Source organism: Mchenga conophoros, linkage group LG3 (assembly GCF_057382185.1).
Source record: "Mchenga conophoros isolate Kocher_MC1m ecotype Shallow Benthic linkage group LG3, M_conophoros_male_GT1.1, whole genome shotgun sequence".
Taxonomy (NCBI): domain Eukaryota; kingdom Metazoa; phylum Chordata; class Actinopteri; order Cichliformes; family Cichlidae; genus Mchenga; species Mchenga conophoros.
The window spans coordinates 47873899-47941722 of record NC_140528.1 but is presented as its reverse complement, the minus strand read 5'-3'; the positions used below and the strand labels follow the sequence as shown (position 1 = coordinate 47941722).

The window sequence follows — 67824 nt, the reverse complement described above, 5'->3', positions numbered from 1 at the left end:
TTTGCAGATCCACAACGAAACACACACAAGGCCTAAAGTTAAGCCACACACCACCGAGCAGTGCAAACACTTCATCCTTCAGATCTAAAAAATAATAATTAAATGAATAAAATGCATGACACAAAATCATGGAAGTTTTTGTAGGTGATATTTGTCAACGCTTTGCCTGTATGCTGTCATGATAGATTTGATATGAAAAATAAAGATACACTTTTACTATCAACTATAATAACCAGACTGAATGTAAAAGTCAAACTGCATGTTAAAGTTTGTATACCTCGATAACTAAACCCCAATATCTGTTGACAGGAATAGGGTCACAGCATGGTGGAACCGAAGAGCATTGATATCGTGCAAAGATCAGTCAATCCCATTAGAGCAGGGGTCTCAAACTCAATTGAGCCGCGGGCCACTTCTGGCACCGTCATCTCATTGGAGGGCCACTTTAGTGTTCAAGTAGTACAAAAAAAACAAAAAACAAAACACCCTCTAATATTTCCTAAAATGTAGTAATTTGTTTGTTTTATTTAATTCCAAATATTGTGTAACTAGACAAAATTGCAAACATGAATGCAATTTTTTTCTCACTCTCAACTATCTGAAGCCTTTCAGTTTTATTTTTCATATGCAAGTTAGCACAGGGTCAACATTGCAATGAAGTGTATCTGACGAGCAGTCACTCAGCAGTGTAGTACAGTAGTTTCATTTAACTACCAAATAAACAGCTATTTCTGGCCAGACACGTGGAAGCACTTTTGCTACAATTTTGTTTGTATTTAGCAAAATAAAAATGCAGGCATAAGCGTACACATTAGTTTTCGACTGCAAGTGAAAATTGTTTTCTTTCCAAATAAATCTCTCACTGAAATAACACAGCCAATCCTTCAACATGTTTGCACTCTCTTGTTACCTCGGCCAGGTCCGCGGCTCCGTGGTAAGGAGACCTCTGGCTAATACTTTGGGTTCCATGTCGGGCTCGTAACCAGGGAACTAGCTTTACTGTCTGGGTCAACTTTGCTAGTGAGAGACAGAAAGAGACATTGAAAGGCTGCTCCAGCAGAACTTTATTGTGTCGGAGGAAAACACGAACACAGTGTAAAGTCCAGTCTTAGTAGCTTACTGGGCTTGTCAGGCACTCTTTTTGGCTGCAGTGGTTATTTTTATATTTACATGCTTCCATCTCCTGTTTCTGCTCGGTAGCACCTCGTACTTTTTGACTTTCTTTTTTCTCCCTCCCTCACACTCACACACACACAGCAGGAGGAGCGGTCCCACACGTTCTCCCTGCAGCAAGGACTACACTGCCCATGAGGCTACAGTCTTAAAGGGCCATGCCTGTAACACTCTGCCGTCATATTAAATCATTTTTCGTATAACAATTTTAAAAAAATATTTCTTCACATCAATATGCGGGCCGCAAGTACAGGTGACGTGGGCCACAAATGGCCCGCGGCCGCGAGTTTGAGACCCCTGCATTAGAGTATCCTGCAGTGCTGGAAACATAAAGGTGACTTAAAATTGACTATAAGGAAATAAAAATAATAAACAAGCTAAAATATCAGCTGGTGACATCAATGAAAAGTGAAAATAACAGCACAAACCATTTTGTTTCAATGCAATATCCCATTTGTGATAGTGTGATATTTGACTGATAGAATGCTCCAGACTAAGCAGAAAAAAAATCTATCAGATATAAAAAAAGTGTTAATACAGTCTGTTAATTCAATCGTTATTTTAAAGGTCAGTTACTATGGTACTAATTACTGATGTTTAAATAAGAAGAAGTGCATACCAGTTGTTTCTCTGAGTGACTTTGCACCACCACAGCGCAAGACTTTCACCATAGAATGACATTTGCACTTTGATCCAATCTCCTCTTCTTCAGTGCAAGCTTTTAAGTTGGATTATTTTAATAATCACACAGCATGCTTTTAAACACTGCTACAGAGAATATGCAAGTGTTTACAATGATCATAAAATCACAGCCTTTTAATGTTTAACTTCCATGTCACTGATTACAGCGGTAATGCACCAGTGATTGGATGGCACATGAAAGTGAAAATCTCAGTGCACTGTACATTGACTCTGCATAAATCAGATAATGGAAAATCTGATGACATGTCAGACTTTCCACTGAAGTTGTTCTTCTTGGAAGCACAGTACCGGTAATCATGTGATTTCAAAGTCAATGAATAATAAACACATTTATTGTTCACATATTTATCCAAGTGCATGTATTTTTTTTTCCTGAACACATCCTTCAATTTATTTTAGCGCCAAATAACAACAACAGTTGCCTCAAGGTGCTTTATGCTGTAAGGTTGATCCTACAATAATTCGTAGAGAGAAAACCCCAAGAGCGAGCGAGCACTTTGGCGACCGTGGGAAGGAAAAACTCCTATTTAGCAAGAAGAAACAGGAAGAAATCTCCAGCAGAACCAGGTTCAGGGAGGGGTGACCATCTGATGTGACCAGTTGGGGTGAGAGAAGTAAGACAGGGCAAAATACATGCTGAAGAAGAGAGCCAGGGATTAATAACAAGTAAATGGTAAATGGCCTGCATTTGTATAGCGCTTTACTCAGTCCCTAAGGACCCCAAAGCGCTTCACACTACATTCAGTCATTCACCCATTCACACACACATTCACACACTGGCAATGGCAAGCTACATTATAGCCACAGCTGCCCTGGGGTGCACAGGCGAGGCTGCCGGACACTGGCGCCACCGGGCCCTCTGACCACCACCAATAACAAGTAATGATTCAATTCAAAGATGTCTATTGTAAGTGAGAAAGGTGACTGAAGAAGAAGTACTCAATGCATCAAGGGAATCCCCCAGCACCCTACACCTATTGCAGCATATCTCAAGTCAAGTCAAGTCAAGTGGCTCTTATTTTCATTTCAACCATGTACAGTGGTACAGTACAGAGTGAAATGAGACAGCGTTCCTCCAAGACCCTGGTGCTACATATGACAAATAATGGACAAACACAGGACTACAGAAAAATGCAATGTGAAAAAAAAACCCCAAAACAAAATTAAAAAAACAAACAAACGAACGAAAAAAAGAACAAAAATAAACAAGACAAGACAGTGCAATACTAGACAGAACAAGACGATACAGACACAAGACAGTGCAATAAAAATGTGAAAAATGCTGAGTATTGCGCAAAAGTGGCTTGGTGTGTGTGTGTGTGTGTGTGTGTGTGTGTGTGTGTGTGTGTGTATGATAAATTTATAGGATAAATATGATCTCCTTTTCTAGTCCTTTTTAGTTTCTTTTCTTTTTAGTCCAGTAGTTTGGATTAACTGAAGGCTTTTCAGGGAGTTTTTAGCGCAAACTGCTAATAATAAATTAGAGTGGTCCAACCTAGAAGTAATAAATGCATGAACTAGTTTATCAGCGTCACTCTAAGACAGGATATTTCTAAGTTTAAAGATATTGTGCAAATGGAAGTACTTCTACATATTTCTTTGATATATGCATTGAAGGACATATCCTGGTCTAAAATGACTCCAAGACTACTCATAGTGTTACTGATGGCCTAGCTAATGGTATCCAGGGTAAGAATCTGGTTAAGTACCATATTTCTAAGATCTTTAGGGATGTGTACAATAACTTCAGTTTTATCTGAATTTAAAAGCAGAAAGTTTGCGGCCATCCAGGTCTTTATGTCTTTAAGACATTGCTGTAGTTTAACTAATTGGTGTGTGTTATCTGGCTTCATGGACAGATGGAGCTGGGTGTCATCAGCATAGCAGTGAAAATGTATGCTGTGTCTTCTGATGATACTGCCTAAGGGAAGCATGTATAATGTAAACAGAATTGGCCCTAGCAGTGAACCCTGTGGAACTCCATAGTTGACCTTAGTGTGTGAAGAGGACTCTCCATTTACATACACAATTTGGAGTCTATTAGATAGATATGATACAAACCACTGCAGTACAGTACCTGTAATACCTACAGCATGTTCTAATTGCTCTAATAGGATATTATGGTCAACAGTATCGAACGCTGCACTGAGGTCTAGAAGGACAGAGATGAGTCCACTGTCAGAGGCCATAAGAAGATCATTTGTAACCTTCACTAAAGCTGTTTCTGTGCTGTGATGAGCTCTGAAACCTCACTGAAGCGTTTCAGTCCAGTTTCAGAGTCATTCCTCTGCAAATGATGTGTTAGCTGTTTTGTAACTCCCCCTTCAAGAATTTTTGAGATGAAAGACATAAACATAATATTTAAAACAGATTTTTAATTAAAAAAAAAAATGTTAAAATGAGAAACAGACTATCTTTAAAAAGTAATCAAAACACAAAATGTATATTAATTCATAAAAGTACCAAATCTACTTTTTTTTTACTTATATCAGCAAGATTCTTTTGCTCTGTCTTTATTTTATATGTTACATGATTGGACAAATATAATTATGTTAAGAACCCTCCTTATAATAATAACTTCTAAGGTGTTCTAGAGGCACATCAACCAAGGAAATCTGATATATCTTCTGTTAGGTTTTGTATTGTTGATTGTCATTTATGCTTAGAAATATCTACATAAATATGCTTAGAGTTTTATAAGTAGTTGTAGATTGGTAGAGGTTTGATCCTTGATAGTCTGCAAACTTTGTGTGCATTAGAGAGCACTCTGGGAGCATGGGAGAGGTTGTACCTTCTCTTATTGTTTTATGGTAGGATAAACGTAGCTATATCTGTTTTAGTCTAAGTGCCCTTTGTTTAGATGAACTGTTGGACTTCCAGACCAGCAGGTTTAGATCACACACACACACATACAAAGGCAAGGTACTCTTTGTGTGTATGTACACGCTCTTATTTTAAATTCAATTCAGTATATTTCAGTTATATTTAAATAGCAGCAACAACAACTGCCTCAAGTTGCTTAATATCGTAAATTAAAGACCATACAATATTAGAGAGAAAACCCCAACAATCAGGTGAGCCCCTGTGAGCAATTACTTCATAACTTTTAACAGGAAGAAACTACCAGCAGAAACCGTGTCAAGGAGAGGTAGCCATCTGCATCAGCATCACTCTGAGACAGAACGTTTCTAATTTCAGAGATGCTGTGTCTTGTTATCATTTACCTTCTGGCCTCTGTTTGTTTTATGCTTGATTTAATTGTACAGCATGTTGATGAGTCCTGTTTATGTTTTTTAAAAGTGGTATTGTGAATGAATTTGTGTGGCAGCTTGTGGAATTTAATAAAGGGCCCAACACTGCTGTGAAGTGAGTGAGCTTTATTGTTGGGGTGACAAATGGTGACAAACAAACAAAAGGCGGTGATGGCATGAACAGAACTAAGCAAACCTAAACTGGGAAAAACTATGAGCCAACCTACAAACCTGAAACATGAGGGAACGGAGAGCTGAGGTAACATGACAAGCTGGGAGAACTGTATGGAGAAAACACAGATGGACCAGTAACGCACACAAGAGAACACACACTATAAATACACACAGGAGGGAAACGAGGAAAACTACACACAGGAGGGAGACACGGCTGAACCTAATTTACATGACAAAAATGAACACACTGACATCAGACAGGGACCTTCAAAGTAAAAGAGGAAATACACAGACTGGACTCAGAGACACAGTACAGATGGAGAACAGAGGGAACACACTGCCCGTGTGCTTCCTCTGTTCTCGTCTAAGCAGAGGGAGCACAGAACCAAAACCCTAATAAGTCTAAACCCAAATACATAAACAAAATAAACTAGAACACAAGATCATCATAATAAACACAAAACACTGGGTCAAATGACCCAGGGCCATAACAGAATTATTTATTCCATGTATCTTAATCTTTGCAAAACATATAAAGAAAAAGAGTAAAGAGAATTTTATTGGTGTAAAATCACAGAAATTATTTATTGACTAGCAGACTATCAGTAAAATGTAATCACAACGCAAAACATATGGCAGCACATAAACTTATACTTAGTCCCTAAGGACCCCAAAGCGCTTTACACTACATTCAGTCATCCACCCATTCACACACTGGTGGTGGCAAGCTGCAAATGTAGCCACAGCTGCCCTGGGGCGCACTGACAGAGGCGAGGCTGCCGGACACTGGCGCCACATAGGAAATATATTTCTTATGTTTTTCTTTTTTTTCTCATTTTGGTTGTTTTAAATTTCCATGTACTGTAGATTTGTATATTCTTAATCAACTTTAACTCGTTAATTTCCACAGCTCTGTATATCATCCTTGTACTTGAAATTGCGTACCAGTACACTTCTCCACTCCTAAGACAGTTTGTTAAATGCTCTGAATGAATTAGGCAACTCTGCTTTTCAATTACATATTGGTTGTTTGGGTTAAAATCTGCTATCGTGGTGTACAGCAAAACTTAAAAAGACAAAAATTCTCTATAAAAGAAAATTCTCTATCCTAATTATGCACCTAATTTTAGTTGCAAGGAACAATTAATAAACTGTGAAGTACCAGTAGGTTATTCTCACTTGAAAGTCAATCACCTTTATGATTTTTTTCTTCCTTTCTGTCATCATCTTGATTATTTCCTCTGTTTGTTGCAGCTGTTTCTCCATGTTCAGCTTTAGATTCTCCAGTTCTTCCTTTCTCTCTCTCCAGTTTACACTGAGCACTTGATAGACTTTGTTTTTTTTAAAGTATATTTTTGTTTTGTCTCTTTTTCTTTCTCACTCTTTGCTATTTCCAGTTCGTTAACCAGATTAAGTTTCTCCGTTTTCTACCAGCTCTTTATTTATCTCCTCTAACAGTTTGAATTCTTCCTTTTGCTGGTGAAGTCCTCTCTTCAGTTCCAACATTAGAGTGATAAGCTCTGACAATGCAGTCAGCTCTTCTTGAGTTCTCTCTGCTTGTTTCTGCAACTGGGTCTTCTTTTCTTTTACCAAGCCATAGACAACAGGCCATTGTAGAAAGAAATATTTTACAATTAATTAACGCAAAATAGATTACTTAAATTACTCATTGCAATACAACAACCCACTTCACCTTGCCTTTTTTTTTGGCCTGTTTGTGTTGCATGTCATATTTGCAAGCATTGGAGGGGTGGAGTGGCTCAGTCACAATTAGAGCATTGATGTTGTGTAAAGATCAGTCAATCCCATTAGAGTAGTAGTGCTGGAAACATAAAGGCGACTTAAAAGTGACTATAAGGAAATAAAAATAATAAACAAGCTAAAATATCAGCTGATGACACCAATGAAAAGTGAAGACAACAGCACAAACCATCTTGTTACAATGCAATATCCCATTTGTCATCCTGTGATATGTACTTTGACTGATAGAATGCTCCAGACTAAGCAGGAAAAAAAATCTATCAGATACAAATAAAGTGTTAATAAATCACTCATTATTTTAAAGGTCATTTGCTATGTTACCGCCTGCAGATGTTTAAATAAGAAGAGGTGCATACCATTTCCTTCTCCTAGTGACTTTGCACTGCCATTCAACATCGTACAATGCAAGACTTTCACTGTAGAATGACGTGTGCACTTTAATGCAATCTCTTTTTCTTTGGTGCAAGCTTTTAAGTTGGACTAAAATAATCACACAGCATGCACTGTAAACACTGCTGTGAAATGCACTTCACACACGTACACACACGCACAGTTGTTTGTCGCCAGAACCCACATTTATTTATAGTTCTCATTTGTTATGACCAGTGTTGGGACTAATGCGTTATTAAGTAACGCATTACAGTAACTACATTATTATTGTGGTAACGAGCACAGTAACTAGTTATTATGCCAAAATCAGGAACGCGTTAGTCGTTACTGGGATTTAGATAGGGTCGTTACTCGTTACTTCGTGTGGTGGCTATCGCGGAGCTTCCACAGATTCAGTAACATTAGCAAGTGGTGGAGGCCAGCAGGTGGATGAAGGAAAAGGGACGCAGAAGGAAAAGAGACCCGAGGCGGCCGCCGGTCCAAGTGTGAACTGAACTTCAGGTAAGAAGTTATGACCTGCAGTCTCTCTGGGTCAGATATGAACCAAGTTTAGGTGGAGTTTATTTTCGTTATTCTGACTTTTTCCGTACTGCGTGCTAGCTAGCATGACAGAGTTTCTATACAGCTGGGTGGGTGCTACGAAGTTAATGATGTTGAACTTTATTTTGTTCATAAGTTATTAGAGTTGCCAACCGTCCCGTCTGGTATTCAGAGAAAATATTACGCGTTTCTTATTGAGGTGAAAAGGAACAGTTTGTCCCGTAATTCAGCTACAATGAAAAAGGCACAAAGCTGGAGTTATTCTGTGTCTTTGCTGCACAGCTGCCTCTTCTTCTTTCATTCTCCCCCTCCCTCTCCCGTTTCTACTTCAATCATGAAAACTGATCAATGATCAGCTGATCGGCTTTTCTCTCTTGTTTGTTTATCGCTCACTTTGCGCCGAAAGAGGAAACCAGCGGATGTCGCGCTAAACAACAGCAGCACGTTTAAGCTTGATCAACTGTTGTTAGAATTTATTTAATATTAATTTCTAGTATCAGCTGATGTTTGCTGGAGCCACAGCTGCAAAAAAGCTGCTGGTCATGATATGGTTTGGTTATCTGGTGAGAGGGAAACATGAAGATGAAACCAGGAGATGTCCTTACTGAATCATCAGAGCTAAACAGGTGATGGAGAAACAGGTTTACCTTTTAGGGGAAGTTGAAGGGAAGTTATGAACTGTTTCTGAGAGACAAATAACCCCAGGATCCTTTTTTAGGTAGCTGACAGCTGGTAACTGTGCAGGTACGGATCTAGCAAAGTGTTGCCAGGGGGGCAGGTAGGGCATTATTAACAGGGAAAGGGGGGCACAAAGAAATACTTTTCTTTCTTATTCTCATTTAAAATGTCTAGCTTTTAAAAAATAATTATCTGAATCTTTCAACAAACGATTGATAGATGGTGGCACAGTGCACTTGTGGCAAGTAAGCAAGCTAGAAGACTGGCAAAGTAATGGAAGCAACACATTAACAAGAGAATTCTGAGTAAAACCAAAGTTACTTTCCCTAGTAACTAGTTACTTTGAAAGTAACAAGTAACTTGAAGTAACTGAGTTACTTTTGAGAGAAGTAACTAGTAATGTAACTAAGTTACTATTTTAAAGTAACTTACCGAACACTGGTTATGACCGACCACCGTCTGACAGCTCCGGTCTCAGCTGATTTCCAGCCTCCCCTCCGCTCCTCTCCCGTCTCACTATAAAAGGGAAGGAAACCATCATCAGTCTAAACGCCATCAGCTGTTCTCACCTGCGTCTTCAGCACCGCCCCGTTGAGCTCACTGCACCATTCCTCCCCTGCAGCCGCTCCCAGGACCACACCTCCGCCACAACTGCTATAGAGGATCTGCAAGTATTTATAATGATCATAAAATCACAGACTTACTAGACTTACTAGAATAGAATAGAGTATAATAGAACAGAATAGATCTTTTGTGTCATATATATATCTAACCAGTGGTGCACATAAGTGGTCCGCAGGTGCGCATTCACTGTCAAAATAATGAGGATTTTCTATGAGTCTGTTGTGGCCAGTGCGATCCTCTATGCTGTTGCATGCTGGGGGAGCAGGCTGAGGGTCGCAGATGCCAACAGACTTAATAAACTAATCCGTAAGGCCAGTAATGTTGTGGGGATGGAGCTGGACTCCCTCAAGGTGGTGTCGGAGAGGCGGATGCTGTCCAAGATAAAGACAATGTTGGACAACACCTCCCACCCACTCCATGACATGCTGGTCAGTCACAGGAGCACGTTCAGTGAGAGACTGAGATTACCGAAAAGCACCACTGAACGACACAGGAAATCTTTCCTGCCTGTGGCCATCTCCCTGTACAACGCATCCACTTAACACACTGTTTGCTGCTACAGCTACACATGTTTCTTTTCCAACTATTTATTTATAAGTGACTTATGTATGTATGTATATATATATATATATATATATATATATATATATATATATATATATATATATATATATATATATATATATATGTGTATATATTATACTATTCTTAGTTAGTGTATTGTCTGTCTTGTCTTAATGTTGGTTTAAAATGGAGCACTGTAACAAAAAATAATTTCCCCCAGGGATCAATAAAGTATTCTGATTCTGATTCTGAAATATAAGATGCTCACCAGATAAGAAGTTGCAATGCGCGTTTGCATACATATAACAGGCACTGTTTTGGCCAATTCATAGGCTGCATTTGAAGGCTGATTACATCACAGCCAGGCGACGAAGGCTGTCCCAGTTCGAAGGCTGCTCTAAATGCAGCCGACAAATGCATCCCTTATTTCCCCATATTTGAAGGATGGGTTGGGTGTATCCTTCGTGGCCCAACCTATCTCAGAATTCATAACGCAGCCCAGCCAATTCCAGTTTTCAACAATGGTGACAGCTACTTAGTTTTAATATTACTCTTTCTGGGTCACAAAATAAACCTTTAAGATATTTTAAGGCGAGACTGTAGCTGTGTAAACTTATAATATCTGCTCAATTTATCAAAACATCACATATTTGCAAAACTGCTCTAATGTTTTCAGAGACATTTGTTACCCACCATCTTGATAGCTGACCTGGAGGTCGAGGCTCACTAGAGCCAGTGAAAACCTCGGACTCCCGGCATATCGTTTTGAGACCCCAGCGATCTTTCACTGCTCAAGTTAAACATGATATATAAGTCACAGGGTGCGAATGGTCCTTGATGATGACACTGGCTTTCCGCTGAGGTCGGAACAGTATAAATGTCTTGTCCTTTACAGTACAGCAGTTAAACCAGGGTTCAACCAGAGTTTAATGTTTAACTGTCATATATAACTAAATAAATGGTCACTGATTAAAGAAGGAATACTGCTGTACACTGACTCTGAATAAAACAGATAATGGAAAATCTGATGACATGTCAGACTTTCTGCTGATGTTGCTCCTATTGGGAGGACATTACTGGTAATCACACAATTTCAAAGTAAATAAGAATGACATTTATTCTTCACATATTCATCCAAGTCTATTTATTCAGTTTCTCTTAAACTCTATAATAACACACAGATAAAGAATTAAGAACAGATTTTTCATTTTAAAAAATCTATTTTTTTCAATGACTAACAGACTATCCTTAAAAGGTAATCAAAACACAAAATGTATAATAATTCATTGAATTACCAAATCTCCCTTTTACTTATAGCAGCAAAATTATCAAAATTATCCTACAAACAATCTCATGAAAAATTCCTCTAATAAATGTTTATGTTGTTGAATTTCAGTTGTATTAACCTTGTTGGTTTTCTTTTGTATACCACATATAAATTATCTAGGTGAGCGTGATGTTGAACATGTATTGTTACTCTCAGTGGCATATTTCAACTTAAACCACTTTTTTGGTGCCTAAATCTACCCATGTTTATTTTTCTGTTTTTTTTTTTAATGAATGAATTTTTTTTACAAAAGCATAGTCATCCATCCAACCATTCAGATAAGTGTTTCATTGTTAAAATCGAAATACAGGAGGTTTACAACAAGGTATAAGCCACTAGTTACAGTCAAGAAGACGAAGACCCAACAATTTCTCAAGTCAAAAAAGTAGGTCATTACAGTCACCTGATTTAAAAACAAATAGAAGGTGACTTTTCAGTTAATGAAGAGGAGAACTGAAGGCAGAGAGACACACCGACAAGCAGCAACTGAAAGCAGCTGCAACAAAGGCCCTGCAAAACTTCTCAAAGGAGAAAAACACAGCTTGCTGATGTCCATGGTTTCTAGATTTCAAACAGCCATTAACAACAGAAAGTTTTCCAGCTGTTAGAAGCAATCCTTATGTTTAAAGCTGTGTTACTTTGTCCAGTGACTTTTGAGCCCCTGAAAATGGGACACTGTGTAAGCAGTATACTGTATATAACCACTGAATATAAGTTAATGTTAATACAAAATTCTTTGTTAAATGATTTGAATTAATGATGCAAACTCTGCTTTTCAATTACATATTGGTTACTTGGGTAAAATCTGCTATCGTGGTGTAAACAGTTTAAAAGAAAAGAAATTGTATTCTATAAAACAAAATTTTCTATCCAAATTATGAACCTAAGTTTAGTTTCAAGGGACAATTAATAAACAGTGAAGTAGCAGTAGGTTATTGTCACTACTGTGTGTGAAGATGAGCCGTATCACTTTGACTTTCTACCTCCTCCAGCTGCGAGTTAATCACCTCTAAAGTGCGTTCTACTTTTGTCTTCCTTTCTGTCATCATGCTCATTATATCCTCTGTTTGTTGCAGCTGTTTCTCCATGTTCAGTTGTAGATTCTCCAGGTCTTCCTTTCTCTTCTCCAGTTTACGCTGAACACTTAATAGACTTTGTTTTTCCTCCAAGTATCTTTCTGTTTTGTCTGTCTCTTTTTCTTTCTCACTCTTTTCTATTTCATTTTCTACCAGACAAAGTTTCTCCTTGTTTTCTGCCAGCTCTTTATTTGTCTCCTCTAACTGTTTGAATTCTTCCTTTTGCTGGCGATATCCCCTCTTCAGTTCCTTCATTAGAGTGTTCAGTGCTGATAATACGTCCAGTTCTTCATGTGTCTTCTCAGCTTGTCTCTGCAGCAGGGCCGTCTTTAGTTGACCATCATTCTTTTTTGCTGAGAAAATGCATTGCACTACAGAGGGCACAAAGGAAAGGGATTAATAGAACAAATATTAAATTAAAAATGAAAGAAAAAGTATTTGAATTATGATGTATTTGATGTCAATCTGCCAGTAATCCTGAACATCCAAGTCTTTTAATGGTAGTCTGTAAATGGCAGCAGAAAACTGGACATTATATTTCATACTTACTAATTGTTGATTTCTTGCATTTCCAGAAGATAAAAGCACCTCCAACAAGCACAAAGCCAAAAGCTAAGCCACCAGCTGTGCCAATAATGATACAATAAACGCAAGAACATGGGGAACAGGCCAAAGCTGAAATGATCAAACAAATAATTATATATATTATTTTGCAATTAATTTAGCGTATACAAGATAGCACTAAAAGACTACACAGATCAAGACTACAATACTAATATATATATATATATATATATATATATATATATACATATATCTTTATGCTAAGTCCAGGACAAAGCAGAATATGTACCATTCTCTGTGTGCTTGCTGCTTGTATCAGTTTGATCCTCTGTGTCACTTTTGGAAGTCACGGTCCTAATCAATGACCCTGGGGGAAATATCACATTATGCAGCAAGGTTTTTTAAAACAAGATTTCAGTGACCGCGCAAATAATTTGAAATATGGTCATAAAACTTTACATAGTTTACTTTTAGGACATGTTCATATCTTACCTTTTTTATTAGTAGTGAGTGGAGATGGCATGATAATATAAACCCAACAGATTTAAAACATTACCATGTGAGTTCTTTTTAACCATTACTTTTAGAAATAATGCACATACTAGAGGATGTCCTGAAATAGACACAATTTGCAGAGCTGAGGCCAATCCCATAATCTCGAGTAGAAATGTTAGCATATTTTTATACAGCATATATATTATACAGCATTGTCATCAAAGAAATCACGTTAGCAAGTGCTTACGATTTTTGTAGGGCTTAGCATATGATAAACTACCAATGCTGTAGTACTAGTAATGTCCTTAGCCCTTGATGAAAATGTTTACAAGTTTATTTGTTAAATATACATTACCTGAATATAACAGGATGCAAAGAAAAATCCAGCAAAAGATATAGGTCCTCATCCTTGGCTTATGTAAAAACTAAAAGAAAAATGTAATTGATGTAAGTTAACATAGATCAGCAAACTCTTCTTACATAAGAATAATAAAGACACAGCGATAAGTTCAGCAGATAAGCTTTTCTTTTTTGTAAAGGAATATTTAACATAAATTTATTTGAGAATTCAGGAAATGTGTAAGAACAAACCATGTGTGCAGCCATGAGAAAGTAATACAAATATTTAAACAAATAAATAAATAAATTGTAAATTTAAGTGTTAAGTGATTGTGAATTTGTGAATTTTATCAAATGGTACGTACATACCTTGGAGTGTGGCAGCATGTCAGCTCATCTCAGAAAGATAGGAAGTAAGTTGCCTGGTCAAAGTCCATTTATAAAATCTTGCTATCTCTCTTAATTGCTATTACCCTAGAGTAATGACTTTATACAGATATATACTTAACCCATGAATTTTACCTCAAGGTCAAATTGAAGAACTGCTGTCAGCTAATTACAACACACACAACAAACACAAAAAAGACACAAATAACTGAGAGTCTAAAAAATGTAGGAGCTTCGAATGATGTCTGTTGTTCAGTCCCATCAAAATGCTGATAGTATTTGCTACGATAATAATTAATCGCAGACTGCTATAAACCAGCTATGTTGCAGCAACAACAAACTGGCTCCTTTCATTTTAACTGTGTGTTTACCAGGATTGACCTTTAGACATAATAACAGCAGGTAAATGAATAAACCAGAGATAACTTCTTCTAAGAAAACTTTAGATATGTTCTTTGATAGCTTATCATGAGAATAATAAAAATAAAATGTCCATAAAATGAACAGATGGCAGTACAGAAGGAAAAGTAAATACGAAAGAAAAAAGGAAAAGAAAACTGCTGTGAAGGCTTTTTGGGGGATCACATATTTTTTCACAAGATTTTTTCTGAATAATTTCTGTTAATTTTTTTTCTGTTAATTTTGTATTTACCAACCACATTGCAGCAGCAGCACAGCGCAGCAGCTTCAGCAATGAAGGTGCTGAACATTGTCCAAACTCAATGTCCCCAGTCTCTTTCATAATGCGGTCAAAGCTCTTCAGGAGGTGGGAGTTAAAGATCTCGTGGACTGAGGCCTCTGCCGGGTGTTCCCTCACTGTACATGTAGGTGCACCAGGTTTGTCCACCATCCTCCATGACCACCTGATCCAACTCAACACCAGGTGGTGAATAGTTGACAGCTCAGCACCTCTCTTCACTTGAGTGTCCAGAACATACAGCTGCAGATCTGATGATACGATTACAAAATCCTGGTGCCATGCACTTATGGACAACGTTAGGTTCAAAAATAATTTTGTTATGGCCAAACTGTGGTTTGCACAAAAGTCCAGTAACAGAATACCACTCAGGTTCAGATCTGGGACACTGTGGGACGTTAGAATCCCCAAGTGGAGCACCTTCAAGCACCATGCCCAGTGAATCCAATAAGGCCGGGTACTCTGAACCCTTGTTTTGCACATAAGCAGTCAACACCTGTTCCCCAACCCGAAGGAACAGGGAACAAACCCTTTCCCATGGCCAATTTCCCATGGGAGACCCTACCAGGAGACAAAAACCCCTCAACAAACCCTCCACGAAGATAAAGTGGTGATTCACATAGGGGATTCTGGAGGTGAAAGTTCAGCTTTTTTTGTACACAATTTTTTTTCTGTTTTTACATTCTATAATATATCCCGAATTCACTTTTTCTTTCCATTCTTTCTGTTGCTTTAGTAAGTGAATTTTCCCAATGTGAGGTTAACTAAAGTCAATGTTTATGTCTGATTAATGACGCAATACATAAAATGAAAACAGCAGAAATGGTAATATTCATAAGTAAATGGGTTTTAATTAAAATCTTTTACATACTGCTCTAGGTGGTCTGAAACTACATGGATTATGTGTCATGGTCCTGGGTCATTTGACCCAGCGTTTTATGTTTATTATTATGATCTTGTGTTCTAGTGTATTCTGTCTAAGTATTTGATTTTAGACTTTTTAGTTCTAGGGTTTTGATTCCCTGCTTCCTCTGTTTTGTGTCTGCCCATGTGTTCCCTCCCTGTTGCTATGTCTGATGTCTTGTCTTAAGCTTGTTTCTGTTTTACTTTGATAGTCCCTGTCTTGTGTGTAGTGTGTCTGGTTTTGCTTCCCAAAGTCTTGTCGGCTCTGATTTCTCATAGCTTGTTTCCTTTCTGTCTCCCATTCAGTCGTGCGTTTTCTTCTGCCTTTTCCTGGTACATCTGTTTTGCCTCCCTGTGTTTCCTCTGCGGTTCTTCCTGTGTTCATCTTTGAGTCGTCCAGTGTTTTTCCCTGCATGTCATCCTTTGAGCTTAGGTTTCAGTTTCATTCATTCGATTTTCCCAGTTTAGGTTATTGCTTAGTTCCTCTCCTCACCACCTCCATGTCAGTCTGTTATTTCACATCGTTTCAATAAAAGCTCACTCATCGCATCAAAGCCAGTTCCTGCATTTTGGGTTCTCTATCATAACCCCAAACATCTGCCACCGCAGCTGTAACATTATGCTGTTCAGTGATGATTAAGCTAAGTCATGATCTATCACTTTTTTTGTTTTTCTCTTCCTTATCTGTACTTTCTAATGTAAACAAAACAGAACTTCCCCATAAAAGTAAACTATGTGGAGGAAAAAAAGTCACTGTTGCTTCTACACTGAACAGGAAAAAGGAAGTACTACACCTTCACATCTATCATATTGTGCTTTTACTCAGTGATATGTGAGACATGTGAGGGGTAACATGGAGGTCACAGGGCTCGGTATGAGACTGAGTGAGTACTGATTCTTCTTTCCATCTCTATTCAACTTCAAAATCAAATCTTCAAAATAAGATGTTTGTCTATTAGACAGTATTAAAACTTTACTACCTAAATACTTTTGTTAGAGTCAGATTTTCTTTAACCAGTCAGTTAGTATTGGTGATAGAAACTCCTTTAACTTTTATTGACTTGCATTTAAAGGAGTTTATTTCAGTCAATAAGGACATTGGTGTGTATGATTACAGTTATCAAAACATGAATCCTACTTTTAGTCAGTGTTTACAATATGTATTTATTCAAAAAGGGGGAAAACGATTGAAATATGCCACTAAAAGCTAAATTTAATAATTTGAGTGGCGGTGTAATGAAGGTTTTCTTTTTGTGTCTGCAGTGGTGATGGCACTGTTTCTGCTCATGGCTGAAAATCAGAAATGTTGCCATGCTCAGAAATGTAAGACATTTTTGATATATAAACTGTAAAAAAAATAAGGATGTAGTTATTGTATGTATTTTCTATGCTGAGTCTCACAATTTCAACAGTGGTGGTCTCAATGTAACACAGAGTATTAGTTCTGCACTAAAATTAAACTGGTTAATCAATGTGAGTTTTCACTTTGCTCTTTTTGAACAGTGGATATAAACTCACTTTCTTTTCTTTTCTTTTCCCGCTTATCTGTGCAGCAGAAGGAGCTTATCTTCATGTTCATCCAAACAGACTTCAGTTCTTTGAATATGATTCCATCTCATTAAACTGCTCGGGGTTTCATGGCCCAGCAGAATGGATAGTGATCAAAAAGCTTGGCTTAAATTCTACTCAGTGGGAAACATCAACAAGAACTTTGTACATTAAACCTGCCTTTAAGTCACACAGTGGAGAATACTGGTGCGAAAAAGAAGACGGAGAGAAAAGCAGCACTGTCAACATCACCATCACTAGTATGTTTAGTAACCCACAATTAACATTTTTTTAAAAAGTTCAATATGCTGCCATGGCTCCAGAAAAAGTTAAAATAGGCTTTATTCAAAATATATTTGCAGCTATCTTCACTTTAGTTAGATTTGCACAATGACTTTGTATCATTGTATTCATCATTATAATTATTATTATTATTTTTTTTTTTTTTGAGGAGATGTGATCCTGGAGATTCCCGCTTTTCCTGTTATGGAGGGAGAAAATGTCACTTTGGGTTGTAGAAAAAAAGGAATGCCTTCCAATCTTCCAGCTGATTTTTATAAAGATGGCCACAATTTGGAAACTGGATATGGAGGAAAGATAACCATTCCCAATGTTTCCAAGTCTAATGAAGGACTGTACAAGTGCATCTTTTCTGAATCTCAAGGGAAATCACCAGAGAGTTGGCTGACTGTTAGGGGTGAGAAATGACTACATACCTGACATATAATTGTGTATAAAAGAAACAGCACACACACAGTATTTCACATTTTCTGTTTTTTTTGGTTTTTTTTTTTAGCTTTATACATTAAATAGGCTAAAAATACGATGCTAGAACAAAATCGCAATGTACAATTCAAACCAAGGCTCATCCAGGATTCGAGCTCTAGTGACTATGATGTGAAAAAAATAAATTACAATCTGCACAACTAAAGACCTAAATTGAGTCAAAACAAAAAGTAAAAATGTTATGATTAGATCTTTTGGACAAACTGATATTAATTATCAAATGTCAGAGTTTCATAGAATAAATACTAAGAGGTTTTGATGAGTTTTTTTTTTCTTTGACCAGTAATTTCCATGCAAATTAAACTTGAATATTGCCATACCAATTTTTTTATTTTGTTAACAGTGGACATTGTTACCACACCTCAAGAAACAATACCTCGTGAATATGAAAGGAGTCCAGAAGAGACACCCAACTCCACTGAGCCCTCCATCTTGTTGTCAGCTGTCTTCACGACTTTGGGTGTAGCTGTGCTGGTCGTTATTGGAGTACTTTACCATCAGAAACACAGAGGTATAGACAATATTTCATTCAGCTGCAAATTAGAAATAATAAAATTATTTACTGTCTTCCATAGAATGCTTCCCTATAAAAGGGATCCTTCTAAAACCCCACACATTTTGTGGCCACAGGATGTTAAGTATAATAGTATAATTAAAAGTGGGCATGTATGAGCTCCACTACTACTGTCTGAAAACTGTACTCAAGCCTTTGACATTACTTCATGACTGCCTAATTCACTTTTGCCATATAGCCAATATAGGGAAAACTGAGAGATGCACTCAAAATAAAGCAAATAAAAGTGTAGTGTGTGCAATGGGTAGCAGAGCTTAGGGTAAGCATTTGTACGGTAGATTAAAGAAGGTTTATTTAAGTAAGTAATACAAAAATGATGGTTGAGCTAGCAGTTTCATGTTGGTTCTCACATTTGATCTCTCTGTTTATTTTATTTATATTTTTTAATCTAATAGCATGTGCTTCCTCTGGGACATCAGCACCAGGTAAGAATTACATGGTAAATTAACAGAAACCACACTGCATAATAATACAATTATATAAAATGATTATTTATAATACTGTGCATTCAGTATTTTTTTCTAGTAATTACTCCTCTTGAAGCATAGCAATAATTTCAAAAAACGGTGTCTCTAACTTGACTGTAAAGACTGTAAGGATTACTATTTTAAAAGTATATGTATGCTGTCTACTTTTCTACTACTATGTATGTATACATGTGTATACACGTATGTCTTATGTTTATTTGTTCCAATGTATGAAGATGTCAGGGTACCTGATGTAATCATGGATAAATGTGACAATGGCAGAAAAAACAACAAGAGAAAAGGTACTTATTACATAATATCATTTTTATACCCTGAGGTACCCCTGAGCAAGGTACTGTCTACACACTCCTCCATGGGCCCACTGCTTCACTGAGTGAATGGGTTAAGTGCAGAGAGTAATTTCCCTACAGGGATCAGCTGTAATGTATCACAACTTTGGAAAACTCAGTTCAATTTCTCTAGCCACACCCAGGCCTGATCACTGCCACACCTGTTATAAATAAAAGAATCACTTAAATATGCCTGACAAAGTGGAGTAAACCAAAAGATCCTCAAAAGCCAGACATCATGCTGGGATCCAAGGAAATTCAGAAAGAAATAAGAAACAAAGTAATTGAGATCTTTCAGTCTGGAAAAGTTTGAGCCATTTCTAAAGCTGTGGGTCTCCAGTGAACCACAGTGAGGGCAATTATCCACAAATGGCAAAAACATGGAACAGTGGTGAACCTTACTAGGAGTGGCCGGCAACAAAAATTACCCCGAGAGCACAGCGATGACTCATCCAAGAGGTCACAAAAGACCCTAGAACAAAAACAGCAGGACTCACTTGTGTCAGTTAAGGTTAGTATTCATGAAAGAGCCTGGAGGAAAATGGCCTGCATAACAGAGTTACAACATGAAAACTAGTGGTGAGCAAAAGAAACATAAAGGCTAGTGTCAGTTTTGCCAAAAACAAGACTTTCAGGAAAACACTGTGGACTGACGACACAAAAGCTGAACTTTTTTGAAGGTGTGTGTACCATTAAATCTGCCGTAAAAGCAACACAGCATTTCAGAAAAGGCACATCATACCAGCAGTAAAATATTGTGGGGGTAGTGTGATTGTCTGGGGCTGTTTTGCTGCCTTGGGAACTGGAAAACTTGCTGTGGTAAATGAAACCATGAATGCTGCTGTCTACCAAAATATCCTGAAAGAGAATGTCGGGCCATCTGTTCGTGAACTCAAGCGTGCTTGGGTTCTGCAGCAGGGCAATTATCCAAAACACACCAGCAAGTTCAAGCGTGAATGGCCTAAGAAAACTATAAGACTTTTGAGTGGCCTAGACAAAGTCCTGACCTGAATCTGACTGAAATACTTTGGCATGATCATCAAATTTGTTTGATGATCTGAAACATTTAAGTGTGACAAACATACAAAAAGATAAAGGAAAATACTGTATGAATATGTTTTTAAAGCTTGTCTATAAGTCCATAATATCTTAGCTTCATCTAGCCACTAATCAAAGTCTGTATTGCTTCTTCTGTTGAATTAAGAGGTGAAAATGTATTTCTATATTGTTTCAGAAAATCAGAGAGGAAATGTAGCTGATCCAGACATTGTTACATATGCTGCTGTCACGGTCAAACCAAAGAGGGAGAGAGGTAACTTATTTGCAAGTTATTTTGTGTTGTTCGTTATCAGAAGCGCAGAACATGTGAAATATGTTATGTAGATTGATAATTTCATTTTTCATTAATTAGGGCTAGATTTTATCATTCAGTTGCACCCAATAAAGTCAATCAAGATTTTGACTTAATCCTAGTCACCCCTAGTCCTATCCTTTTCAAGTGAGACTATTATGTATCTCACATCTATTGCATTTATTTTTTAAGATGTGCTGAGGGTAAAAAAGTGAACCGACGACGTTATATCTCTGTTCATACATGAGTGTTACTTATACCAGAATAGACATGCTGTCATTTGTAGATGCACTCACTGTGGTGAACTACTTATATTACAGTTTTAGTACAGATAATTTTGAGATGTGTGAGAAACAGTTTGACAGGAAATTTATTTTGCATTAAAAGGAAATTGAAAGGACATAACTACAAAAACCATATTACCCATGTTTGAGTAAGCTGATTCGTTTTGTATTGCTCAAGTTTTGTATTTGTGTGTTTAGTAATTACAGCTTATCTGCCTTCTTACTGCTTTAGTATTTAAGTGTATGTGGCTGATACATATAGTTTGTCATGTTCTTCTCTTATTTGTCAGTTTGTAAACAGACAATAGAATCAGATCCAGACAAAACAACATATGCTACTGTTGCAAATCAGAGGAAAGACAGAGGTAATTTTCTCTTTACTGACTACATCAACAGGCCATGTAGGTATCAACACAATTTTTGACATTGCCTTTTTGTTTATCTTGCAGGTCATTGACAACAAAAAAAGACATCTGAATACTGAAAAATGAGACATGAGTCTGAAGCTTTTTGACATATTTTATTGTGTTTTGGATGCATTACAATGTCCTGGTTAAACTATTTCTTTTGGCTGCAGTGCTACTGATTGTAAATCTAAGTCGTATTATTACTTCAGACTTGCCAGATAAAATGTATTGTTGTTAATTTAAAAAAGTAGAAATAAATCATTAAATATAGGTTTAAATAAATTTTCTCAAATATAGAAAAGTAGATTTGCAACCTAAAAACTTTAATTTTTAAATAACAAATTTTCTTTTAATAGATACTTATTGAGAGCATTTCAGACTCACAATTGTCTTCATATGTGAGCTTTAGTTCAACACCATCAGGGCCTCTTTTTAAAGGAAGTGGGTTATTATAGTCTAACACAGGGGTCGGCAACCTGCGGCACTTTAGTCCTTTAGTCCTGCGGCTCCGCGTGGTTTGGGAAAATAAATTAGAAGTATTTAGCTGAAGTGTATTTTATTTATGTTAGTTCTTTTTTAACTTGTAGTTATAAATTGGAAGATTATTGTGATAGTGAAATATAAAAATAAAATTATATTCTATTATTTCTTCATCGCTCAAAATAAGCGTCACACTCGCAGAAGCCGGTGTACTGGGCGAAATGCCGTGAATTTATCGAGACTTTCAACCCAGGTAGGCCAATTATGGATCTTCGGGTCCACATTATGTCAGCAGCTGTTCTCCACCGTGAACTATGTTAAAAACAAACACTGCTCACGCCTCACAGATGACAGCTTACAGGCCTGCGTACAGATGAAAGTGACTTCGTACAGCCCCGATTTGCAGACGCTGTGCGCAAAGGTTCAGGAGCAGAAGTCCCATTGTAAACATACCACGGCAGACCCGCTGCTTTTCAGCATCTCTTTATTGACCACTTTTCACACACAGTTGCTGTACGCATACAGCCGGCTGTAGCTATTCAGCTCACAGCCCGACACATACCAACAACAACATAACAGCATAGAGAGCACAGACGTAAAGGCGGTGAGGCGTAATTGCGGGTGCCGCTCAGGTGCGTCCGCCTCCCCGTAGCGGTGCTGCAGACCACACCCCACCACACACATTAACCAGATAAAATACATATTGAGGCAGAATTTTGCAAATATATATTTTTCATTTTTCAGCAGCATAGTGCTTTTTTCCAGTTATTTTTTAAAAGTCAGGTCAAGGCTCCAAAATCCCAAAGGTGATAAAAGGGTGGCGGCTCACAACAGTTTTTGTTTGCTACATGGATGATTTTAGTTCAGGTTGGTGTCTTTCCTTTTGTTATATTTCTTCAAGAGTTCAAAATGTGTTAATTACATAAATAAAATGTAATTTTCTCTGTAGCACTTCATGGGTTTCCTAAGCAACACACCTTAGTTGTTCACACAAAGCATAAAGGTAAAAAACAATTTATACAGTGTTAGCTTCATTTTAGATGTCAAAAAGTATTTGCGGCTCCCAGTGTTTTCTTTTGCGTGGAAACCAGGTCCAAATGGCTCTTTGGGTGTTAACGGTTGCAGACCCCTGGTCTAACAGGTTATACCAAAATGTGCTATTGCTGTTGTGGCTATTGACCTGAAGCAAAGATGCAGTGCGGCAGATACACTATACTGCCAAAAGTTTCAGATGATTGAACCCAAGTGTTCCAATCACTTTCACTGCCACAGGTTTATAAAATCAATCACTTAGGCATGCAGACTGCTCCTACAAACTTTTGAGAAAGAATGGGTGCTTATACCAAAGTGGAAGAGATTGGGAACAACTCAGCCATGAAGTGGTAGGCCACACAAAATCACAGAGTGGTCAGCAGATGCTGAGGTGTATAGTGTACCAGAGGTTGTCAACTTTCTGCAGTGTCAGTCACCACAGAACTTTTCAGATCAAATAAAGAACAATGCATAGAGAGCTTCATGGAATCGGTTTCCACGGCCAAGCAGCTGCAGCCAAGCCTTACATCACCAATTACAATGCAAACCATTGGATGCAGTGGTGTAAAGCAGACCACCACTGGACTTTAGAGCAGTGGAGACATGTTCAGGCCAGGAGAACGTTACTTATCTGACTGCATTGTCCCAAGCTTGGTGTAGGAGGGAAATTTTGGTGTGGGGCTGTTTTTCAGGAGTTGGGCTCAGCTCCTAAGTTCCAGTGAAAGGAACTCTTAATGCTTCAGCAAACAAATATACTTTTTGACACTTTCAAGCTCCCAAATTTGTGGGAACAGTTTGGGATTGGCCCCTTCCTGTTCCAACATAACTGTACACAAGAGCACAAAGGAAGGACCTCAAAGATGGGAAATTCTGATGTAAAAGAACTGACTGGCTTGTAGAGTCTTGACCTCAACCCGAACGAACACCTTGGGGCTTGAATTAGGGTGCAGACTGCAAGCCAGATCTTTTTGTCCATCAGTGTCAGACCCCACAAATGTGTTTCTGTAAGAAGAGTCAAAACATTTCCATAAACACACTCCTAAACCTCTAGAAAGTCTTCCCTGAAGAGCGGAGATAGCTGCATAGAATGGGTCAACATTATTAGACACTATGGATTAAGAAAAGGATGTCACTCAAGTTCATATAATAATAATGTACACTTTTATTGATCCCCGTGGGGAAAGTCTTCTCTGCATTTAACCCATTCACTCAGTGAAGCAGTGGGCAGCCACCAGTGCAGCGCCCAGGGAGCAGCGTGTGGGGATCGTACCTTGCTCAAGGGTACCTCAGGGTAGTCGTTCAGGGGATTCGAACCCCTGACCTTCCGATCATGGGGCAACCGCTTTACCTACTGAGCTATATATGTGTGTGAAAGCAGATGTGTGCATTATTTTGGCAATTTTTTACACACACATGACCTGCTATATTAAATTAAAGTCCATTAAATGTTCATTTTTACATTAATTCAGGTTATAAGCAGGTGTGATATGAAATCCATTTATGATAGAACAAATGTGATCTTCAAAAATAAACATGTAGCATTCAGATCATGTTGACAAATAAATATTTGCAGAGCAGAATTATGTGTGCTTATTCATTTACACATGATTTCAAAAGTGAAAACATAAAATGATCAAATAATAATCACCTAAACCTATGACTCGTTATACCACCCTTGCAGTATTTCCTTCTGGAGAGGAATCTTGACCCATTTTTCTTTGCAGAATTGCCAAATTTCTGTCATTTTTAATTATTTTGCACATGAACACCCTTTTTAACTCATTCACTGCCATTGACGTCTATAGACGTCAATTGAAAAACTCTTCAAAAAAAGCTCTTCAAAAATGAGTAAAAATGCTCAAAAACCCTGGCAGTGGGGAGTTACCTGATTTGAAAATGGCTGGCAGTGAATGAGTTAAGATCTCTCAGTAGTTCCACTTTTTCTCCTTTTGAGGATGATAGCTACATCATTGTTGCTGAGTCTCAAAGCTTTAGATGTGGCTTTGTAACCCTTTCCAGATTGTTAGATCTCAATGACTATGTTTCTCATGTGTTTCTTGTAGTGTGGTGTTGCTTTTTGAGAATTCTCGTTCTACTTCACTTTATCAGTCATGTTCTATTTAACTGATTTCTTAATTCCTCAGCAATCACACCTAGATGTGTCTAGTGAAAGTGAAGGGTTTTCTTTTGTTTTTTTGTGGTTACGCGTACATATACCAGTTTGGAGTTTTCCAGACAAGCAGTTTGTTGGAATAGATGAGCAAAATGCCGAAACTGCTTTAATTGGTGTGGTCACACTTGTTGGTTATCAGTTAATCAAGTGCAAGAGCTACAACTACAACAACATACAACTATGATTTTGTTACCAAATATGTTAAAAATACTTACCAAATAATAATAATAACAATAATTTCAAATGCAATATACACCATACTGTATTAGAAACCAGTAACTAAAACGCCAATTCATGGCAAAGTACCTCAGGAGGAAGAGCAGGTCATCAATCATCAAGTCGGGGGGCATGCCACATGTCCTTAGGCAAGATACCAAGATACCCCAGAAGCTTGGAAGTGTCTAAATGTTAGATGGAAAACACTTAGGCGCTTCTATGAAAGGTTGAATAAGGCATTCGGGTGTTCTGGGAGAGTCAAAAATTGCTTTTTGACTCTTTGAGTTCCCCACGCAGGCGTAGGTGAAAGCTCAGCCTTCTGGTATGATGGGTGTCGTCTCGGTTTAGGGCGACGCCGGCCTGATCCCGAGGATATGTGAGGGTTTGTTCAGTCGGATCTCGGAGGCCACTCGATGGGTCGAAGCTTCGTTTCACACAGAAGTCAGGTGAGAGTCTGGTTCCAGCACCTGAGGGTCCAAAATGCTGGAGAGGCTGCTTTCACGTTTGTGCTTGTGCCCTCAGCTACCTGAAGCTCTACAACGAGAGTGTCAGAGACCTGCTGAGGAGGAAGTCCACTCAGACCTACAACCTGAGAGTCAGGGAGCACCCGAAAGGCGGGCCTTACGTAGCTGATGGAGGCCGGAAACATCAACCGCACCACCGCCAGCGCCGGCATGCACGATGTCAGCAGCCCCTCACACGCCATCTTCACCATCAACTTCACACAGGTCAGCGACGGTCACGGGTTCCACGTCATCATAAGGAACAAAAAAGAATTTGTTCTTTTACCAAGTATAAAATACATTTTCTTTATATTTATTTTTTTCTCTGCCACAGGTGGAATATATCTATGTATTGAACCAAAGAGATTACAGTTATAGACCAGTCACATGTTTGGACACAGTTTCTTATTCAATGTTGTGTGTTTTCTTTATTTTCATGACTATTTACAATGTAGATTCTCACTGAAGGTATCAAGACTATGAAGGAACACACACACAATTATGAAGTTAATGAAAAACTGTGAAATAAATCAAAACATGTTTTATATTTTAGACTCTTCAAAATAGCCACCCGTTGCTGTGATTACTGCTTTGGACACTCTTGGCATTACTTGTGATTTCTGAGGGTGGTGACTCGGATGAATTTATCCTCAGCAGCAGAGGTGACTCCTGGTCTTCCTTTCCTGTGGGGGTCCTCATGCCTGCCAGTCAAATGAATGTGAAATACAACATGCCATGTTATCATACTGAAGGCAGCCGCTAGAAGATGGGGGACAGACACAGAGGGCATACATTCTCAGGTTGGCTGTGGCACTTAAACAATGCTCACTTGAAACTAAAAGACAAAGAAAATAATTCAGATAAGACAGGATGGATCCATGCTTCATGCTGTTTATGCCCAAATTTGACCACGAGATTCATCAAACCAGGTGATATTTTCACATGTTTTTTTTACAGTTATGGCAATTATGAGGAAGGATATGTTTGGTCTGTGTAGCTGTATCGCAAGCTGAGTGACAGCAGAGGGCAGAAAAGGATCATTTTCTTTGTTCACATAACTGTGTGAGAAAGGAGAAAGAACTAATAAAGGATAACATTACTATTGTGTTTATGGCTAATCTCAGTGTCAGCAAGTCTGACACAAATCTACTAATCTGAAAGCTGGAGAGTCAGAGTCATTATAGTCATTATAGCAGTAGTTCAATATAAAGAATATACTTTTGGTAGATTTAAGCGACTTAATATGTGTCAAAGTAATGGGTGGATGATCTTTTGAAATAGAAAATTAAATAAAATATAAATTAACCATAATGTAATTTATGACATTTTAAAAACATTTTAATAGTGATCATACACTGAACAAAAATAAAAATGCAACACTATTGTGCTGTGTGATCAAAATGCATATTTCAGAGTGGCCTTTTGTTGTGGGCAGTCTAAGGCACACCTGTGCAATATGTCTATTTAGCACCTTGACATACCTACATACATACACGTGAGGCAAAGGAGAAGTTCTCACTAACACAGATTTAGACATTTTGTGATTTGTGACGAATTTGTGAAGAATATTTGAGAGTAATGGGTCTTTTGTGTATGTGGAAAATGTTACACATCTTTGAGTTCAGCTCATGAAAAATGGGAGCAAAAATAAAAGTGTTGCATTTATATTTTCGTTCAGTGTACATACATATATGGATGCACAGACACAAATTACACACACACACACACACACACACATACACATACATACACTGTATATCATGCACTGGTATCGGATCGATACTAGCCTGGTGAGATCGATCCTTTACTTTAAGTTCTGCTCTTGTTTGCGGTCCTGTGGTTTCGGCAAAGACGAAACAGCCTCTTGTGTTTAGATGTTGCGCCATAACGTGACATGACTTAGATGCTTTGGGGGTTGTTAAGTTGTTTACATATTATTTATATTTTCCCCATTTGTTGTTTTTGTTGTTGAGAATTTTAATTGTAATTTTTGTACTATAGTTTCTCAACAGTATCTGTTTGTTTTAATTTGTTTACTGGTTTGCCTGCACTTTTTATTTGAGATTTTTCTAAAAAAATTCATTTTCGATAAGAATTTTCTTTTTAATTATAAACTTTGCCCTAATTATGTCCGGGGTTTTAACTATTTAATAATAAAAAAGGAAACATCACAAAAACACTTAAGGTCATAAAAATTAATTGAGATTTAGCAATTTAATGGCGCATCCGCCTCATTTATTCAAAAAGTATTGGTATCCGCAATACTGGCCTGTATTTACTTGGTGTCACGGTTCTGGGTCATTCTGACCCAGCATTTTCAGTTCTTATGTTTTTGGTATTTCTTTGGATTATGATTCATATTCTGATTATTTAGTGTTACTGTTTTGATTATTGTTGTTATTGCAGGTTTAGTTTAGTGTCTAGTCTGTCTCTCTTTGTCTATTCTGTGTCTTAGTAAAGTGTGTCTTCTTTCCTCATCTTGCTTTGTGTTCTGTCTGCCTGCCTAAGTTTACTTTTGGGTTCTCAGTTTTGTTACTTTTTGAGTTCAGCATTAAAGCTGTTTTGAGTTCGCGTTTTGCCTCAGAGTGTCTGAACTTTGGGTCCTCCATATCACCACTTCTGCCTGCACGCAGCCTAAAAATGAAACTTGGTATCGATACCAATACCAAAATATGCAGTATTGACACCACTAGTGTCAATTCTGAAGCAATATAATTATTGAGCTGTGATGCAATCGCTGATATAAAGTTCACATGATATTATGATAAGACAAGATAAGAGAAGCTTTACTGTCATTGTTAACACAAGAATACAGCAATACTACCCTGGCTTCTGCAAGTTGGGTATTGTTGGTTGTTCCTTTGGCTGATTTGTCAAGTCCTGCCAACACTTTTGTGTGAACCTCAGGATGTCAGGAGTCATTTGACTCAGCCAAAGCCCGGCTGTGCAGTGCTCCAGTGGTGGCTGCTGCTGATTTTGCTTGTGCTTTCAAGCTAGAGTTGGATGCAAGTTCTTATGGTGCAGGTGCTGCACTTCTCCAGGAAGTTGCTCACCCAGTGTGCTGCTTTTCAAAGAAATTCAATACACATCAAAAGAATTGCTGCACAAATGAAAAAGAAACCTTAGCATTACTTTCAGCACTGCAACATTTCGAAGTGTATGTTAGTTCCAGCTCCACCCAGTTGTTGTTTATAGTGACCACAATCCCCTGGTGTTTCTGTCTCTAACAATCAGGGTCTCATGCATTGGTCCATATTGCTGCAAGATTTTAACCTTGTGTTGCAGGAATTGCCGTCTTGTGTGTGGCCGGGTGCAGTAAGGAGTGTATGTGATGTGTGTGAGCATGCGCGTGAAGGAAACGTGGGGAGCGGAAGGAAAAAAAAAAGGAAAAAAGAGAGAGTGTGTCGTGGGTAGAGAGGGCGACCGGGAGCAGCATTCTAACAGGCTACAGCCAATGCAGTGTTTCGAAGTGTGCAGTACTGTTATTAAAGCCTCATCTCTTCAGTACTCTCCGGTGTCTCAGCTGATTAACCTCGAAGGAGGACAAACTTCGGCCCTGGAGGAAGCATCTCCCCTTGCGTCTCCCGACCACAGTGAGGGGACTGACGGCGAGGGATGGTTAACACTTGATATTTATCATCATATAATCATAGAGGGGCTGATAATATTGTGGCAGATGCACTATGCCATGTAGGAATTTAGGCCGAGCATTTCTTCAGGGGTAGAAATGTGGCTACTACATTTTATATCCAATACTTGATTTTAAATTGTGGGTGTTATGACTCAGGTCATAATTTTGTTTGTTTTCACTCCTGATGGTGGCATTGTTAATCTCTCTCTCTCTTTTTTTTTTGGTCGCTTATGTAAGTTCCAGATGGAGGCTGGCCATCGGTTGAAGACTGAATGAAACTCCCTACAATTTAGGACCAGTGTAGCTCCACCTACTTCCTGCTTCCAACCAGGCAGTTATCTACTGTGTGTGATGAATTTTCTGTATCTAGAAGAACTAGATTAGTTATTTTTTCCATGTATTGTAAATATTGTGAATAGACTCTTTTGTTGATTGACCTGGTAACTGTTTTCATAGGAAGCTTATGGCTTTTAAAACCTTTTCTCTTGTTCAGGTTAGGGAGACCAATGACAGGCCTGGATTTTCTTTGGGATTTTCATGATAGGAAAGTTGATTCGGTTTACTTTCTTGAATATTTTGTTTGTTGTTTTGGCCATGCCCAGCCTGACGTTTCCTACCTTCAAAGATAAATAAAATATTTCATTTCATTTCAATTCATTTTATTTTGTTTCACACATGGTACAGCAGTAATTCATTTCCTATACACAAACCTTCCTTTCAATTGAAGTAACACTGTATCCATGCATGAAAAGGAACAGGAAGAAGAATAAATTCTTATTAACACCTGCCCACTATCTGTAATAATACAAGTAGGCACTTACAACCAAAATACACTCTGACACTATCCTACACACAGCTAAACAAAACAAAGAAAACAATATACTCAACAACAAGCAATACCACTAAATATAAAACTAAAAGGATAATTCTTTCTACAGTTAACTCCTGTTATTTTCATCTTCTTCATATTGGTTTATCATTTTATTCTTACAGCACATTTTAAATTGAAAAACATTTGTGCAGCCCTTACGATTATCATGGAGACAATTCCACATTTTACACCTTTGTGTGGTCCGAGCAAACGGATGCTTAAAATACACTGAACAAAAATATAAACGCAACACTTTTGTTTTTGCTCTCATTTTTCATGAGCTGAACTTAAAGATGTGAAACATTTTCTACATACACAAAGGACCCATTACTATCAAATATTGTTCACAAATCTGTTTAAATCTGTGTTAGTGAGAATTTCTCGTTTGCCGAGATAATCCATCCCACCTCACAGGTGTGGCATGTCAAGGTGCTGATTAGATAGCATTGATATCGCTCAGGTGTGCCTTAGACTGCCCACAATAAAAGGCCACTCTGAAATATGCAGCTTGATCACACAGCACAATGCCGCCACTTTTCATGTCCGATGTCTCCACAGTTCAGTTAGCAAGCATTTAGTTAGCACCAGCAACTGCGCAAACAGACATACAGCAAATAGTGAAGGTCTGGTAGAGAAAGCCAGTTGGTTAATACCAAGTATTCAGCAAAGGAGGGGGGTTACATTACTAGATGATTAAACATGCAACTGTTTTGCTGGCAATAATTAAAATGATTAAAGAAAATTAACAAGCTATTTATGCAAGATAATTCATAATTTTATAAACTGGAATGATGAAATTATATTGGGGGGTTATATTGGCTGGATCTCATTATTGGGGGGGATCATGACCCCCATAACCCCCTGGAAATTACGCACGTGAACGGTGAACTTACTGATCTGTTAACCGTATATATTTTTGTAATAGAGAAGACATTTAAAACCTTCTATAGAAAATGTGTTTATTTTAGATTTTAAAAAAATATAAGTATCTAGGATATTAATACAAATGCATTTTTCCCCAATAAGAATGTGTATTTCAAAGAAAATGAGATTTAGAGATAGAATGACAGACCACTTATAATAAATTAATCACCTGAAATTCCTCATTTTACATTTTCTCACCAAAAGTGTTCTATCAGTCCAATTGCTTTCTGGCAGTTTTGCTTGGCTCAACTACATGGGAGGTAAACCTTTGTTTCTTCTTTACTCTGAAATGATTCCAACCAAAAGGCTAAAGAAACTAACTCCACTGCATGATCACTTGACAACACAAATCAGCCAGCTGCTAATGCATGAGACACACCTGGCATGGTTAACCAAAGGGCAGAAGGTCTTGATCCCCAAGGATCCCAAGAAAAGACCAGTCCTGCGCACTCTCTGGAGTTACTAAAACAAATCCTATGTCTCTTGGAATGCTTGATTAAGGATCAGGAATTAAATTTGGGGATGTGGAAAACAACACTGGAGGCTAACTTCAAGCCAACTGTACAAGCCATCATAAATTGTGGGATTAACAAAGGAGATGCTTTGCCCCCACTGCTGTTCTGCATGGGCCTGAAACACATGGATATCAACTATGAAGTGGAACAATTGTAAGCTGCCTCCACTGCATGGATGAATATAGAGAAGATGGCTGTATTCCAGGAGTGAACGAGACATTGGTTGATTGATGCACACGACTTGATTTTACAGCAGTGACATTAGAATTTCATTTGGACTGGAGAACTGCAGTCAGATGTTAACAAATAGAGGGGACTGCATTAACAGAATGTAAAATAGCAAACACTGAGGATAGCTAAAAATTACTCAGGAATCCCATACACCAATGGGAACCACGAAGAGGCCACTAGGATAAAAGGTGATTTTAAAGGGCAGGGGCTATCAATTTTGGCTGCATGTTATAAGTGTCTCTCTCTTGCTCAAAATTAATTTGTTTTTACATTTGTCTTCCCAATAGACTGTGTTGACATCATACGTTGTCGCAGATTTTAGTATACAGTTGCTTTATTTAATAGTGGACTCGACTGAGGATTTCCACTTAAATATAAGAATACTCTTTACCTCCTAATTGTTAAAGTAACACAACATTTACAAAAGTATATAAAAAAAGTGTTGGTTAAATAAAAGATCAAGGCTTAATTATAATACACTATTGTAAAATTAACTACATGTTACATAGCTTAGTCAGATTTGTTTGGAATTGCATCATGTAAAGGTGCCACCAGCTTGCATGTTATGAGACCAGAGGTCTAGCTGCAAAAATACTAAGACTAACATGACTAATAATAATAGTCCTACTTTCCATTATGCCAGCAGCCAGTTTTTAAAAGCTCATACCTAACAAAGCACTAGTTAGTCTATCATACTTTTTTAAACACAAAGTTGTTGGAATATCATACATATCTTCCCTTTATCGACTGAAAAAAGGCTCAAAATCCTCGACCCAAATAACAAAGATAATAAAACAGGGTCTAACCTACATTTTTTCAGTTATATTTCAGTCTAATTTTAATACAGCAGTAGCAATAAACCATGGAGCTCACAGCTCTTTGCAAGAAACTTTCTGAGTACTTTTGTCTTCTTGTAAAATGTAGCAATTTATTCGTAAAACATTAAACAATTTACAGTTTGAATTACTTATAGGGAGGCAGGATTCCTGTTTTGATAATAATATGTTGTTTGATGGGGTTATTTACAGACATAATGCTTAGAATAAAAAGTCTAAGACACTTTTGTGTTTTCTTCATCTCTACAGTGACAGCTATTTTGTTGTTGCTGGTTTTACAAATTGACTATAACTACACACAGGACAGATGTAAGTTATCATCAACTTAAAAAAAACAACAAAAACAAAAAAACTAAACAGAGACATAAAGGCATAAAGAAAAAAAAGAAAGAAAGTCATTAAATATTATTATTCAGTGCTAAACAAGTTTTTAGGGTCAGTTGTCTACATATGTGTTGTTGATTTAAAAATATCACTATATTGTCAAACTCATTTCTTTTTATTTTATTATCATTGTTATTTTTACATTTCCAATACAGCTTTTGCTCAGATTGTTCCCACTGGACTTCAGCTCTTTGAATATAGCTCCCTCTCAATTAACTGTGAGGGTCTTAATCCCGAAACTGGATGGACTGTAAAGAGGAGACGAAAGGGAGAAGTCAGTGCATGTGTCAGTAACTGGGTGACAACAACTACGTCTGTCTGTGCCATCAAACCTGTTTATCTCACAGAAAGTGGGGAATACTGGTGTGAGAATTGAAACGAGAGGAGAAACACTGTCAACGTCATAGTTGCTGGTAATATGCATTTATGTAAAAAAATTGTTAATTAGCTGCAATAAATCTAAGCTGAAATGTAAAGGTAAATTAAAGCATAGAGAAATTATAGCAATACTAAAACAAGCGGGAGAAAAAAGGTGCTCTATCTGGACAGGTATACTTTGCTGCCTTTCAGAGCTGCCTTAATTCCTAATGGGATAGATTTCAACAAGGTGCTGGAAATATTCCTCAGAGACTTTGGTCCATAGTCAATTCAGTGTGGAATTCAATGTTATTTATAACACCAAGTCACAACTACAATTGTCCCAAGGCGTTTCTTATTGTAAGGTAAAGTGGATTTGTTTGATGTCAATGTGAAATTTCCATTCTGCAACATCCCAAAGGTGCTCTCTAAAATGCTTTGTGACATGGTGTGTTGTCCTGTTAGATGGATTCATCATACAAATAAAGGGATAGTCATCATCAATACAAAAAGTGTGCCAAGGAATTATTCCACACACTATTATACTGCGAGCAGCATGCAAAACTGCTGATACAAGTCAGGATGGATCCCTCTATCTAGATATCACAGCAGAAATTAAGAGTCATCAGATCAGTTCTAATTTTTGTGAGCTTGTGTAAATTGTGGCCTCACTTTTCCTCGTCTTAGCTGATAGGAGTCGCTTCTTTTTCTGTAGCGCATCTGCTTCAAGGTTCAGTGTGTATTCAGAGATGGTCTTTTCTATAGCTTAATTGAAACAAGTAATTATTTGTGTTACTTTTGTTTCCCTAACCACTTGAATGAGTCTGGCCTTTCTCCTCTGACCTCTGGCATTAACAAGTCTTTTTGGATCAGTCTCTGTAGACCCCAAAGATGTTGGTCATGACCCAAAGCATAGTCAAGCTCACTTAAATCACATTTTTCCCTATTCTGATGCTCAGTTTGAGCTTCAGGTAAACTTGACCACTATCCAGTGCCTTTATACACTGTGTTGCTGTCTTGTGATTAACTGATAAGACATTTGCTTTAATGATGAACACATTAAACAAATTGACAACATTTAGTCATAACAGCTGACTCTCAGTAATATGTGCTTATGTTTAAGCTGGAGCTGTGATCCTGGAAAATCCTGTTGTTCCTGTGAAGGAGGGAGACGTCGTGACTTTTATCTGTAGAAGTACCATGGCCCCTTCTGCCCACATAGCAGATTTCTTCAAAGATGACCAACACATCAACAGCAGCTCCACAGGCAAGATGACCATTACTAGAGTTTCTGAGTCTGATGAAGGGCTTTATAAGTGCAATATCTCAGAGTTTGGAGAATCTCCAGAGAGCTGGCTGGCAGTCCGAGGTGAGACGTGAAGATTTTTTACTATTAGGCTCAATTAAAAAATAACCTTAAAAGTCACAGCAAAATTATAAGGCAGTAAAACTGAAAAATGTACTTCTCAAACATCAAATATTAAAAGAAAAAGAAAAAAATAACAAACTATAATAATGAATTATACATGTTTTGTTTTCTTGCAGCCCTTCACAAAACTGCTCGAACTGCTCAAACCTACTCACAGAACTCTTGCCATTGTCATAAGGACTATTTTCACGGTAATCATGGTAGTTCTGCTGCTGCTCATTGTGGGACTTCTTTACTGTGGAAATATATGAGTTACAAATAACTGACTCAAACTCACTTCACCAGAAAATTAAATCATTTCTGGGGTTTCATATCTTACCAAATAGGAAAGAAATCTAACAAGAAACTTTTGCTTTGCTTTGCTTATTTATTTCTCTAATCTTCTCTAAGATAAAAGGTTATGGTTTCATAATTTCAGGTATTAGTTGAGGTAATTTTCTGATCTTAGAGGAGCACATGTGACAGCTATTACTGTACATAATAAGTAGCAAGAAGTTTCAGAGTGTCTGTTCAGTTACCACTTGCAGAAATTATCAAACAGTCACAAGTGAAATCAACCAAGCTACATCTGCTATAACTGTTTGTGTCACAGTCTGCCAGGGTGTGTGGAGGACCCAGGTGCAGACACAGGCAAGAAAATGGAATTAACTCGAACAAAAAGCTTTATTTGGGGTTTATACACATGAAACATAAATCAAGGCAAGAAACAAACTTGAGCAACAACTAGACTGCGAAGACTAAGACTAAATAAAGAAAACTTTGAATAAACTACAACACTGTGACCAGACTATGATGACCATTATCACTATGAATTAACTATGCGTTAACTATGATAACTATGACCATGTGACGAAGAACGAATGGAGACACACAGACTAAATACAATGGAGGCGATGAGGGAACGGGAAACACATGGGGACACAGCTGATACAAATTAGCGTGAGGACACCACAGGGGAAAGTGAAACTAAAACAATGAACACAGAACACAAAACCTCTTCAAAGTAAAACAGGAACCATAAGACACAGACATGACATGAACTTGACAACAAGAAAACAAATGACAGACAGGAAACCTGACAAAGGAGACTAAATCTCAGGGGGTGATGACACAAAAGGGATCTGATAGCAGAGAACTAAAAACTGAACAACCTAGGGGCTTAAGATAACCAGATGATATTAACATAACTTCCATACTAATATAGGGAATCAATGATACGTAATAAATTCAAAATGCTGGGTCGGAGACCCAGCCCATGAAAGTTTGGGGGTGAAAGGAGAAAGACAGGACAAAAGGCTGTGGAAGTGAGACAGAGATTAGATTGATAACAAATAATAATTATTGGTGACTGGAAAAAAGATAAGTGAAGAAGAGACACTCAGTGTGTCATAGGAAGCCCCTAGCATCCTAGGCATAAGTAACATAAGGTTCAGGGTAATCTGATCCAGCCCTAAATATATACTTAGGGCTGATCATTCTTGCATTTGTTTTTGTTTTATTATAATTAGACATAAAGTAAAAAAAATAAAGTAAAAAAAAAAGTCACTGGTTATATTACACCATAAATCAGTTCTAGCATTTTTCTGTCTGCAGTTATGAATTCTTCTGTGAAAATATTATTTTTGCTTTAGATTTCAAAACTGAAAATAATCTAATAATTAAATTCTGCAGAATAACCACATCAAATCATCTCCATAATACTTCAGGTATTTATGCACTCACAAACATAAAATTTATAAAATTATTTTAAATAATAGCAAATATAGGATATTTCAGCAATTGTAATTCCAGCATTGCAAGCATATTTAGAAGTGTTGGAGGAAGAAACTGCTGACCTAATTATGCTGTATATCAGCTGGACGATGTGCTTGTATTATTAGAGTTTAATGTATGCATGAGTGTAAAATAAATAATGACATGGTAAGTGTGGAGAAAAAAAATGATCTGAGCAAAAAGTAAACACCGTTATATTGTTGATGGACAGTATACAATATAACAATAATCAAATCACTTAAACTAATCTAAAAAACATATTCTGAGCTGAGTTTGTTCTTATCTTATCCCCATGCTCTGAGTTAATGATAATCACCCAACAGGAAAGCAGAGCAGCTGGGCATTGAGTGGAAGTATGATGTAACTCAAAATCCTTCCGAATTAACCATCTAACAGGCAAAACTGAGCAGATATTTTAGCAGATATAAATTCCAAAATCAATTCACACTTTGGACTTTTACCCTTTTTAGTGTCCCTGCTAGAATTTTCACCTCTTAGATCCAATTTTCTGAACTGCTCATCTCACAGAAGACAAAAGGGAAGAACCCAGAGTCTCTTTTACACCCCATTTTTATACCTGTTCACCCTTTCTCCCCCCTTTCCTACTGGGCATCACATCTTCACATTTTGGACATCCAATCAAGTTGTTGACATTTTATCATCTGCTGTCCACCAACACCTTATCTGTCACTCTCTGTCTGTCTGACTTAAATGTGCTTTTTAAACCTTTAAAATCAACTCATTGCATTTTCTTTGTTATTCTTAACATGAAGAATTTTAACATGAACATTTGTTGCAGCATAATCCCTCTTCATTTGAAATACAGAGGGATACTTTCTTTCACCTTTTTAAAATCTGTTAATTAACCTTTTTTACTTTTTATTTATTTTAATAACTTATTTTATGGAATCATACATTTTGTAGTCAGACATTTTCTAATATAATTGGCCCCAGGCTGTCACTTTCACCCCCACCCTGCACCACACACACACACACACACACACACACACCAAGGTCAGATTCTTGGTGAGGCCTGTTATTAGAAACACAAAACTGCCACGGTTGTAGCTGCTCATGCGCACTCACACATTTCACCACAGAAATCTGACATTAAAACAGTTATTTCTATTACTCAAACTATGTTTGTCATTAGTATATTAATTACATTTGTATTTTATTTATCTTGATTAAGAATAAAATGCTTAATTATTAGGAAATAGATGAAAGCTCTGTTTTAGAACTTTGATCACTTTTACTCACATAAGTCTGACTATTAAGACCTTCAATATCTCTTAGCTGTGATGTGGAGGCGGCCAGGGGGGACCTCAATCTCATTCTACCCCAGGTCTCACGACAAGACAGACAACATATTTTCTTCTTGCTTTCACAGTGTAATTCTTACTTACACACAGACAAAAGATTTAAAGGATCACAAAAATGTTGATACATTTTATCATAACAAACTCTCCTATGATAAAATACAGTCAAACTGCGTTTCTTCTTTAAATGTATATAGTATAAATTTAAAGCAAACAAATAAAGAAACATTAGGCATCACATTGCAAAATGACAACAAGAGAAAAAAAACAGAAAAATCCATGTTTTATTTGTCGTGTTACTCTGTCCTTTGCTGAGGGAGAAAAGCAAAAAAAACGGGTTAGGTTTATAACTGAAGACACAACACGACAGTTTGTACGTGTGATTTTAGCAAGAAATATATACAAGAAAAACTTACACACCTGTTCATTGTCTCTCGCTTGTTTCTCTGACAGTTTCTTCTTAATCTCTTCTATGTCTTTCTGTTTCTTTCTCAAGTGTTTAATAATTTGTTCCTTGTCTATTTCTAGTTTTCCCTTTCTTTCTGTCATTTCGATTATAATGTTCTCCGTTTCCTCCATTAGCTTTTCTGTCATCTTTAACAGTTCATCATGTACTTCTATTCTCTTTTCCAGGTCAGTTTTTTTATCTTCACGCTTATGCATTTTTTTCTCTTTGTCAAGTTTTGGGGCTTTGTCTTTCTCCAACTTTTTCATGGCCTCTTTCATCTCTGCCTTGTCCTCCTGCAGTAGTGTGATGAGTTTTTCTCTCTGGTCCTTCAGAAATGTCTTCTGCTCCATCAGTTTTTCAATGGTTTGTCTGACATGTTTTAAGTCCTCCTCCTTGTTCTGCAACTCATCTTCAAGTCTTTTCTTTTTCTCACATTCTCTCTGTAATTTTTCCTCCATCTCTGTTTGATGTAGTTTGTTTTCGTCCTTATCATGTTTGCTGATTTCTGTGTGATAAAATTGCAGGAATTTACTATACCAGTAATCAAATATAAATGGAAATAAACATTAAACATTTGAAGCATTACTATAGAGACTGACACTATGGTTACTACCCTACAACAATGTAGAGTCTAGAACAAAAGTCTTCTTTTGAGATGGACTGACTTTCAGATGTATTTCAAAATTCAGTGAAAATAGATGTTCAGAAATCACTAATGAAGGATATTTAAAATAACATTAGATGTACTGAAACTGCTACATGTGAATCAGAGAGGTTTGGCCAATTTTATTCAAAATCACACACATGCATATCTAATTTTCACATTTAATTTTCTTTCACTGCTTTGTTTATATGAGTAAACGAGTGAGAACATGAAATTTTGGTCGCAATTCCTAGAACAAGGATGAAGCACAAAAAGTTTTAATTTATATTGTTGCTATAACTAGAATTTTACAGTCGGTGATTTCCTCAAATATTTTTACCTTTGCCCCCAAAATGTCTCAGTCACACTAGAGGAAAACAATAGGAAGGCAACTTCCTCGTGTGGAATTTCTACACATTCAGCAGGTGGTTGTGGAAACCAGTTGGTCTTCTAGAGGTTGAGGGTGTTCTATACTTCACTTTTGATCACAAGACAATTGCACAGGTTGCTAATAGGATGCAAACTGCCAACAAATAATCACAGTCTGACTTGAAGTAAGTCCAGTTACTCTCCGACAGACGGGCAACCACTTGTCAATAATTGACACTTAGTTTATAAATTCAAACAGAGAGTCAAGATATTGCAATCTCAGTCAGTCTGCACTGATGGGACCAACTCTGCATCTCTTTACAACACAGGACACAGGGTTATATTCCTTTATAAAAGTAAAGTTGCTGAGAGCCTCCAATTTTGCTAGTAAATCGCTGTAATTTCTGCAGTCTCCATCCACTGTTTTCCCTCGAGCGCCTTTAACATAACTGTTTATGTGTTTGTGTCATTTTTATTTGAATCACGTTTGTACTTCTTAGCCCTTTATTTTAAAGGCAGTTACACTAAAACAAGACATTAAAAAGGCCTGATGATAATTTGAGGTTGGGGTAAAAAAGTACCATGTAGTTTGAACTTACTGGTTTTCTTTTGTCCACATTTCCATATTAGGATTACTGCTGTCCCGACGCTTATTAAACAGACAGCCAAGTTGATGATAATGTGAACAGCAGTATTAGACTGGACCATGAAGAGATCACCTGTAAATATAAGGAGACAAAATGTTCTAGATTCTACTTTCTGTAACTGAAAATTAATGTGAGTGATAAAAAAGCATTTCTACCTGAAACATGGATGTGTGTCTCTTTGATTTGACTGATATTCTTCTGTTGAACTTTGCAGGTGAAGCTGTAGCTCTGTCCTTTCTCCACAGTCACTTTACTGCTGACAGCATAGAGGCCATCAGAACCTCTGACAATCTTTGTAGGTTCCACAGAAATGGGTTTTTCCTCACTGTACACCCACAACATCTGAGGCTCTGGATACCAGCCATTAGATTTACACTCTAACACCATTTCATTTTTGACATTGGTGAGTTCTATGACTGGTGAGGAAACTGAACCTGCAAAAAAAAAAAGACAAAAGATTGAAATGTAGTTGCAAAATATATATCTGAAAAAAAGATTCTTAAAATAGTTACAGTTCGCCCAAATTTCTCTCTTATTGACCTTAACTCAAATTGTCCTTTTAAGCTTATAGAGAGGCACAATGCTATGTGACATCAACTGTGCCAATCTAACTGGTCAAATTTCTAATAATCTTACTTATTTATTCCATTTTCTCTTTTCGAAGTTCCTGTATATAGGCTGAAATTAACTTGTACCTATCCAAGTAGTTCTTTGTCAAATCAGCTTTCCTCTGGTTCATCTTGGTAAAAGGGCCTCCTTGGCTGAAGTGTTTTTCTCATGGGGCCAGATACCCCTCGGTTGGCAAAAAGCCCATTTTGTGGGTGCACAAATCCCCTGTGATTCTAAGTACTTTTGTTTTTTGTTATGTATCTCTCTTATTTGTCCAGTTGTACTGCTTAATAACCCAGCTGCTCCATGTGCTACACTGGTCAGGTTGTGTGCCCTAATGGCCAGAAAACCAGAATGCCAATGACTCTGTAGTCATTCCCTTGTCATGTTCATGTCAATATGCTCAGTCCACATATCTGTCCAGGAAGTATTTTCTAGCCCAAGTAAGAGCTATTTTGGTTACCCAGAATAAAACTCATATGCCTCTGTGAATGATCCACTTTCTACTGGAGCTGATCCAAGTGTTCCTTTATCCTACTTGTCATTCTGAGTGCCCTTTGACCCTCAATATCTATGTTGCTTAAAGTCTTTCTTCACATCTAAATTGCAAAGTGAAGAAATTAATCTAAATTAAATGAAACTTACCCACAGCAAGCGTCACCACAGTTTCTGCATTAAATTTAGGTACAAGGCATTTGTATGTTCCTGCATCAGAGAGTTGCACTGTGGACAGTTTCAGTGAAACGTCTCCACACTGCAGTTTGTTGACAGAGAGTGATGTTCTTCCTGTGTACAAAGGATTCTGCTCAGTCAGAAGCTCCACACCCTCTCGCCTCACATAGACAGATCTAGGTTTGAGGTCAGTTCTGGACCAATCCACAGTCAGGTCAACAGCATCCACAGCAGGTTCCAGGTGGCATGGCAAAATGATGTCATCACCAATCATGGCCACTACTGGCTGAGTTGGACCAATCATCTGATGCTGACCTAACAAATTTAGGGACACAAACAGTTCAGCAGTTTTGTAATTGTGAAGATCAGTCTGAGCAAACTGTGTAATTGATTTATTTAACTACATCAACATAAACTGGTGCTGTTACAGTGTGTGTTTCCATCATCTGTGAAAGACTACAGGTAAGAACTTTAAATTGTGGATTTTACAAATGTTTGTGTGCAACTTACCACCACAAGTTTGTGTTAGAAAAAGGAGGACGACAACAACATGATGCAAAACCAAGAGATGTTTATTCTTCATAGGACTCATTCTAGATGTCTGCAACAAAAAAAAAGGGGGGGGGGGGGGCATAGTAAACACACCCTTTTATATATTAAGCCATTCTCTGATAGAAAAAATGAAACAGTGAAAGACTGATTTGTAGACTGTCACGGTAATATCACATTTGAAAAAAGTATTTAATTATGTTAAATTTATTTTTAATCATTTGGAAATGCGCTCCTTTCCAGGAGTAACAGTAACAAGAGAGATCAAGAACATTGCAGGAAATCTGGACATTTTCTTCTTAGCTCTTGATGAGAGCAAACATGTCATCTGGACACAGCCCAGTTACTCATCTTTACGAAGTCATTATACTACAAGCAAAATAACAAAAGTACTTTTTACTAAATCAAAGGTCTCCCTTTTTTTCTCCTTTGTGCAATATTTTAGCAGATGTGCAATTTTCATAGCCCTTCCACCCTTATTTATTTATTATTTATTATATTTGAGTGTACATTAGGGATGGGTACCGGTGTCCGGTGCCATGATGGCACCGGTTCTGACATAAACGGTAGTAACCAGACCGAAAAGCAGCGCACATTTCGGTGCTTTATTTCGGTGCTTTTTTTTCCTGAGCTGTGATACACTTCTAGCCAATCATTTTACGTTTCCGAGGATAGTAGGCGGGTCCAGGTACGTACGTTCTTTTAGAGCAGAACTACAGATTAAAAATGCCCAAGGCGAAGCGGTCAAAAGTCTGGCTGTACTTCACAGCAAAATATGCAAACTCAGCAGCCTGCAACAAGTGCTTTAAGGTGATACTGTGATACTGTCAAAGGAGGTAACACCTCGAATCCGATGAAACACCTAGTTTTTTTTTAAAAGCCAAGAAATGCACTGTATTTGATAGCTTGCTGCGAGACCTCACACCGAGCACATCTACTGCGGGTGTGGTGCCTGTTATCAGACCCGGAGTTAGCAACATCCCCCAAAAACCCGAAGAGGAGAGTCCTGGCCCCTAGCCCTGTCAGTGTAGCAGAAATGATGACGGATGATGATGGCAGCAGCAGCCGTTCTTCTCTGCGTGAGTAGCTTAATGTTGTTCGTGTGTAATTTACGTTGAGTAGGCTAAACACGTTATTACATTAATGCATGTAAGGTGAACTAGCAAACATCATCATAGCTACATGCGGCTGTCTTCTTGTTTGATGGCAGATACTCCCTTCACCCTGGCCAAAAAGGCTAAAATGACCAAAGAAAAAGAGGGAAACAGTTAAACATGAGAGGTTTTTGGATAAAGTTTGTGTTTTTTCCATTGTTTAAGCACTGCTTCCAGCTAAGAGTGATACCATATATGCCCCATAGCTGCAGAAAAGGCTAACATTGTTATCTTTTTACAAAAAAAAAGCTGAAAATGACATGTTTTTTGGACCAATTTTGTGTGCAATATTTTAGCAGATGTGCAATTTTCATAGCCCGTCCACCCATCCATTCGTCCATTATCCTTTTCAGGGTCGCGGGGGGCGCTGGAGCCCATCGCAGCTGTCATAGGGCGAGAGGCAGGTTACACCCTGGACAGGTCGCCAGTCTGTCGCAGGGCCAACACACAGGGACGGACAACCATTCGCACTCACATTCATTCGCACATTCACACCTAGTGACAATTTGGATTATCCAATTAACCTATCCCCACAAGCTGCATGTCTTTGGACGGTGGGAGGAAGCCGGAGTACCCTGAGGGAACCCACGCAAACGTGGGGAGAACATGCAAACTCCACACAGAAAGACCCCGGCCTGATGGTGGAATTGAACTCAGGACCTTCTTGCTGTGCGGCAACAGTGCTAACCACCGTGCCACCGTGCTGCCCGTCCACCCTTATTTATTTATTATTTATTATATTTGAGTGTACATAGTGTTTATGTATTTCTTTCTTCTTCTTTTGTATATTGTCTTTTATTTTCACACCTTGTGGTCTTGTTACATAATTGAATGGTGCAAGTAACTATACAATGACAATAAAAGTTCTACATCTAAGTCTGTGAAATTTAGCACAAAAGTAAGTTTTTATTGATAAACAATGATAAAACATTGGTGATTTTTTTCTGTCCCATTTTCATTGTCTGATTCCAACATCTACTCTTACCAGTAACTGCTTATAAAGAGATCAAAATAATAGAGCGATGAAAGTAGAGAGACAAGAGACACAAGTAACATTGAGTTCAGTATATCCTCCTCAACCAAAAAGCTGTGTCTGTGCATAGGTCATGGTTTCTTTTGTCCTGTTTGCAATTAATAGACTTACTGTCTATAAAATGCTGATAGAAGATATAGATTTTATTTCAAATTGTAAACTCTCGAAGTAGCAACTAATAACAGCATGTAATTAAAAGTACACATTTTAAATATTTATGAATGTACAAGTATCCAGAAATAATAATTATGTTACTTTCGCTCCTTGATGCTTACAGCACTCTTTGTGCCTCTGTTAACTGTTAATGCTAATGGAATCAATGTGATTTTATGTATTATGAGCACCTACTAGAAAACTTAGGCTAAGTACAGTTTAGCTTTCTATGGTAAAAGTCTACATACCTGTCGAACTGCTCAAAACAGTCACCACAGCTCAAAGAAAGTAGGTTGTAATAAAACTATGTGCACTCTCAACCCAACCCTCTGTTAAACAATAACGCGTGTTGACTTTATAGTTCCTGATATCAAAGGTCAGTTCTTTTCATAAAGTGAGGACGGGTTGGAATTTTGTTAAACTTTCAATTTGATTCATTTGTCCATTTAAGTCAAAGCTGTCTTTTAACATGATGAATGTGCTTCAACATCCTACATGCTGTGAATTCCTTGTTTAGGAGTTGTGAACAAGGACATTATGTCCGTGAAAGGTGTCAAATATAACTCACTGTGTATAGTGCATACAGTTTTCTTGGTGTGTGTATTTAAGAGCAGCACTTCAGTAATTGGATGACCCATTTCATCAAATGAAATGATAAGGGTGTAAAAAATTGTTACATGGTATATTTGCATTGGGTCTTTAAAATGTTTCTCTCTTCTGAGTGAAAGAGCTTCATTTCTCTCACGGCATAACTGGCAATTTTAAATATTGGTGTGTGGTTTTTAAAGAGAAACACTGGAATATTGCTTTCTACACGTGCTGTCTGGTTACCTTTTAATGTGCTTGAATTTGCCTCATTTAGAGGACAAGCCAGGTACATATACACACTAACATCAGTTTTTCCTTTTGAATAAGAGGCCATGTTTTGGCTTAAGCACCTCTTCAAACATACATCAAACATATCCGCTAAGATGATCTTTTTCACCCCATTAAATGATCAGTGCATATTTACAGATTTACATACATGCTCTCTCATACACACCCAATTCTCCCAACCCCCACCAACACACACACACTATTGGGAAAATATATTTTCTAGCGCTTATTTGCCGTGTATTTTGTTTTATGCATTTAATAACAGGTCAGTATATTAAAGGCCATCTTTGAGTTATAAACTGTGTCATAGGTCATTAGATTGTTTAGCAAGACGGAAAATTGTGCAGAACAGGATGTACTCAGGATGTGTCATAGACTATTATAGGCCTCATATTAAGAACAACAGGAAACAGCAAGTAGAGAGGCAGTTAAGATAGATTTTTAAGTAATTGTAGAAGATCACCAAAAAAGGAATCATAGCTGTCTCTAACTGTAACTGATGGATGATAAATATACTCTGCTTACACATAAAGAGGCATGAACTCTGACATATAAAACTGTGTATCAAAGTGCTTCCTCTTTGGGATCCACCGGACCACGCTTTGGGCGGTGTCGTGTGGATGTCCCACATATATGTACTAAAATAAATTATTGTTGTTAACTGGACCTGTTCTGAGTATTGGTTGTTTGTTCTCAGCACATCAACGAAGAATCGAGACAACACACACACACGCACACACACACAAAGAGATCCATTTATCTCTTTCTCCCAAACACGGACATACATCACATATTCAAAGCCTGGATGTTTCAGATTCAAATGTATACATATTTCATATGTTCTGTTGTGTTTATCTTTTGTTGGTGAAGTTTTCCGTGTTGGTGCAGTTTGCATAATAAATGTGCTCATTGATGAATCAGATGTTGATCTAAAAATAGTTTCACACACACATCCATATAAATCACTCTTGGGACGCCAGAATATAAGTGGCAAAAAGGCAAGAATTTCATGCATTAGCCTACAATGGAAAACAGTAAAAATGTAAAATATCACTACTTTTCTTTAAAAAATGCTGACATGAAATGAATGGGGCATTTTTGTGTTGAGAGAAACTATACAAAAAAATAATAATCCAATCAAATCAATTTTGTTTCTGTTCTTTGACATGTCCAAGAATCTAATCACCCCCAATGTCTGCTGTACAGACTCCATTGATTCTTTTAAAAAGCAGCTGAAGACATTTTCATATAAAAACTTTTTCAACTAATTTGTTGTTTTTATGTTGCACGAATCAGCAGCAGTCTCCCACATAGCAAAATTGACATGGCACAGATCTGGCCCACACAATGTGCTTACACATGGCCCACATAGCACAAAGAATGACAGCCCTTTGGTGGCCCAGATTTCTACTTGTTCTCTGACTCAAAATCAAAAGAAACCAAACAAACAAATAAACATAAAGACTTACCACAGATAAAGACCCTAGACTCAGACACAGTGATCCAAACTAATCCAAAGTGTCGCTGTTAAAGTGAAATGAGTCACTGGAGCCGAGCAGGAAACAAAAACTGAGACAAGTATCAACCAGTTACTGCAAAACAGACATTCTGGTTGGACCAGTTTCTAACGTTCATTGCTGCACATTCCTTTATGTTTATCAGATAAACACTGGGCATTACTAACACAGGGATGGCTTACCTTGATTGCATACGGCATCAGATCAGTTCAGATCATGTGTAAACCCAAGAGGAGCTCAAAATGGTTTTGTCATGGTGCTGGGTCATTGACCCAGTGTTTTGTGTTTGACATTGTGTTTATTATTATTAGCTGATCTGATGTTTAATTTCTTCATGGTTATCTTTATTAGTATGTAGGTTTCATTGTCAGGGTTTCCAGTTCTAGGTTTATTTCCTGTGTCGTTACCCTGGTGCTTTGTTTGTCTCTCTGAGTTTGTGTTTGTGAATTTCCTGTTTTACTTTGAAGGTCTGTGTCTGCGAGCGGGTCTATCCCATGCTTTGCTGTGAGACTGAGCTGGGCAGACATCTCCGAAATCATCGACACACTTTTGTAAAGAGGCTGTATCTTGACAAACCGACCAGATATCTGAAGATTAAACCCCTACATTCTCGGCTAAAAAACATTAAAACTATATTTGGTGACACACAAACAGGGTTTTTCAAAGTACAGTTCAGTTAGTTTCCACATGCCAGTTGTTTGTGTGCAGAAATGCCTTCTAAAAACGATGGCCACCAGGCCAAAGCAATGGTTTTGACTCGATCAGTGTTAACCCCGCCCCCTGAGTTTGATCGGTGAGGTTGACAGATAAAATTATTTCATGGTGAGACCTGAAGGAGTCAAGTGTGCCAAAATTAATTAATTAAATACACATTAATTAATTATGTAAATGTGGCAATAATTAATTAAACGTGTCAAAAATATTAATTTAATTAATTATTTTCCATTTTAATTAATTATTTCCTATTATTTTTTTTGCCATATTTAATTAATTATTTAATGGTGTATTTAATTAATTCATTATGTCAGTCCTGGCGTTCCATATGCTACAGCTGTATGTATGAACATGTGTTTCTGTGCTCACAGTCCACCTCTCAGGAACCTGCAGTTCATTTTTAGTCGACTTTAAACAGACCTCACAAAAGGCTGATGTGGCAGGTTCAGTAGTCCGATTTAAGTATGATACCTTTGGACAGGGATTAATCTGGTATCTCGCTTCGCTGCACTCCTATGTATTTTCCCCACACCTGAATAAAACATACTGATATTTACAAATAACAGATTCAGCTGATGCAGCCTGACTCAATCCTGACTCTGCGATTCTGCGATCTGGCTGCGATTAAACACTTTACTGGAAACTTTATTAACTAGTAACTTCATCAGTCATGACAGAAGCTAATATTTCTGTGCTAACATCGTTTAACCAGTAACAGCTTTACTCCAATATAAGCTAACGTTTACACCGTAACTTTAAGCTAGCACCATAAAGACGGTAAAACACGTAATAATATCTACAAATGCATCTTACAGCTGTTATATTAGCACTCGGTGTATTACTAACATAACCACATTAACATTACTGACACTCGCTGACTTTTAATAGTCATTCTATAAATGCTGTCCGTTTAAATGGTCTTACCTGTAAACACTGCTGTATTCACCAGATTCCAGCCAGAGTGGATTCTGGAGTCTTCCCTTGCTCCTGTTAGTGATCCTCCATCTGGATGGATGAGAACAACCTTCTGAACAAACTAGGAGGTAGAGAAGGTCCCTCCTGGCCCATATCTATGGAAATGATTTCTGATAATAACACCCAATGTATTGACTGGTAGTATCCGAAGTGGGTGCATGGTAATATAAACCCAACAGATTTAAAACAATATCATGTCAGTTTCTTTTCTTTTCTTTTTTACATATCTTTTAGAGATAATGCTCATATAAGAGGCTGTTCTAAAATAGACACAATTTGCAGTGTGGTGGCCAATCCCATTATCTAGAGTAGAAATGTAAGCACATAATTATACAGCATAGTTATCAAAGAAATCATGTTAGCAAGTGCTTAAGATTTATGTAGGTCTTAGCATATGAAAAACCATCAATACTGTAGTATTAGTGATGCCATTAGATCTTGATGAAAACTTTTACAAGTTGTTACAAGTATGTTAAATATACATTACCTGAATACAACAGGATGCAAAGAAAAACCCAGCAAAAGATACATGTCCTCATTTTTGGCTTATGTAAAAACCAAAAAAACAAAAAATGTAATTGATGTAGTATTACAGAGATCAGCAAAGTCTACTTAAATAAGAATAAAAGAAAAAGACACAGTGGTGTGTTTAGGAGATCTTTCCTTTTTCTAAGGGATTATTTAGCTTGGATTTTTGAAGCATTCAGGAAATGTGTAAGCAGTCATTTTACTGTACAACGTATCTGCTATAAATTGCACTGTATACTTAATATCAATTATCTGTATTAATGCCGTTTTTGTAAAAACAGTCACTGTGTACCACCATCAGAAACTAATACAAATATAGAAAGAGATAAATAAATACAAATAAATAAATAAATTGTAAGATATTATGAATTGTTATGCATTGTTAGGTATTACTGTCATTGCAAATTATCATTAACAGGAATTTTATCAAATCATACGTACATACCATGGAGTGTGGCAGAATGTCAGCTCACCTCAGAGGAAAGTAAGTTGCCTGGTCAAAGTCCATTTATAAAATCTTGCTATTGTGGAGGAATGTAAAGACAACAGGAGAGGTCTCAATATGTCTCACTCCAACTTCTTTATTCACAGCTTCACAACAACTCCACATACAAAAAGCACCAAAACCTCCACCCCAGCACTCCCCTTGACCTTGGGTGTGAGTGGAGCCACCTGGTGGTCTGCCACACTATCTCTTTTAATTGCAATCACCCTAGAGTAATTATTTAATACGGATACATACCTAACCTTTGACTTTTGCCTCAAAGTCAAATTGAAGAACTGCTGTAAGCTAATTAAAATACACAAAATGAAAAACCACACAACCCCCCCCAAACACACACACACACACACACACACACACAGAAAAAGAAAAAAAAATGTAGGAAATTGGAAGGCTGTCTGTTGTTCAGTCCCATCAACATGCTGATAATATTAAATCTGAGACTGCTATAAATCAGATATGTTGCAGCAACAACATACCTGCCTTTAATTTTAACTGTGTTTATTAGAATTGACCTTTAGACGTAGTAACAGGAGGTAAATCAACACACCAGAGAGAGAATCTTTTAAGAAAATGTGGTAGATGTGGTCTTTGACAGATTATCACGAGTATCATAAACTAAATGATTATAAAATTTATAAATGGGAGCAAAGAAGGAAAAGTAAATATAAAAGAAAAAATGAAAAGAAAACTTGGCAGTGAAGGGGGTGGCACAACGTTTTTTTTGAGTCACATACTTTTTCCACATAGGTTTTGATAGATTTTTTTCTGTTAATAGATGAAATCATTATTTAAAACGGCAATTTATATTTACTCATGTTATCTTCGTCTATTGTGATTGATCTGAAACGTGTGACAAATCTGCAAAACAACAACAAAAAAAATCAGGGAGACAGCATTGTAAAAACATAAAAACTAGAATATAGAATAGAAAAATACGTAGAATATTAAGATGGGAGGATGAAGACGCACAGGAGCCGACAGCACTGGCGGCTTCCTTCACAGTAGAAAAGGGCCTGCGTGCCCAACCGTCGTCCCCTGATCGATGATGATAATGATGATGATGAAGCTTTATTTGTCACTTGCAGTTGCCTGCAGTGAAATTGGACCTCTTTCAATCATACACACACATTACAAAAACATCACACCGGGGAGACAGGTCAGAACAGGTAGCATTAAAGAAAAACAGTGAAATGTACAACACAGTAGGCAAGAGGAGGAGAAAAAAAGAGAACTCCACTCAGACTGAGCTCCTTATAGGGGATCAGTATGAGAACAGAAAACAAAAACTCCTTAGTACAAAAAGCACATAAATGTTCACACTGTAACAACATGAAAACCCATTACAAGCACCAGGGGTAGCTAAATGGGGTTAGAGTAAGCCAATGTAGACAGCAGCATCGGCTCCTGTGGAATCTCTGGCGGAATCCAGGCGACCCGGCTTCTGCATCAGGTTGGGGCAAGCGTCGGAATGCGGATGTATCTGATGGTAGATCTTTATTTGCAAGTCATTTACTGCAGTGCTGCTCTGATAATGGCTTAAATCTCTCCAGTAAAGTCTTTTTGCCTGATAATATACACACATATTAGAGAAGCATGGCACACAACATCATGGTTAGATCATTGTATCTGCACAGCTCAGGACTCATTAGAGTTTATGAGCATTAATTAGCATTTTGCTCTTACTGATCATGTTCCTGTATCTCTTTATCTGTAAATTTGGGCAAATTGCCTTAGATTAATAATATATTTGAGGGGAAAATTGGTCTAACCTGATTGAGGAGGACCTTCTGGTATATTCTGATAGGATTGAGCTACCGAAAGATGCATTTACATGTTAATTGTAAAAATCCCCAACATGCGGCTGAGTTGTGTTCCTTATATGAGAATATTGTGGAGTCCCTACTCATGTCGAGCAGCTCACTGTCTAAGACTAAAATGTATAAAGCAAAATGAGACTGGAAGTTACAGTGGGATGCAAAAGTTTGGGCAACCTTGTAATAGTCATTATTTTCCTGTATAAATCACTGGTTGTTACAATAAAAAAATGTCAGTTAAATATATCATATAGGAGACACACACAGTGATATTAGACAAGTGAAATGAAGTTTATTGGATTTACAGAAAGTGTGCAATAATTGTTCAAACAAAATCAGGCAGGTGCATAAATTTGGGCACCACAAAAAAAAAAAAAAGGAAATGAAATCAATATTTAGTAGATCCGCCTTTTGCAGGAATTACAGCCTCTAAACGCTTCCTGTAGGTTCCAATGAGAGTCTGGATTGTGGTTGAAGGTATTTTGGACCATTCCTCTTTACAAAACAGCTCTAGTTCATTCAGGTTTGATGGCTTCTGAGCATGGACAGCTCTCTTTAACTCACACCACAGGTTTTCAATAATATTCAGGTCTGGGGACTGAGATGGCCATTCCAGAACGTTGTACTTGTTCTTCTGCATGAATGCCTTAGTGGATTATGAGCAGTGTTTCGGTTCGTTCTCTTGTTGTAAGAGAGCCCCGGTGCAGCTTTAGCTTTGTCACTGATTCCTGGACATTGGTCTCCAGAATCTGCTGATACTGAGTGGAATCCATGTGTCCCTCAACTCTGACAAGATTCCCAGTCCCTGCACTGGCCACACAGCCCCACAGCATGATGGAGCCACCACTATATTTTACTGTAGATAGCAGTTTTTCCTTGGAATGCTGTGTTCTTTTTCCTCCATGCATAACGCCCCTTGTTATGTCCAAATAACTCAATTTTAGTTTCATCAGTCCACAGCACCTTATTCCAGAATGAAGCTGGCTTGTCCAAATGTGCATTAGCAAACCTCAAGCGGCTCTGTTTGTGCTGTGGGTGGAGAAAAGGCTTCCTCTGCATCACTCTCGCATACAGCATCTCCTTGTGTAAAGTGCGCCGAATGGTAGAACGATGCACAGTGACTCCATCTGCTGCAAGATGATGTTGCAGGTCTTTGGGTTGATTATGACTGTTCTCACCATCCTTCGCCTCTGCTTATCTAAGATTTTCCTTGACTTGTCACTTCCGGCCTTAACTAGAACTGTGCCTGTGGTCTTCCATTTCGTCACTATGTTCCTCACAGTGGAAACTGACAGCTGACATACAAATAAGTGTTTAATGATAGTCTGACATACTTTTAAAGCATAAAAATAAGTTTTTAAAATCACATTCTTTGATGATCACATTACACGTATCACATTTTCAAAGCATGATATAGATTCTCACTATGTTAGCATATGAACTAAAGTAGGGGGATGATTTCTCTAACATTAGACACACAGTACAACGATACTCTTGTGTCAGGATGGCTATTAGTATATTTTAAAAGACATAAACACACCTTGGACCTGTAAAACGCCTTCTATGAAGTTCTCACGCTTTCCTAACAAATATCAAGCGCCTGATGGCTTAATTTTGCTGACTAGTTGGGGCACATATGTTTATGTGTCTGAGGCCTTTTGCACTTCTGAAAAAAAGGTGGGCGCAACGACGATACTGGCTACTTGAGACAAAAAAAGAAGTGCGCAATAACAAATAACGTATGCGTCTGGGGAAATTGTTAGAAGCAGAAAATTAACTAAAACAAAACCAAAAACTCAACTGAAAACTACAAAACCAAACAGGCTGACTGACAGAACACACAGCATGATAAGACACTAGAACAACATGAAACATGCAACATGAACAGATGAAAACACAGGGCTTAAATACACAGAGTGAGCAATCAGTGAATGAGAAACAGAAGGGAAACACAGCTGGGGCAATTCAGGGTTAACGAGACGAGGGACGCAAAACCAGATCCATTAACATAGGACACGGACTTTCAAAGTAAAACAGGAAACACAGATTGGGCTTACAGACACAGACTCACAAGCAGACACTTTAACAGAGGGAACAGAGACGTGGGACCAGGGCAGACACAGACACCGACTGAACACAGAACAGAGGGAGTATGGAAACCCAAACTTAAGAACTACAAAATCATAAACCAAGAAGAACCGGGAAAAATAGAAATGCCAAACAGAAACCAAAACCTTCACATTAATAAACCAAGATGAGAACACAAATAATGGTACAAAACTGAAAACACTGGGTCAACGACCTAGGTACCCTAACAGGATGAGTGACGAAATGTTTCTGCCACTGAAAACGCTACGTACAGATGAACAGAATCAACCTTTTGGGATGTGTAACAGGTTGTGCAATTGGCAATACCATAGTCAACCATTTGATATACGCAGATAATTTAGTAATCTTTTCCCCATAAAGTGCTGTCCTTCAACAATTATTGAGGGCCTGCTCTCAATATGAGCAGGAGTTTGATATCCAATGCCAAGAAGAGTAATATTTTGATTGCCAGAATTGAGTTATTCCTGAATTTTCTCTGGCGGGCTCTGTTCTTAAAGTGCAAACTGCTGTTAAATCATTAGGTCACTACATATATGATGATTTGTCTGATGATATGGACATCTATAGACAATGCCGGTTAATATATACCCAAGCTAATATGTTGAGTCAAAATTTTGGTATGTGCACTGTTCAAAGTGCAATCAGACAGGGGCCACCAGGTATAAGGACTCAGATGCAGACAGCACACAGAGACACAGGCTGCCTGTGAAAGCAGTGCTTTATTTACAGAGTGAGAACTGTGAAAAACAATAATCACTAAACACTGTAAACCTAAACCATGCACAGGCGATAGTTAAGTACTTAAAGCAAGAGTAACACTATTAACTAAGCAATGCTATGAGCATTTACAGTTCTATGAATGCTATAACCACAAAGTCATTTACTATGAGGTGTGAGAGTCCAGAACAGAGCTAGTACAGAACCCGATACTGGGTGACTGCCGGTACAGGAACCCAGAAGTGGCTGGAAACAGGGAGGCTAAGCAGGGGACTGGAGCCAGGAGGCTCAGTGTCTCCGCAGCGAGAAAAAAGCCGTTAGGCGAGAATTCCAGGCGGGAAATCCAGGTGATAAACAGCAATACGTGCACAGTCTTACTTTCTCATAAGGTGGGGTGAAGCGTGGAGAGGGGCACGTGGCCCGGGTGAATAGTGAAGTTCAGAGCTGAGATCGCATATAGAAAAGAACAGAGTAGCCCTTCATTGTCATTGTACATGGACAACAAAATTGTGGGTGCTCCACACCAACTGTGTGTGAATAAAATATAAATAGTAGACATCAGGAATAGATAGTAAACAGAAAAAATATACACAATCAAGAGTGATATATACAAAACAAGAGAAATGTATACAAAAATAATAAAGGCACACATTAGACAACAAGATAGTTTCAAAGTGCTCGGAAGTAGTGCACATAGTCTTAGTCTGTGTCTGAAGTCTCTGTATGAGTTTCCTGAGTGATGGGGGTTACTGAAACCATGGCTCAGATTGGTGAGGTGGGTGGGCAAGAGTGGGGTGTGGGACAGTGTTTACTGCCAGTCCGCATGGCCCAGGGGAAGGAGCTGTTTGTGAGTCTGGAGGTGTGGGACCTGATTGAGAGGTTAAACAGCCTGTTGAGGATTCCTGCCAGTTGGTCTGCGCTCTCAGTCTCGTCCTGACCTCATGTTTCTTGAGGGAGAGGGGGTGTGGTGGGTGAGGGGGGGTCAGGGAGGGGTGGTCTGAAACTGAGAAAGGAAGACCCCCCTGCGAGTTTAAGGCTCCTGTCAGAAGTTGGGGGGTTCTGGCCTTTGTAGTTGATGAGGGCCTTCCACACCTGGTGGGGTTGCTATCACTGAGGATTCTCAGTGAACAGAATCAACTTTTTGGGAGCTGAAAGTTAAGTATTCATAAGCAAATGGGTTTTAAATCTTTTACATACCACTCTAAATCGTCTTTGAAACTACAGGGAGGGCCATTTATATGGATACACCGTAATAACATGGGAATGGTTGGTGATATTAAAGTCCTGTTTGTGGCACATTAGTATATGTGAGGGGGCAAACTCCTCAAGATGGGTGGTGACCATGGTGGCCATTTAGAAGTCGGCCATCTTGGATATAACTTTTGTTTTTCCAATAGGAAGAAGGCCATGTGACACATCAAACTTATTGGTAATGTCACAAGAAAAACAATGGTGTGCTTGGTTTCAACGTAACTTTATTCTCTCATGAGTTATTTACAAGTTTCCCTTTGTTCCCCATAAAAGTTAATCACGTGGAGGAAAAAAAATCCCCAGAAGTCGAGGTAGCTTCTACACTGAACAGGAAAAAGGAAGTACTGCACCTTCGCATCTGTGATATTGTGCTTTTACTCAGTGATATCTTGAGACATGTGAGGGGTAACATGGAGGTCACAGGGCTGGGTGTGAAACAGAGTAAGTGCTGATTCTTCTTTCCATCTCAATTCAATTTCAAAATCTTAAGATACAACAAAAACAGTCTTTGTCTACGTGTTTAATACTGTAAAAATTTAAAAGATTTCACGTGTTTGAATTGTGAATTAGTGTGTGTGATTACATAATATATTACTGTTATCAAAACATGAATCCTACTTTTAGTCAGTGTTTACAATATGTATTTATTGAAAAAGTTGGAAAATGGTTGAAATATCTCACTAAAAGCTAAGCTAAATTTGATATCGACTAGTTGTGTTGATCAAGGTTTTCTTTTTGTGTCTGCAGTGGTGATGATACTCTTTCTGCTCATAGCTGAAGATCAGAAATGGTGCTATGTTCAGAAATGTAAGGAGAAATTTTTGATATATAAATTGTAAAAAAATAAGGATGTAGTTACTGTATGTATTTTCTATCCTGAGGTTCATAATTTGAACAATGATGGCTGTCTTTGCTTTTCGTGTAACTTCATGTGACTTTTTCATTTCACTTTTCTTTGAACAGTGAATATCAACTGACTTTATTTTTTCTTTTCTTTTCTTCTTCTTCTTTTTGTAATTATCTGTGCAGCAGAAGGAGCTTATCTTCATGTTCATCCAAATAGACTGCAGTTCTTTGAATATGACTCCATCTCATTAAACTGCTCGGGGTTTCATGGCCCAGCAGAATGGAGAGTGATCAAAAAGCTTGGTTTAAATTCTACTCAGTGGGAAACATCAACAAGAACTTTGTACATTAAACCTGCCTTTAAGTCACACAGTGGAGAATACTGGTGTGAAAAAGAAGACGGAGAGAAAAGCAGCACTGTCAACATCACCATCACTAGTATGTTTAGTAACCGCCAGTTTAAAAAATCCCAGTATTATGTCAAAATCTCAAGATTGCCTTCAGTTAAAAATATTTTTACAGTCATCTTCACTTTAGTCACATTTACACATGGACTTTGTATTAAATGGAATTTGTATTTTTTTATTTATTTATTTATTTATTTATTGGGGGGGAGGGGATCACTGTATTCATCATTATAATTGTTGCTGTCTTTTTTTTTTTTTTAGGTGGAGATGTGATCCTGGAGATCCCTGCTTTTCCTGTTATGGAGGGAGACAATATTGCTTTGGGCTGCAAGAAAAAAACAATACCTTCCAGTCTTGCAGCTGATTTTTATAAAGATGGCCACTACTTGGAAACTGGATATGTAGGAAAAATAACCATTCCCAATATTTCCAAGTCTAATGAAGGACTATACAAGTGCATCTTTACTGAATCTCAAGGGAAATCACCAGAGAGTTGGCTGACTGTTGGGGGTGAGTAATAACCACATATTTGACGTATAATTGTGTATAAAAGAAAGAGCACGCACATAGTACTTCCCCTCTTCTGCTCTTTTAGCTTTACGCAATAATTAGTCTAAAAATGTGATGCTAAAACAAAATCGCAATGTACCATATAAACCAAGGCTCACCAGGATTCATCTTCTAGTAAAAAAATCTTTAATTTATTGCCTGCATGACAATCTGGAAAACAAAAAAGTCAATTGAGACAAAACAAAAAGGTTGATTGTTTTGCCAAGATCTGTTTGACAAAATGACATTAATTATGAAACATTATATTGTCACAGAATAAATACTAAGAGGTTTTGATAAGTGCTTTTTTTCTTTGACTGATAATCTCCAGGAGGAAACTTGAATATTGCCATACTAATGATTTTGTTGTGTTAGCAGTGAATATTCCTACTACACCTCAAGAAACAATACCTACAGATAATGAAAGAACTCCTGAGGAGACACCCAACTCCACTGAGCCCTCAGTCTTGTTGCCGTCTGTCTTTACCATATTAGGTGTAGCTGTGCTGGTAGTTATTGGAGCACTTTACTGCCGGAAAAATAGAGGTATAGAAAAAAATGATTTACTTTATTCTATATAGAATGCTTCCCTATAAAGGAATCATTCTAAAACCCAACACATTTGGTAGTTCTCACATTTGATCTCTCTGTTTATCTATTTTTCTATCTAATAGCATGGGCTTTCTCGGGGACATCAGCACCAGGTGAGAATCACATGGTAAATGAACAGAAACCACACTGCATAACAATACTATTATATAAAATTACTAGTAGTAGTAATTACTCCTCTTGAAGCATAGTTGTAATTTCAAGTGAGGCATTAACTCAAGCCTCTAGACTTTATTGAAATTCTTTTTCCTGAAGTCTAATGAATACATTGACTGTAAAGATTACTGTTTTTAAAGTATGTATCTTTTTATGTCTACTCTACTAATATTACTTTATATCTATACATGTGTATACATTGGTGTCATATGTTTATTTGTTTCAGTGTATGAAGATGTCAGGGTACCTGATCTAATCATGGATAAACGTGATAATGACAGAAAAAACAACAAGAAAACAGGTACTTATTACATAATATCTTGTTTTATACCATAGTGTGGTTGAAAATAGCAATAAGCATACTATTGTAATGCATGTAGGTGTTAGAGTATAATGTACGTAGCATAATGTAAAGTGGTGTGAAAAAGTTTTGGCCCCCATCCTGAATTCCTATTTTTTTGTGTTTGTCACACTTAAATGTTTCAGATCATCAAACAAATTTAAATATTAGACAAAGAAAATGTAATTAAACACAAAATGCAGTTTCTAAATGAAGGTGTTTAATATTAAGCTGGGGATCCAAACCTACATGCCCCCTGTGTGAAAAAGTGAACCACACACAGGCCTACTTACTGCCACACCTGTTCATGCCATGACATCATGTCGGTATCCAAGAAAATTCTGAAAGAAGTGAGAAAAAACATAACTGGCATCGATCAGACTGGAAAAGCTTAACCCACATCTAAATCTGTGGGACTCCACCAAACCACAATGAGAGCCATTATAATGGCGAAAAAGTGCAGGCCTCACTTGCCTCAGTTACAGTCAGTGTTCATGACTCCACCATAAGAAATAAGACTGGGCAAAAATGTCCAAGATGAAAAGCACTGCTGAGCAAAAGAAACTTAAAGTCTTCTCTCAATTTTGCCAGAAATTGTCTTGATTATCCCCAAGACTTTTGGACTCTGGAAAATACTCTTTGGACTGGCAAGACAAAAGTTGATCTTTTTAGAAAGTGTGTCTCCCAAGTGGTGTAAAAGTAACACAACATTTCAGAAAAGGCACATCATAACAGCAGTAAAATATGGTGGTGGCTGTGTGATGGCCTGGGGCTGTTTTGCTGTCTTAGGACCTGGAAGACCAAAACATCCTGAAGGAGAATGTACAGCTAGCTGTTCATGACCTCAAGCTTAAGCCCACTTGAAGATTCTGCAGCAGGATAATGATCAAAAACAAATGAGTAAGTCCTCTCTGAATGGCTTAAGAAAAACAAAATGGAGACTCTGGAGTGGCCTAGTACAAGTCCTGACCTGATTCTGATGAGATGCTGTCTGACAAAAAAAGAGGAAATCAGGAAATCAGGAAAGGGAAAAACAGGTTTTTACACCACTGTATGTCTATAAAACCTTTAATATCCATAATAATAATGTCTTAGCTCCATCTTACCATTAATCAAAGGATTTATTGCTTCTTGTGTTGAATTAAGAGGTGAAATGTATTTTTATATTGTTACAGAACATCAGAGAGCAAATGTAGCTGATTCAGACAGTGTTACATATGCTGCTGTCACAGTCAAACCAAAGAGGGAGAGAGGTAACTTATTTGCATTAAGTTATTTTGTGTGATTCGCTGGCAGAAGCACAAAATATGTGAAATATGTTATATGGATGGATAATATATTTTTTTCATTAATAAGGGCTAGTGACAGGTTTGTAGCTTGAACCCATCCGCTGGAACGTTGAAGACAATATAATTACACAGCAAGCAAGACACGAAGTAGGCAAAGTTCTTCATGTTTCTCGTGCACGGGAGAGAACCAGACAAACGACGTTCCTTCGCTTGACCCCAGTTGCTCTCGTCCGCTCCCCCGTAACACTACTCTTTTATTGAGGTTACATGAATATACATAGGTTCATTAACATATGACGTCTACATACAAACAAAAAGTACCTTGTGTGTGTGTGTGTGTGTGGTGTGTGTGTGTGTGTGTGTGTGTGTGTCAGGTCAGAGTGTGACCCCATAAATGACTTCCCTAAACCTGCTGGTCTCGAAGTACAGCAGTTCATCAAACCAAAAGGCACTTAGACTATTTTTCTGTTGCACCCTTTATTAGGATTTTTGCTTAATTCCAGTCACTGGTTTTCACTATTACGTATTTCACATCTATCGCATCTATTTTTTAAGATGTCCTGAGTAATAAAGTGAACTGACGACGTTATATCTCTGTTCAAACATGAGTGTTACTTATACCAGAATAGACATGCTGTCATTTGTAAATGCACTCACTGTGGTGAACTACTTATATTGCAATTTTAGTACAGATCATTTTGAGATGAGTGAGAAACATTGTGTGGCAGGAACTTCATTCTACATTAAAAGGAAACTGAAAGCACATAACCACAGAAACTATAATAGCCATGTTTAAGTAAGCTGATTCGTTGTTTTGTTTTCACACAGGTGATATTCTGTGTCTGTGTGCTTAGTAATTACAGTGTATCTGTCTACATACTGCTTTAGTATTAAAGTGTATGTGGCTGATACATATAGTTTGTCATGTTCTTCTCTTATTTGTCAGTTTGTAAAAGGACAAATGAATCCGATCCAGAGAAAACAACATATGCTACTGTTGCATATCATAAGAAAGACCGAGGTAATTTTCGCCTTACAGACTACAGCAACGGGACATTTGTAGACATCAAAGCAAGCCAAACAACATCACATTTTTGTTTGTCTTCCAGGTCATTGACAGCAGAAAAATGCATCTGAATACAGAAAAAGTTAAGACATAAATCTGAAGCCTTTTGAATTTTTTTTTCAAGTTTTATTGTTTTTTGGATGCATTACAATGTCCACCTTATACTGTTTCTTTTGCCTGTGTTGCAGTGCTACTGATTGTAAATCTAAGTCTTATTATTATTTCAGACATGACCATGTGACCCAGTTATGTATTTAGATGACATAAATCTTTGTTAATTAAACAAAATAGAAATACATATTTAAATGTTGGTTTTAATAATTGTTTTCAAATGCAGGCAAGCAGACTTCCAATCTAAATATTTGAATTGTTAAATCACAAAAACTTATCTTTGAAAAGGAAGAAGTTATCAACTTTTTTATTTTTTGTTAAAAAAAATAGAATATCTATTGAGAGCATTTCAGACAATTGTTTTCCCATATGAGCTTCAGCTTAACACCAACAGGGCTTGTTTTAAAGGCAGCGGGTTATTATATACTAAGAAGTTATACTGCAATGCTTTTTGTTTTAAGCGCTATTGCTGCTGTGGCGACAGCTAAAATTACCTGTAAATCTCCATTTGAACCGAAGCAGAGATGCAGTGTGACAGAGGGACTATACGGCCAAAACTATTCACCTATCCAGATCATTGAATTCAGGTGTTCCAATCAGTTCCAAGGACCTAGGCATGCAGACTGAGTCTTTACTTTAAGTTCTGCTCGTTTGCAATGGTTTCGGCAAAGATGAAACGGCCAGGTTGCTGGACTCGCCGCTCCCGTGTCAGTGAAGAACAGGAACATTTTGCTCCTCCTCCCCCATCTTGTCTTTAGGTGCTGCACTGTCACATGACATGACTTAGAGGCTTTGGGGGTTGTTAAGTTGCTTACATATTAATTATATTTTAATTAATTATATTTTACACCAGTTGTTTTTGTTGTTTAGAATTTTAATTGTAATTTTAGTATTATAGTTTCTCAACGGTACTTGTTTGTTTTAATTTGTTTACTGGTTTGCTTGCACTTTAAGATTTTTATTAAAAAAAATAAAAAATAAAAAAATAATAAAAACTTGATAACCAAACCACCACGGCAGACCTGATGGCATTTTCATGCTTCGCAGCATCATTTGTTCTTACAATAATTACACGGTTGCTGTAACACTACATTCAACAGCTGCAGTTCTCCCGCTGCCAGCCCTACACATCACCACCAACAACAACACAAGAAGAGCACAGGTTTTAAGCTGGAGAGGTGTTATTGTAGATGCCGTGCAGGTGAGTCCATCTCACCTGCACCGTGTCCCGGGCCAGTATGATAACATGATAACATGATAACATTATCATATTGAAGGCATCCACCAGAAGATGGGGGATAGACATAGAGGGTCATTACGTGTTGGTTTCCAAACTATCTACAGTGGGGCAAAAAAGTATTTAGTCAGCCACCGATTGTGCAAGTTCCCCCACTTAAAATGATGACAGAGGTCAGTAATTTGCACCAGAGGTACACTTCAACTGTGAGAGACAGAATGTGAAAAAAAAATCCATGAATTCACATGGTAGGATTTGTAAAGAATTTATTCGTAAATCAGGGTGGAAAATAAGTATTTGGTCAATAACAAAAATACAACTCAATACTTACACCCCCCCCCCCCACGGTGTGCTGCAAATTCTATGTCTGTGTCTATGTGCACGAGCACATGAATGCCTACATGTGCGCGTTCCCACGTGTCTATGTGAGTGCTCGTGTGTGACTGTGTACGCATACCTGTGTGTATGTGTGAGTGCACATGAGTGAGTGTGCGTGTGGATGTGTGTGCGTGACAGTTAAAACACTGTGGGTGTAGGTGACTCCCTAGAGGTCATAAAACCCATCTCCCTTCCAGACCACAGTTATCAAGTTACAAATCTTGAGACCCCCAACCTAAACATCCTCTGGGGAATTTCCACTCAGTGGGGGAGGGGTCTCCTACAATCTTACTCCTAAGTTCACAACACAATGAGGCCTTTATAATATTAAGGGCAGTATCTCTACAATAGTTCTACATTCTATGTTAACACATTTCTAAACTCTAAAATAAGCTAAACAATCCTACACATGCTAACACTAAGCTAGTAAAAAACCCAGCTGAATGAATGCTGACCCCAGGCCAGTAGCCAGACCCTGAACTTCAAAAGGTAAAAAACAGATTAGCAGTTAATCTGCTAGGTTTCTACCTGTTCGTGTTTCTAAAGTAGAATCACTGTACGATTGCTTTGTAGTCTCTTAGTGCTGGTTTTTATCATTGTGTTGTGTTGTCAGGTTTGTGTTCATACCTAGATACTACAAGCCACAAGACTATTGGAGCAATGTCCATTGGATAAAATAGAAAAAAAAAGCTAAAATATTTGGCAATAATACACCGCTCCATGTTTTGCATATCAGCATATCAGTTTTGCTACTTTGTATATCAGCGCAAACACCTCATACAGACTGTCAAGCATGGTGATGAAATTCCTCATCATAGAGTCAAGTGTAAGGCCGTCACTCCGATAAGTAAAGCATGTCTGAAATTGAGTCATGCAATAGGACAAGGACACCAGTAACTCTACAACATAAAAAACCTTAAACAAGCTATGCATAAAGAAATTCTCATAAACCTGAATGAAGTGACGCAATGTTGCAAAGAAAGGTGGGCCAAGACTCTTCCACAACAATGCAAGACATGGATAATGTCATTCATGCTATTGCTGGTAAGAAAGGGTCTACAAACTACTGAATCATGAGGTACACATTTTTTTCCACAAGAGTACATGAAGCTACCAACCTGTGCACTGGCTGGATTTACTACAATAAAGCCTATAACTCCTGGAATACATAGAACTGTACAAGAGCAACAGGATGCTAAGATTTGAAATTGAATAGGGATGTGGAAAACAAATCCTCTTCATTATTATTTCTCAGTTGTTTGTCTGTTAAATATATTTTTACATAGACATACATGGTTTTAATTTACTGTCCATAACTGCCTTCATGTGAAAGCTACGGAGTCATCAGGGTCTGTTTTGAAGATTTAGTGGTTTAACCTTGTTCAGCTCAGTCTTCCTGTTCACACAACTGAAAACACTGTTTACAAGAACTGTTGCAGTTTATAAGAAGACACTCCAAGGTTAGTGCTAACCACTGAGTGTGTATTTTCATTTAGGTCTGTCTAAAGTGTTTGCTTTAGTTCATAAAAGAAAATTTAAGCAAAGTGTGTCAATTTTGAAACAATGTAATTACTGAGACGTGATGCAATCACTGATATACAATTCACATGATATTACGATAAGACAAGATAATACAAGCTTGTCATTGTTAGCACAAGAATACAGTTATTTTACTTGATTAAAAGAGTAATGATAAAATATCTTCTATGCTGTATTATGACCCAGGTCGTGATTTCGTGTATTGATTTGGCTCCTGCACACCTGGTGGTCGCATTGTTTATTTTCTCTGTTTTTGTGAAACCGGACCACTTCTTAAGATAAGATAAGATAAGATAAGATAAGATAAGATAACCTTTATTAGTCCCACACGTGGGAAATTTGTTTTGTCACAGCAGGAAGTGGACAGTGCAAAAGTTATGACGCAAAAATTAGAATACAATAAGAATAAATACAGTACACAACTGTACAGAATAGAATAAAATAATATACTATATACAGTAGAATAAAATAGAATAAAAATATACAATAAGATAAAAATAGAATACGAATGCTATATACAACTGAGTAAAAATACAACGATGCCAGAAAAGATTATTGCACTTAGTGTTATTGCACATGTGTGGATGTGTGTGTTTGTTCAGTTAAAGTCTTTGTTGTGGAGTCTGACAGCAGTGGGGAGGAAAGACCTGCGAAATCTCTCCGTCCCACACCGTGGGTGCCGCAGTCTCCCACTGAAGGAGCTGCTCAGTGCTGTCACAGTCTGCTGCATGGGGTGGGAGACGTTGTCCAACAGGGATGACAGCTTAGCCGCCGTTCTCCTGTCACTCACCACCTCCACTGGGTCCAGAGGGCATCCTAGAACAGAGCTGGCCCTTCGGATCACCCTGTTCAGTCTCTTCCTGTCCCCAGCAGAGATGCTGCCGCCCCAGCAGACCACACCATAAAAGATAGCAGAAGCCACCACAGAGTCATAGAAGGTCTTCAGGAGTGGGCCCTCCACCCCAAACGACCTGAGTCTCCGCAGCAGGTACAGCCTGCTCTGCCCTTTCCTGTAGAGGGCGTCTGAGTTATGAGTCCAGTCCAGTCTGTTGTTCAGATGAACACCAAGGTACCTGTAGCTGTCCACAGCCTCAATGTCCATACCCTGGATGTTCAGTGGTTGCAGTGGAGAATGCTTGTGCCTGCGGAAGTCTACCACCAGCTCCTTGGTTTTACTGGCGTTGATCTGGAGGTAGTTCAGCTGGCACCAGTCCACAAAGTCTTGAGTCAGTCCTCTGTACTCCTTGTCGTCCCCATCAGTGATGAGGCCGACTATTGCAGAGTCATCAGAGAACTTCTGCAGGAAGCACTGGGTGGAATTGTGGGAGAAGTCTGCAGTGTAGATGGTGAAGAGGAACGGAGCCAGAACCGTTCCCTGTGGGGCCCCCGTACTGCAGACGACCCTGTCCGACACACAGCCCTGAGTCCTCACATACTGTGGTCGGTCGGTGAGGTAGTCCAAAATCCAGGTAGTGAGGTGATGGTCCACTCCAGAGTTCTCCAGCTTGTCCTTCAGAACCGAGGGAAGAATAGTGTTGAAGGCACTGGAGAAATCAAAGAACATGATTCTCACAGTGCTTCCAGCGGTCTCCAGGTGAGCGAGGGAACGATGTAGGAGGTGAATGACGGCATCATCCGCTCCAATGCCATACATTATACTGTAATGCCATATGGGTTATGAAATGCTGCAGCCAATGTCCTAAGGCTGATGAATAGAGTACTCTCTGGTGTCAGCAGCTGCAAAGTATACTCAAATAATATTGTAGTTTATTCATCAACATGGTCAGAGCACATGGACACTTTGCAGGAATTCTTCACCAGGTTAGAGAGTGCATGCTTGACTTTAAATCGTGTAAAATGTGAGTCTGACAAAGCTGTGGTCTAGGAAAACAAGTAGGTCAAGAGCAAGTGTGCCATTTGGTACAGGAAAATCCAAAATGGCTTGAACCCTGGCTTTCAGTTTCTGGGTATGTGTGGCTACTATCCTGCTTTCTGCAAGTTGGGCTTTGTTGGTTGTTCCTTTAGCTGATTTGTCAAGTCCTGCCGACACTTTTGTGTGGACTTCTGGATGTCAGGAGTCATTTGACTCAGCCAAAGCCCGGCTGTGCAGTGCTCCAGTGGTGGCTGCTGCTGATTTTTCTTGTGCTTTCAAGCTAGAGGTGGATGCAAGTTCTTATGGTGCAGGTGCTGCACTTCTCCAGGAGGCTGCTCACCCAGTGTGCTGCTTTTCAAAGAAATTCAATACACATCAGAAGAATTGCAGCACAAATGAAAAGGAAACCTTAGCATTACTTTTAGCACTGCAACATTTCCTGTCTCCCATGCGCAATAACATCAGGGCCCATATTGCTGCAAGATTTTAACCTTGATATTTATCATCATATAATCGTAGAGGGGCTGATAATATTGTGTCAGATGCGCTATGCCATGTAGGAATTTAGGTTAAGCATTTCTTCACTCCTGATGGTGGCATTGTTAATTTTCTCTCTCTCTTTTTGTTTCCTTATGAAAGTTCCAGGTGGAGGCTGGCCATCGGTTGAATGAAGCTCCCTGTAAATTAGGACCAGTGTAGCTCCGCCTACTTTGTGCAGAGTTATGTACTGTGTGTGATGAAGTTCCTGTATCTAGAAGAACTAGATTAGTTATTTTTCTATATATTGTAAATATTGTAAATAGACTATTTTGTTGATTGATCTGGTAGCTATTTTTGTAGGAAGCTTATGGCTTTTAAAACCTTTTCTCCTTTTCAGGTTAGGGAGACAAATGAGAGGCCTGTATTATTTTTTGGATTTTAAAGAAAAGAAAGTTGGTTCGGTTTCCTTGCTTGAATTTTTTGTTCATTGTTTTGGCCGTGCCCAGCCTGATGTTTCCTACCTTCAAAGATAAATAAAATATTCAGTTGCTGTAACCATATACGTTTTTGTAATAGAGAAGACATTTAAAAACCTTCTATAGAAAATAAGTTTATTTAGATAAGAAAAATAAATTTTAAGTATCTAGCATATTAATACAAATGCATTTTTCCCAATAAGAATGTGTCTTTCAAAGAAAATGAGATTTAGAGATAGAATGACAGACCACTTTTAATAAATTAATCACCTACATTTTTTTACATTTTCTCACCAAAAGTGTTCTGTCAGTCCGATTGCTTGCTGGCAGTTTTGCTATGTGGCTCAACTACATGGAAGGTAAACCTTTTATTGAGAACTAAGTACATTATGAAATCAACATCAGATTGTTTCTTCTTTATTCAGAATGAGGTGTTACTTGGACACTTGGATAATGTCATTTGGACTGAAGAACTGTAGTCAGATTAACAAACAGTTAACAAATAGGGTTAAGGTAGTCAGGACTGAGTGGACCACATTAACAGAATGTAAAATAGCAAACACTGAGGATAGCTAAAAATTACTCAGGAATCCCATACACCAATGGGAACCACGAAGAGACAACTAGGATAAAAGGTGATTTTAAAGGGCAGGGGCTATCAATTTTGGCTGCATGTTATAAATGTCTCTCTCTTGCTCAAAATTAATCTGTTTTTACATTTGTCTTCCCAATAGACTGTGTTGACATCATACGTTGTCGCAGATTTTAGTATACAGTTGCTTTATTTAATAGTGGACTCGACTGAGGATTTCCACTTAAATATGAGAATACTCTTTACCTCCTAATTGTTACAGTAACACAACATTTAAAAAATGTATATAAAAAAAAGTCTTGGTTAAATGAGGACAAGATCAAGGCTCAGTTATAATACACCATTCTAAAATTAACTACATGTTACATAGCTTAGTCAGATTTGTTTGGAATTGCATCATGTAAAGGTGCCACCAGCTTACATGTTACGAGACCAGAGGTCTAGCTGAAAAAATACTAAGACTAACAGGACTAATAGTAATAGTCCTACTTTCCATTATGCCAGCAG

At 37.9% G+C, this 67824-nt stretch overlaps 3 protein-coding genes across 4 annotated transcripts; 2 read left to right on the top strand and 1 right to left on the bottom strand.

Annotated features, from left to right (window-relative positions):
* The first annotated feature begins 16498 nt into the window (after positions 1-16498).
* LOC146579100 (low affinity immunoglobulin gamma Fc region receptor III-like) lies at positions 16499-19414 on the top strand. The gene is made up of 6 exons (XM_085267914.1): positions 16499-16517; positions 16909-16968; positions 17199-17455; positions 17644-17890; positions 18323-18484; positions 19206-19414. Exons 1-6 carry the CDS (start codon positions 16499-16501, stop codon positions 19412-19414), a joined length of 954 nt encoding a protein of 317 aa, XP_085124040.1.
* Positions 19415-35644: 16230 nt separating this feature from the next.
* On the bottom strand, positions 35645-46796 carry LOC146579099 (butyrophilin subfamily 3 member A2-like). 2 transcript variants are annotated; one of them, XM_085260979.1, is made up of 7 exons: positions 46709-46796; positions 41985-42075; positions 41448-41789; positions 40349-40627; positions 40146-40265; positions 38507-39039; positions 35645-38397 (listed from the first exon to the last, which is right to left on the bottom strand). In XM_085260979.1, the coding sequence occupies exons 2-7, from the start codon at positions 42064-42066 to the stop codon at positions 38383-38385; spliced, it is 1371 nt and encodes a 456-aa protein (XP_085117105.1). In that variant the 5' UTR covers positions 42067-42075; positions 46709-46796; the 3' UTR covers positions 35645-38382. The 2 variants fall into 2 exon arrangements, with proteins under 2 accessions (XP_085117105.1, XP_085117114.1); XM_085260988.1 differs by lacking the exon at positions 46709-46796 and adding an exon at positions 44612-44654.
* Positions 46797-55773: 8977 nt separating this feature from the next.
* On the top strand, positions 55774-63032 carry LOC146579098 (low affinity immunoglobulin gamma Fc region receptor III-like). Its single transcript, XM_085267913.1, has 7 exons — positions 55774-55810; positions 56117-56176; positions 56399-56653; positions 56884-57132; positions 57547-57717; positions 58163-58237; positions 62971-63032. Exons 1-7 carry the CDS (start codon positions 55780-55782, stop codon positions 63030-63032), a joined length of 903 nt encoding a protein of 300 aa, XP_085124039.1. The 5' UTR covers positions 55774-55779.
* Positions 63033-67824: the final 4792 nt, after the last annotated feature.

Bases quoted from the DNA above. Each gene is read 5' to 3' on its own strand.
- LOC146579100 (XM_085267914.1), top strand. The intron at 17,891-18,322 runs GTGAGAAATGAC...TTTTGTTAACAG, and splicing joins GAGTTGGCTGACTGTTAGGG to TGGACATTGTTACCACACCT. The intron at 18,485-19,205 runs ACAGAGGTATAG...TACTATGTATGT, and splicing joins AGTACTTTACCATCAGAAAC to ATACATGTGTATACACGTAT.
- LOC146579099 (XM_085260979.1), bottom strand. From the start codon at position 42,066: ATGAGTCCTATGAAGAATAAACATCTCTTGGTTTTGCATCATGTTGTT. The intron at 40,628-41,447 runs GTAAGTTTCATT...TTTTTTTTGCAG, and splicing joins TGTGGTGACGCTTGCTGTGG to GTTCAGTTTCCTCACCAGTC. The intron at 39,040-40,145 runs GTAAGTTCAAAC...TTTATCACACAG, and splicing joins ATGTGGACAAAAGAAAACCA to AAATCAGCAAACATGATAAG.
- LOC146579098 (XM_085267913.1), top strand. From the start codon at position 55,780: ATGGAGGTCACAGGGCTGGGTGTGAAACAGA. The intron at 55,811-56,116 runs GTAAGTGCTGAT...TTGTGTCTGCAG, and splicing joins AGGGCTGGGTGTGAAACAGA to TGGTGATGATACTCTTTCTG. The intron at 57,718-58,162 runs GTATAGAAAAAA...TATTTGTTTCAG, and splicing joins TTACTGCCGGAAAAATAGAG to TGTATGAAGATGTCAGGGTA.